The sequence below is a fragment of the Phalangium opilio genome, unplaced genomic scaffold (assembly GCF_054372755.1).
Source record: "Phalangium opilio isolate 3A_F unplaced genomic scaffold, DU_Popi_V2 ptg000078l_1, whole genome shotgun sequence".
In the NCBI taxonomy this organism is placed as follows: Eukaryota; Metazoa; Arthropoda; class Arachnida; order Opiliones; family Phalangiidae; genus Phalangium; species Phalangium opilio.
Genome location: NW_028324186.1, coordinates 4,540,933 through 4,609,072, shown reverse-complemented (window position 1 = coordinate 4,609,072; position 68,140 = coordinate 4,540,933). Strand labels below are relative to the sequence as shown.

The 68,140-nt window shown below is 37.2% G+C and overlaps 3 protein-coding genes, 2 long non-coding RNA genes and 34 other non-coding genes across 57 annotated transcripts; 4 read left to right on the top strand and 35 right to left on the bottom strand.

The window, feature by feature from the left end:
- Positions 1-27,807: 27,807 nt before the first annotated feature.
- TRNAR-UCG (transfer RNA arginine (anticodon UCG)) lies at positions 27,808-27,880 on the bottom strand. The gene has a single exon. It is a non-coding gene; the product is annotated as a tRNA-Arg (tRNA).
- Positions 27,881-28,293: 413 nt separating this feature from the next.
- Positions 28,294-28,366, bottom strand: TRNAR-UCG (transfer RNA arginine (anticodon UCG)). Its single transcript has one exon. It is a non-coding gene; the product is annotated as a tRNA-Arg (tRNA).
- Positions 28,367-28,451: 85 nt separating this feature from the next.
- Positions 28,452-28,524, bottom strand: TRNAR-UCG (transfer RNA arginine (anticodon UCG)). Its single transcript has one exon. It is a non-coding gene; the product is annotated as a tRNA-Arg (tRNA).
- Positions 28,525-28,774: 250 nt separating this feature from the next.
- TRNAR-UCG (transfer RNA arginine (anticodon UCG)) lies at positions 28,775-28,847 on the bottom strand. The gene has a single exon. It is a non-coding gene; the product is annotated as a tRNA-Arg (tRNA).
- Positions 28,848-29,745: 898 nt separating this feature from the next.
- On the bottom strand, positions 29,746-29,818 carry TRNAR-UCG (transfer RNA arginine (anticodon UCG)). The gene has a single exon. It is a non-coding gene; the product is annotated as a tRNA-Arg (tRNA).
- An 86-nt stretch (positions 29,819-29,904) lies between these two features.
- TRNAR-ACG (transfer RNA arginine (anticodon ACG)) lies at positions 29,905-29,977 on the bottom strand. The gene has a single exon. It is a non-coding gene; the product is annotated as a tRNA-Arg (tRNA).
- A 91-nt stretch (positions 29,978-30,068) lies between these two features.
- On the bottom strand, positions 30,069-30,141 carry TRNAR-UCG (transfer RNA arginine (anticodon UCG)). The gene has a single exon. It is a non-coding gene; the product is annotated as a tRNA-Arg (tRNA).
- Positions 30,142-30,227: 86 nt separating this feature from the next.
- Positions 30,228-30,300, bottom strand: TRNAR-ACG (transfer RNA arginine (anticodon ACG)). The gene has a single exon. It is a non-coding gene; the product is annotated as a tRNA-Arg (tRNA).
- A 91-nt stretch (positions 30,301-30,391) lies between these two features.
- On the bottom strand, positions 30,392-30,464 carry TRNAR-UCG (transfer RNA arginine (anticodon UCG)). The gene has a single exon. It is a non-coding gene; the product is annotated as a tRNA-Arg (tRNA).
- Positions 30,465-30,550: 86 nt separating this feature from the next.
- TRNAR-UCG (transfer RNA arginine (anticodon UCG)) lies at positions 30,551-30,623 on the bottom strand. The gene has a single exon. It is a non-coding gene; the product is annotated as a tRNA-Arg (tRNA).
- An 86-nt stretch (positions 30,624-30,709) lies between these two features.
- Positions 30,710-30,782, bottom strand: TRNAR-UCG (transfer RNA arginine (anticodon UCG)). The gene has a single exon. It is a non-coding gene; the product is annotated as a tRNA-Arg (tRNA).
- Positions 30,783-30,868: 86 nt separating this feature from the next.
- Positions 30,869-30,941, bottom strand: TRNAR-UCG (transfer RNA arginine (anticodon UCG)). The gene has a single exon. It is a non-coding gene; the product is annotated as a tRNA-Arg (tRNA).
- An 86-nt stretch (positions 30,942-31,027) lies between these two features.
- On the bottom strand, positions 31,028-31,100 carry TRNAR-UCG (transfer RNA arginine (anticodon UCG)). The gene has a single exon. It is a non-coding gene; the product is annotated as a tRNA-Arg (tRNA).
- Positions 31,101-31,186: 86 nt separating this feature from the next.
- On the bottom strand, positions 31,187-31,259 carry TRNAR-ACG (transfer RNA arginine (anticodon ACG)). Its single transcript has one exon. It is a non-coding gene; the product is annotated as a tRNA-Arg (tRNA).
- Positions 31,260-31,669: 410 nt separating this feature from the next.
- TRNAR-UCG (transfer RNA arginine (anticodon UCG)) lies at positions 31,670-31,742 on the bottom strand. Its single transcript has one exon. It is a non-coding gene; the product is annotated as a tRNA-Arg (tRNA).
- Positions 31,743-32,152: 410 nt separating this feature from the next.
- TRNAR-UCG (transfer RNA arginine (anticodon UCG)) lies at positions 32,153-32,225 on the bottom strand. The gene has a single exon. It is a non-coding gene; the product is annotated as a tRNA-Arg (tRNA).
- An 86-nt stretch (positions 32,226-32,311) lies between these two features.
- TRNAR-UCG (transfer RNA arginine (anticodon UCG)) lies at positions 32,312-32,384 on the bottom strand. Its single transcript has one exon. It is a non-coding gene; the product is annotated as a tRNA-Arg (tRNA).
- Positions 32,385-32,470: 86 nt separating this feature from the next.
- TRNAR-UCG (transfer RNA arginine (anticodon UCG)) lies at positions 32,471-32,543 on the bottom strand. Its single transcript has one exon. It is a non-coding gene; the product is annotated as a tRNA-Arg (tRNA).
- Positions 32,544-32,629: 86 nt separating this feature from the next.
- On the bottom strand, positions 32,630-32,702 carry TRNAR-ACG (transfer RNA arginine (anticodon ACG)). Its single transcript has one exon. It is a non-coding gene; the product is annotated as a tRNA-Arg (tRNA).
- Positions 32,703-32,953: 251 nt separating this feature from the next.
- Positions 32,954-33,026, bottom strand: TRNAR-UCG (transfer RNA arginine (anticodon UCG)). Its single transcript has one exon. It is a non-coding gene; the product is annotated as a tRNA-Arg (tRNA).
- Positions 33,027-33,112: 86 nt separating this feature from the next.
- TRNAR-UCG (transfer RNA arginine (anticodon UCG)) lies at positions 33,113-33,185 on the bottom strand. Its single transcript has one exon. It is a non-coding gene; the product is annotated as a tRNA-Arg (tRNA).
- Positions 33,186-33,271: 86 nt separating this feature from the next.
- On the bottom strand, positions 33,272-33,344 carry TRNAR-UCG (transfer RNA arginine (anticodon UCG)). Its single transcript has one exon. It is a non-coding gene; the product is annotated as a tRNA-Arg (tRNA).
- An 86-nt stretch (positions 33,345-33,430) lies between these two features.
- On the bottom strand, positions 33,431-33,503 carry TRNAR-ACG (transfer RNA arginine (anticodon ACG)). Its single transcript has one exon. It is a non-coding gene; the product is annotated as a tRNA-Arg (tRNA).
- Positions 33,504-33,754: 251 nt separating this feature from the next.
- On the bottom strand, positions 33,755-33,827 carry TRNAR-UCG (transfer RNA arginine (anticodon UCG)). The gene has a single exon. It is a non-coding gene; the product is annotated as a tRNA-Arg (tRNA).
- An 86-nt stretch (positions 33,828-33,913) lies between these two features.
- TRNAR-ACG (transfer RNA arginine (anticodon ACG)) lies at positions 33,914-33,986 on the bottom strand. Its single transcript has one exon. It is a non-coding gene; the product is annotated as a tRNA-Arg (tRNA).
- Positions 33,987-34,077: 91 nt separating this feature from the next.
- Positions 34,078-34,150, bottom strand: TRNAR-UCG (transfer RNA arginine (anticodon UCG)). The gene has a single exon. It is a non-coding gene; the product is annotated as a tRNA-Arg (tRNA).
- An 86-nt stretch (positions 34,151-34,236) lies between these two features.
- On the bottom strand, positions 34,237-34,309 carry TRNAR-UCG (transfer RNA arginine (anticodon UCG)). The gene has a single exon. It is a non-coding gene; the product is annotated as a tRNA-Arg (tRNA).
- Positions 34,310-34,395: 86 nt separating this feature from the next.
- Positions 34,396-34,468, bottom strand: TRNAR-ACG (transfer RNA arginine (anticodon ACG)). Its single transcript has one exon. It is a non-coding gene; the product is annotated as a tRNA-Arg (tRNA).
- A 251-nt stretch (positions 34,469-34,719) lies between these two features.
- Positions 34,720-34,792, bottom strand: TRNAR-UCG (transfer RNA arginine (anticodon UCG)). Its single transcript has one exon. It is a non-coding gene; the product is annotated as a tRNA-Arg (tRNA).
- An 86-nt stretch (positions 34,793-34,878) lies between these two features.
- Positions 34,879-34,951, bottom strand: TRNAR-UCG (transfer RNA arginine (anticodon UCG)). Its single transcript has one exon. It is a non-coding gene; the product is annotated as a tRNA-Arg (tRNA).
- Positions 34,952-35,037: 86 nt separating this feature from the next.
- TRNAR-ACG (transfer RNA arginine (anticodon ACG)) lies at positions 35,038-35,110 on the bottom strand. Its single transcript has one exon. It is a non-coding gene; the product is annotated as a tRNA-Arg (tRNA).
- A 91-nt stretch (positions 35,111-35,201) lies between these two features.
- Positions 35,202-35,274, bottom strand: TRNAR-UCG (transfer RNA arginine (anticodon UCG)). The gene has a single exon. It is a non-coding gene; the product is annotated as a tRNA-Arg (tRNA).
- Positions 35,275-35,360: 86 nt separating this feature from the next.
- TRNAR-UCG (transfer RNA arginine (anticodon UCG)) lies at positions 35,361-35,433 on the bottom strand. The gene has a single exon. It is a non-coding gene; the product is annotated as a tRNA-Arg (tRNA).
- A 250-nt stretch (positions 35,434-35,683) lies between these two features.
- On the bottom strand, positions 35,684-35,756 carry TRNAR-UCG (transfer RNA arginine (anticodon UCG)). The gene has a single exon. It is a non-coding gene; the product is annotated as a tRNA-Arg (tRNA).
- Positions 35,757-41,806: 6,050 nt separating this feature from the next.
- On the top strand, positions 41,807-47,446 carry LOC149655887 (uncharacterized). Its single transcript, XM_089845063.1, has 7 exons — positions 41,807-42,062; positions 42,144-42,238; positions 42,320-42,441; positions 43,958-44,687; positions 44,763-44,826; positions 44,887-45,061; positions 47,353-47,446. The coding sequence occupies exons 1-7, from the start codon at positions 41,807-41,809 to the stop codon at positions 47,444-47,446; spliced, it is 1,536 nt and encodes a 511-aa protein (XP_089701189.1).
- A 202-nt stretch (positions 47,447-47,648) lies between these two features.
- On the top strand, positions 47,649-49,631 carry LOC149655886 (uncharacterized). 4 transcript variants are annotated; one of them, XR_016370279.1, is made up of 6 exons: positions 47,649-47,837; positions 47,927-47,965; positions 48,043-48,182; positions 48,243-48,314; positions 48,442-48,556; positions 48,620-49,631. It is a non-coding gene; the product is annotated as an uncharacterized LOC149655886 (long non-coding RNA). The 4 variants fall into 4 exon arrangements; XR_016370278.1 differs by having other exon boundaries at positions 47,927-48,182; positions 48,620-48,715; positions 48,799-49,631; XR_016370277.1 differs by having other exon boundaries at positions 47,927-48,182; positions 48,620-48,715; positions 48,796-49,631.
- LOC149655885 (uncharacterized) lies at positions 48,748-51,597 on the bottom strand. Of its 16 annotated transcripts, XR_016370271.1 has the most exons (7): positions 51,429-51,597; positions 51,301-51,339; positions 51,084-51,223; positions 50,952-51,023; positions 50,710-50,824; positions 50,399-50,646; positions 48,748-50,329 (listed from the first exon to the last, which is right to left on the bottom strand). It is a non-coding gene; the product is annotated as an uncharacterized LOC149655885 (long non-coding RNA). The 16 variants fall into 16 exon arrangements; XR_016370266.1 differs by having other exon boundaries at positions 48,748-49,123; positions 49,178-50,329; positions 51,084-51,597; XR_016370268.1 differs by having other exon boundaries at positions 48,748-49,463; positions 49,808-50,329; positions 51,084-51,597.
- A 2,398-nt stretch (positions 51,598-53,995) lies between these two features.
- On the top strand, positions 53,996-54,627 carry LOC149655884 (uncharacterized). The gene is made up of 2 exons (XM_089845015.1): positions 53,996-54,302; positions 54,383-54,627. The coding sequence occupies exons 1-2, from the start codon at positions 54,009-54,011 to the stop codon at positions 54,566-54,568; spliced, it is 480 nt and encodes a 159-aa protein (XP_089701141.1). The 5' UTR covers positions 53,996-54,008; the 3' UTR covers positions 54,569-54,627.
- Positions 54,628-59,002: 4,375 nt separating this feature from the next.
- Positions 59,003-59,371, top strand: LOC149655883 (uncharacterized). The gene has a single exon (XM_089845062.1). It carries the CDS (start codon positions 59,003-59,005, stop codon positions 59,369-59,371), a length of 369 nt encoding a protein of 122 aa, XP_089701188.1.
- Positions 59,372-68,140: the final 8,769 nt, after the last annotated feature.

The following is a 68,140-nucleotide window of genomic DNA, read 5'->3' as shown; positions in this document are numbered from 1 at the left end:
TTAGAGAGAGCTCATTTATACGTTGCCTGTAGTAGAGCGAGAAACGCCTCTGGTATGTATATTGAGGGTAAATTTCAAGTTCCAAATGCGCCTAAAAACAACCAAGTAGAATTGGAACTTCGAAGATTACGAGATACAAAGAGTATTGTATTACCGTTTTTGAACGAAAAGGTGTACATTTATGTTCATAATGTGCAGTCCTTAAACGCACATTTGGAAGATATCTTCGCAGACACTGTAATAAAAAATGCCCAGTTATTATGCTTTGTTGAAACGTGGAAGAAAGATACCGATGAGTTTAGTGTGCCATCCTTTAAGGAAGTGGGCGGTATTTATCTGCCAAGAACGGCACGTAGAATTGCGTTTGATTCTTCCATTTATTTAAAAGATACACCCGAAAATGTAGTTAACGATTTGAATAATAGGGTTTTACGAACCGATAGACCTTTCAGAAATTCGCATGTGGAACGTTGCTGGTTGGATGTTTCCATTGAAAATGAACCGATGACTGTTGTTTTGTTGTACAAATCGCCTGGAGCGAGTTTGAGATCAGTTTTTGAGGATTTTAATCCTTTATTCGATATTAGATACGATGCAATTGTTGTCGGAGATTTTAATATAAACGTTTTAAAAAGTAAAACGGCACTGAAAATGTTCTTTTATTCTTTTAACATGTCTCTTTTGCCGGATCTTGAAGAGAAAATTCCAACTGACTATCATTGCCAGTTAGATGTCGTGTTCGGAAACCAATTTTTTCGAGACAGATTCGAGGCCTCTTACAGAGAATCGTACTATTCGTATCACAAAGGGTATATGTTTTGTTAAAAAGAAATAGCTGTAAAAGTTTAGTAAGAGCAACCGTTATGGTTGGTGAACTTCCTAGCTCTCGAAGCTTTGTAAAATCAACCGAAAGGGTTTGTTAAAGTTCTAGCTCTCGAAGCTTTGTAAAATCAACCGAATGGGTTTGTTAAAGTTCTAGCTCTCGAAGCTTTGTAAAATCAACCGAATGGGTTTGTTAAAGTTCTAGCTCTCGAAGCTTTGTAAAATCAACCGAAAGGGTTTGTTAAAGTTCTAGCTCTCGAAGCTTTGTAAAATCAACCGAAAGGGTTTGTTAAAGTTCTAGCTCTCGAAGCTTTGTAAAATCAACCGAAAGGGTTTGTTAAAGTTCTAGCTCTCGAAGCTTTGTAAAATCAACCGAAAGGGTTTGTTAAAGTTCTAGCTCTCGAAGCTTTGTAAAATCAACCGAAAGGGTTTGTAAAAGTTCTAGCTCTCGAAGCTTTGTAAAATCAACCGAAAGGGTTTGTTAAAGTTCTAGCCCTCGGAGCTTTGTATTATAACCCGAAATGGTCTGAGAAAGTCCTAGCTCTCGAAGCTTTGTATTATAACCCTGTGAAAGTCCCAGCTCTCGAAGCTTTGTATTATAACCCTTTGAAAGTCCTAGCTATCGAAACTTTGTATTATAACCCTGTGAAAGTCCTAGCTATCGAAACTTTGTATTATAACCCTGTGAAAGTCCTAGCTTTCGAAGCTTTGTATTATAACCCTGTGAAAGTCCTAGCTCTCGAAGCTTTGTATTATAACCCTGTGAAAGTCCTTGCTCTCGAAGCTTTGTATTATAGCCCGAAAGGGTCTGTGAAAGTCCTAGCTCTCGAAGCTTTGTATTATAGCCCGAAAGGGTCTGTGAAAGTCCTAGCTCTCGAAGCTTTGTATTATAGCCCGAAAGGGTCTGTGAAAGTCCTAGCTCTCGAAGCTTTGTATTATAGCCCGAAAGGGTCTGTGAAAGTCCTAGCTCTCGAAGCTTTGTATTATAACCCGAAAGGGTCTGTGAAAGTCTTAGCGATTCAATGAATACCGTCCCCAACAGACAAAAAGTCACTACTAAGATTCCTTGGCATGGTGAGTTATGTGGCAAAATTCCTGCCCCAACACTCAACAATTACAGCTCCACTATCTAAAGCCAAGCTGTATCTCTACTGGCCACAAATGGAAAGAGACATCACAAAGTATGTTCAGAACTGTACAACTTGCCGAAAAAAGGGACCGTTCAAACACGCTATGCGCTTACGCCTCACAATGTACCTCAGCTACCGTCGCACACTGTTGGTGCGGATCTCTTCCACATCAATAATACAAATCTGATCATTCTAGTTGACTATTACTCCAAATGCGTAGAAGCTCAAGAGTTACGAAGCACTAATGATAAAGCGATAATAAAGTTCCTAAATCCACAATTCTGTCGATATGGTGCTCCGCAGAAATTGGTGTCCTCCCTTTAACTCGAGCATTTTCAAGGGTTTACTCCAACAATGGGCAGTAGAACACGTAACATCCAGCGCATATCATTCTTAAAAAGCAACGGTATGACAGAACGAACCATACAAACAATAAAAAACCTGGCAATCAAAGCGCAACAGGAAGGTCGTGACCTACAGTATATTCTTATGGAATATCGTTCGACACCCATTGGAAAGCTACCGTCACCCAGCGAGATGTTAAAAGGACGCCGTACCAGAACACCGTAAACTATATACAAAACAAACACTTCGAACGCACTTCTCAACTTGTCATATTCGCAAACCTTACTGGATTAAAAAACCCAATGATTAAACGTCAAAATCACGCGCACCGCACAATACCTGAAACCCTAAAGGCCGGGAGACCAGTATATTACCATGTCGGACCACGGTAATGGAAACCTGCAGAAGTACTACACGAAAGCAAAGAGCCCTTGTCGTCTACCTTGAAGATAAATGACGGAAAAACATTGCGGAGAACTCACCACCAAATACGTGCGACACACCAACACAGTACAGTACCTCAAAGTGACTACGCTGAACCCAACACGGCACAAGAAGTACAACAGGTGGAGGACAATTGTGTTAAGCATTTGCGGCAAACTTTAACCAATCTACCCGATCCTGCGGCCAATACTTACCGAACCACTTCAAGAGTCAGACTAGGAAGATTACCACCACCCATACAAAAACAAACTTCAATTTCAACAACTCAAATTTATTCTTCGACCTCGGCAACGCAGAACACATCTCCAACACCACGACCCTTGCAAAATCAAACTTCAGTCTTAACAACTCAAACTCATCACCGATTTCAGCAACACAGATCCGATCTCCTACTATATTTCAAACGTTGAGACCAGACCAAAAGCAAATAGTGGTTGTAATTACACCGCGTAAACTCGAACCGCCACGTACAACATCAATATCAAACATTAGGACTTTAAGTCCTTCTGGCACGACAGCTGCTCAGACGCTGGACAACACCCGAACAGCGCTACTCGATTTCTCCGGGAACTTCCCCATTTCCTAAGACAATTTCTGTATCCGCCATACCCAGCACACGAGCACCATTTACACATTTACAGCAAGTACACAACAACCAAGGTCAACCAGAACAAGAACTAATATTTTCAATCCAAAACGTTTTCGTAATACTTAATTTTTTTAAAGAATGAAAGATGTTATATACTCCTGTTATATACTTTCGTAATACACTTGATATATACTCTTGCTATATACTCTTAATAACATTATCATATAATGTTAGTCTCGCCACTAGTATACCCTGATCTATTCCACTAGTGCGCGCCACCTATAGCGAATAACGAGGTTTCCTCATAAAGGAGCTAGCTACTTTGTAGTCAGTTTATATTGGACACTTGATGAGCACAGTCAATGAATATTTTATTATAATTACAGAGCCGTCTTAAGTGCTATATGGGCCCCTGGGCAGTGCAGTATATTGGGCACCCTAATCCCCTATACAAAACATTAATCGAGAAAATAAACTATTTATTATTTCCTTCAAACTAAAGTCTACAAAATTAACAGTCAACGCAAAGTCAGAAACATTTGCGCACTTTCTTTCCTGAAAATTCCTTTACAATTGGATCGAAGTCGATCATTTCTTGGATCGCCATTACGTAATTCACGTTTGAACACATTTTTTGACCAATATCTTGTCTTGGAATTCTAATGCTTTCTCCATCTGCTTTATACACTCGGCGTGTCTTGGAAAGGTCGCTTCCATGTTTCTGACAAGATGTCGGCCCATTTCGAATCCAGCAATCAACTGAGATAGGATTACCCATAGCCCTGCATCTGTTTCCTGGAAGGAAGATGTTTTCGTTTCACATTTAAGCACTTCCACTGGTGGAATATCCTCATCTGGATCAGTTGTAGGAACAAGTGATGACTCCACTGCAATGTCGGTTGGAACTGTGGTAGTCGTTGAGGACTTCGGTGATATTGTTGACAGAGTCATTTTACCAGGCTCAGCACTTCTCATAGCATTTGATGGAAACATGATGTTAGCTTTCTCTTTCTCCTGAGCAGCTCGTTTTATCTTCTGAGCACCGCTCAAAGTATTACGTTTCATTTTTGATTTGATCACTAATAATCTCTATTTATGGTTTGTCTAACATCTCAGCCATGGTTTTATTCATAACAGGCATTATATTTTAAACCGTGTTGTCTACAGGGAGAGAAATAGACTTGTACCCCACGTGCCACCTAACAGCGAGAATGATGTCTACAGGGAGAGAAATAGACTTGTACCCCACGTGCCAACTAACAGCGAGAATGATCGAGAATATTCCAGGTTTTCTCTCTGCGCATGGGCAAAATGACAGTATAGACTGAGACTGTTTTAGAGTGAAGGTTTCAAACTAAATAAATAAGCCGATGTGCGGTTGTGAAGTCAGGCCATGGGGAGCGGGATAATGTAAAAGCCAAGGCAATGGTTGACTACCTCATAGGTTTCAGATTTTTAGTTTTACATTTTTCAAGTTCGAAGGCGAAATTTTTTATTGAAAAGACTGAATGACCGATGGAAAGTAGTTTATATTTTCTTGTGGTTTTCTTAAGACAAGAAAGGTAAAATGAGTATTATTTGACAATTATGGGGCCCCTGTTCTTAAGGGGCCCCTGGGTCAGTGCCCAACGAGCCCAATGGATAAGACGGCACTGTATAATTAATTTTAATTAATTATATTTGGTTCGAATTAGCCATTAGTAGTTTTGCGTAAATTGGTAGTAATGAAATCTAGAGATACGTTTAGGACATTTCATGTTTTTTTAATTAGGGAGACTAGAGATTAAATAAAGATTTATGATTTGAAAGTGAACTTTACAATTACCGAGATAAACACTAAGGTAAAAGACACCCTTTCAACTCTATAACCTTGAAAAACTGATAAGGAAAGTTCAGTTTTTCGTTAGAAAGGAAACAAGATCTTCTCGAAAACTTATGTACTAAAGGAAATCGTGTCTTACAGATTTTATTCTGAATTAAACGTTATATAAGGCAAAGCTAGTGGTATGCATCAGAGAATTAAATTTAACATAGAACTTATATATTCTTTGTAAGTAATGATTTGAAACCTAGGATTAGCGGATGATTATATATTTTGACAATGTAGAGAAAACTATTCAATGACTTAAGCCTCGTCACAATATTTAGTGGGTAACTTAAAGATCCCTTTTTCAATTCCATCTGAAAAGGATCCAATAGATAAGGAGATTGTGAATAGTATTAGGGACGCAGTTTCCGCAGCCCCTATTTCTGATGAACAACGTCATCAATTAGAATCCCTTTTATTGAAATTTCCTGAGTTGTTTTCAGATAAAGTAGGAAGAACAGGACTAGTCTTCCATAGGAAATAGTCCGCCCATAAAATCTCAGCCTTATCGTGTTAATGAGCAGAAAAGGAAAATCATTGAGCAACATGTCACGGAAATGCTAGATGACGGAATAATTAGACCCTCAGTATCTCCTTGGGCTTCGCCCGTAGTTTTAGTTGATCAAACAAAACGGGGTAAACCCTATAAGTTTTGTATTGATTACAGAAAACTAAATCAAGTTACCATTAGGGACCCTTATCCCTTGCCTAATATAGAGGATATGTTAGCTAGAGTAGGAAGGCCAAAATACATTACTACACTTGACCTTAAATCAGGGTATTGGAAAGTGGAAATGCACCCTAAGAGTAGAGAAAAAACTGCTTTCGTGACTCATATGGGAAAGTTAATGTACTCCCTTTTGGGCTTTGTAACGCCCCTAGCTCTTTCCAGCGTTTAATTGACGAAATTTTCAGAGACGAAGATTACTTCCAATTAATCGACTATTTAGATGATTTAATCTCTCTTAGCGAGGATTGGGATCAACACTTAACGTGTTTAGAATACGTCTTAAATAGATTAAAGGAAGCGGGTCTCACCCTACAATTGAAAAAATGTCGTTTCGCTCAAAAAGAAGCTACCATATTTGGTCACATAGTCAATGAAACAGGAGTGCATATTGATCCTTCAAAAATAGAAGCTATTCAGAAATTCCCTCCTCCTAAAAATGTTAAGGAAGTCCAGAGATTTTTAGGGATGGCAGGATGGCATTATAGGTTTATTGGTCACTACTCCCAAATAGTAGCTCCTATTAATAAACTTAAAAGGAAGGATCAAAAATTTATTTGGGGTTTCGAACAGCAACAGGCGTTCGAAAAGATAAAGGAAGAAATCTGTAAGGCTCATCCCTTAGCTTCCTTTAGAAGGGATTCCCCGTGCATTCTCACTACAGATGCTAGTGATGCAGGGTTAGGTGCCCTTCTTTCCCAAATACAAGATAATATTGAAGTTCCTATAGCCTATGCTAGTACAGGACTAAAAGATGCAGAAACTAGGTACTCCACTAGCGAGAAAGAGTGTTAAGCCATTTGTTGGGCAGTTAAGAAGTTTAGGCCCTTTCTAGAAGGTCGTAAATTCACTGTCCTTACTTACCATCAGGCTTTGCAATGGTTATTTAATATCAGGGAACCAAATTCTCGACTAGTCAAATGGGCGATGTACCTTCAGCCATTTGATTTTACTATTAAACACAAGAAAGGAGTAGAAAATGTAGTAGCTGACGCTTTGTCAAGGGCCCCGATAAACGTCTAAAGCATAAAGTTTAGCTCCTCTACTTCTAATTCTACTAGTAATTTGGATCCAACTAGTAGTAGTACACGTCAAAATTCTACCGGTTGTAGTAGTAGTAGTTCAACAACCTCCTCTAGCGATTCTGTAGCAGGTCAGATACGTCCTCCAGGTCCTTGAGCCTTATAATCTGTATTTACATTAGAAGATGTAAGAAAATCTCAAAGGGAAGACCCATTTGCTTCCCCTATTAATTCTTGCAAGGACCTAACCCAGTTAGGCATAAAATGTTCGAATTAAAAAATAATCTTCTCTATAGAAGACCTTACAGGAATTATCCTGAAAAGATTTATTTACCACTCCGTTTAGGGCTAGAAGCCATGCGGTTATTACATGACCACCCATTATCAGCTCACCGGGGCAAAGATAAAACCCTAAGCAAAGTCACATTTAGATATTGGTGGCCAACCATAGTTAGTGATGTCCAGGACTATGTTAGGGGATGCACACTATGCCAACAATTTAAGGCTAGAAATAGGAAAAAGCCAGGGCTAATGCAACCCTCTGAAATAACTAGTCCTTGGGACCAGATTAGTGTCGATATTATGGGCCTTTCCCTCAAAGTAGACACCATTACAAATACCTAATAGTCTTTGTTGATTATATGACAAAATTCGTGGAAATGATACCACTTAAAACCATTACAGCAAAGACTTGTGTCCAAGCGTTCAAGTCTATTATTTCTAGGTGGGGAGCTCCTAAAGCTATCCTTAGTGATAGAGGGGTACAATTTACCTCGAAACTTTGGCTGCAAACTTGCAGAGCTTTTAGAATTAACCCAAAGTTTACCACCCCCTATACGCCTAAAGGAAATCCCACCGAACGAGTCAATATAATGATAGGCGAGCTTATATCATTTTATGTAGGGAATCATCATGATAGATGGGATGAATCCCTTGACCTTCTTCAATTTGCAATTAATTCTGCACCCCATGAAACTACGGGAAGATCCCCCTTCTTTTTGAATTTAGGGCGGGAGCCACGTCTCCTTGGGATTTAGAAATTGAAGAACCCCTTCAGGACCCTGATGACCCCAGTCGTACAAAAGCTTTAAAAGTCCTTAAGGAACAATTAGAATTCACTAATGAATTATGTACGTTAGCCAAAGCTCACCAAAAGAAATAATATGACCTCCGTCATGACCCTCTAGAATTTGAGGTAGGAACCCTAGTATGGATGGAAACGCATCCTTTGTCAAGAACGACAGGTCAGCTTATGAAAAAGCTCAGTCCTAAATGGGCAGGTCCCTTTAAAATAGTTGCAAAACATTCTCCCGTAATCTATGAGTTAGAGGACGCTAACTCAGGACAGAATATAGGGAAAGTTAACCTAGAGCATCTTAAACTCTACTGGACAAATGTAGCTGTCTTCGACAATGCCGGAAATGCCCCCTCTTCTCAGTCCAAAGTTGCAGATGATCCTGAGCCTAGCCCTTCATTGGACGGTGGTAGCGCGCACCACCAACCTGCGGAGACTTCCTCAACTACCTCATCTGTAATATCGCCATCTACTACTCTGGACGATCCTGCTGAAGATCAACAAATCATTCCTGCTGCTCCAGAAGTACCTCTTCAACCAACGGATTCTGATAGTGAACCGGGCATGGCTCTCTTTGAAGACCCTCTCCTACTTCGTACCTATCACGATATGCGAGCCTTCCAGCTCACTTATCCGTCTAATGATGGTCCGCCTTCTGCGGCAGGGGAGGCTTCCCCGTCTGATCATGACAAATCAGTCGGGGAAATTAAGCGACATACAACACCTTCGAGTTTTACGGAGGAGATTTTAACGCCTGAGCACCTTTCTGACAACCCAGTCGCGGAACCAGAACAACATCAATCACTTTCTTCTGGCTTTTCGGAGGAGATGGTGACACCAGAACAGATTTCTCAATCGCAATCATAATCGCAGCGTGCGTCTGAAAGCTCATCGACCACGTTAACGGAGTCCATGAGAACTCCTCAATTAAATAGGGCTACTTTACCCGATATGTATTTAGAACCTTTTCGATTGGGATGGCGTAGAGAGGTATGTAAGAGAGCAACGATTATGCCGTTAGGAAACGAGGTCGATATCTATTACCGACCTCCGGACAATAAAAGATTAAGGTCACCTTATGAGGTCCAGGTTTACCTCCAGAACAATAACATAAAAAACCTAACCAGGGAACATTTTTCCTTTTCCCGAGAGCCAATCTCTGTTTTCCCATGGTGGTTTATCTCCCAAGCTAATAAGAGACATTATTAATTATATATCAATATAGATGACGAGGAAATCTGAGGCTGCTCCGTGGTATATCGAATTGCCAAAGTAAATTCGAAAAAAGAGTGTAGGACATCAAAACCGACAAGCTTGACTGGAAAATCTATTGAAATACTGGAGAAGTATTGTCCAGCTGACAAACAAGGTCAAGAACGGTGTCGAAATTGTGAAGATTTCGGACATAAAGCATGCGATTTCTATATGCCAAATCGTTTTATAAATTCCAAAAAATCGTGCCCTCTATGTTATACCCAGTGGCATTCAGCAGACAATTGTCCTTTTGCGGATGAAGAATCACTAGTTATAGAAGTTCCTCAGGAAGAAATGAAAGAATTGCTCGATCCTAGTGGAACTGTCCCTTTGAGTGTGCCTTCTTCTCCTTCCTGTCAAGAAGAAACTTTCAGGTTCAACCCAATACCAGAAGTGATCTCTCAAACTGGCACAGCCGTTGACCCTTTTTCGTTAACACCATACCTGCCTCCAGCTACTCCCCAACCTAGAGTTCCTGAACCCATAACGGCCTACAGAAAACTTAGGGCGCTGGTTCTTGCTAATCCTGATCCAATTCAAATAAATGAATATCCTACTCCTCTCCCACTTCCTTCTTCTCGTCAATGGCAACCTTTACTGGAAACCCTTGACATGGATGAAGAAAATTGGGAACGTTTTGGTTCAATGGGTTGGGTTCCTAAAAGGATCTTGCCGAAAATGTTAGTCCCATCTACAATCCCTGACGCAAAGCACCCATTAATTTGGAACACGGTAATTTGTTGGAGATGCCGAAAAAGTGGAGAACATGTAGTGTCGTACTGTCCCGGAAAAAGGAGTAAGGCAGCTGAGCAACGTAGGGAAGCCCAAAGGCTAGCCCGTTCGGAGGACAAACGCAGGAAAGAAGAGAGCAAGCAATAAAAAAAAAGAAAAAACACTTAAACCCCTGCTAAATTTATCAGGGTTCCTCGGGGTAACCCTTTTTCAATTTGTTATTCCTAAAGAGGGAGGATGTAACATGGCTGCCAGATTCCTTGGAGTTTCTACTCCTTGGATCTGGCAGGGTATATATGCCTCTATGCTACATGCTTCTCCTCCTATCAAAATCTGCTGTGATTTTTCTAATGATTTAGTCAGTCAGTAGTGAGCTCAGCTCTCCGAGAGAGCAAGTTGTTTTTTCGTTAAACTGTCAAAGTGAACGACAAGTTCGGGTTTATCCCTTTTCAAGTATTAATAAAAGTCAGGAGATTATATCTTCTATTTTTAGATATTAAACTGTAAGTTATCTTTAATTCATTTTTATGGCCCTCGGGAGAATCTCCCTATTTAGTTACTTTCTATTGAGGGTTACACTTTTTTCCACAGGAAAATGGTAAACTATTTAACGATAGCCTTTATAGTCGCGCAGCTAGAGGAGGTGTATAAGAGGCCACTGTCGCAATCCAAGTACGTATGTTGCAAAAGTTTCACAAATGCAGCTATAGAGGTTATTGGGAAAAAATTGCAACGTGGCGTTATGTTGAATGGCCTTTTCGAGGAATCGAGAAAAAAAGGTGTAACTTGGCACGACGTTGTGCACGTCGTAATAAAAGGACGCTGTAAAGAGTATGTTAAAGTTTTCTGCCTAACTCAAGAAATTGGTGTCATCTTTATAATTTTAGTTTAATCTTGTCCAAAACCGTGTGTGATTTGGGAAAAAAATATCAACAATTCTTAATACGGACCAAAGCCATTCCTTCACTAAAATATTTAAGTGTTTCGTTTTTAAACTTATAAGTAAGCTTTAAAAATTCTTAACAATTAAGATAAAGTATTAATACTATAAATGAAAGAAACTTAAAGGGAGCGAAAGGAGAGAATGTCCGCTTGGAGGAATATTTACCATCCAGCGTGGTATGCGTAGTCAATGCAGGATGCCAAAAAATGAAATTTTTCAGAAGCCTCTGTGCTAGCCGAAAAGCTTTTTTAAAAACTTTCCAAATTGCGGAAACGCCGATTAATTACAAGTATCTTGGAGCATACCTAGTACTTGTAAGAGTTGTAGACTTTCTTAACCTTAGTGATACATAATGTTTAGTATTTTAGAGCTACGGCTATCCCTGGTACATTGGCTGATCACGCTATGAAGCCTGGGACGTATTCTACCATACCATATTGAGTTGTACGAAAAGAAAAACAAAAGATTACAACCGGACAAAGAAAACTATTTGTCGGAAATTAAAAAAAATATACAAACAACATGCTGATAACTCACAGCAAATCCAATTTTTAAAAAAAAATTGAACTTGAAGAAAAACGGAACGAAGAAATTGGGCGAGAGCTCTAAAGGAAAAGAATCAAACACACAGAATTCAAAAAATTATAGATTTACTTTTTAAATTAAACAAATGGGGTGGGGGGACAAAAAACTATTTCCGAAACCATTGAAGAGTTAAGTCAAAAGTCGGGTATCGACCCCTACTCCGATCCTGCTGAGTTGGAAAGCGTTTTGGGAGATTCGGAAGTGCCCAGAACCCCTGGAAGCGACTTGGAAGAAACAAATGGTATTACAAAAGTTTTCATAGAGATATTGGTGGATGCATCAATTTATTTACCCATGTATTTTACTATTTAATGTTACAGTTTCTTGGGAGGAAAATAGTAAAAGGGAGAAGGTGGGCGACGTGACCACGTCGAAAATATTGTCGTCTGAGAGTGGACCCGAAGAAGAGGAGGAGAGAAGTGAATCAGATGAGTAGGGTACCACTACATCGAATGATGAAAGGGAGAGTGAGGAGGAAATGAAGTCAAAGCGTCGGAAGAGAATGCAATAATCATTTGCAGGATTAATACCGTGTATTTAATATTTTTCAATTTATTTTTAGGGATAACAAGCGAAGACGAAGAGGTTCTTATAACTTTTAAGCGTTGAATTGAATTAAATTTTATAAATTTTAACTTTTACAACTACTTTACTACTACTAAAATGAATTTAAAAATATACGGGTAAAATATTTTGGGTACGCAAGGGTTTTTAAAAAATTGTTTATCTTAAATTTTGAAACAATGTTATCAAATTAAAACTTTTATTATAACACATTTTTATCGTATATTTTGATTAGCTCTTATAACGTAATCAAGAAGTAACAATATTTCTTGGCAGACCGCACAGTCACAGTGTGCTTGTCTGTGTGTCTGTGTTAGTTTATCTGTGGGTTTCTGTGTATGTCGTAAGCGTGTTCGCAGTTTGGGAATCGAAGCAAACGAGTGCGCAAATCCAGGGAATTTGCCAATGAAAAGAGCGTTTTCGCCGATCTTTAACGTCAACGGGTTCTACCAGTACACAACTGCCAATTTAAATGAGAGTAATCCTACATCCTGCGAAAATCCCTGACTTTTTTAAGATTGTGACAATTCTAAGTAGCTATTTTTAAAGTAGTTTTCTTTCTTGTCGATAGCCTTCATCACAGTAAAATTAAGTTGTCAAAAATCAATAAATACATTCATACAATTGTGTTTCAGGATGGCTAATTGCGATGTAAAAACGTATTAATTAAAGCGCTGCCTGGTTTGGCAGAAGGCCTTGTGCTTGAAATAACGGAATATCGGAAACGAGGGGGAAACCACTAAGAAAATTTTGTACACCTGATTTCAGATTTCAAATGACTTCAAAGACTTCACTAACTGTATTTGATTTCAGATGACTTCAATAAAATTTATAAAGACTTCAAGGGACTTCAATATAATTTATAAAGACTTCAAGTGACTTCAATACAATTTATAAAGACTTCAAGTGACTTCAATACAATTTATGAAGACTTCAAGTGACTTCAATATAATTTAGAGACTTCAAGTGACTTCATTACATTTTATAGACTTCAAGTGACTTCATTACATTTTATAGATTTCAAGTGACTTCAATAGAATTTGTAAAGACTTCTAGTGACTTCAACATAATTTAAAGACTTCTAGTGACTTCAATAGAATTTATAGACTAAAGCCGATTTCTATTTTTTTCTTCATTAAATTGTAATAATTAAAAAATATCTATGTACTTCGCTATTAAGTACTAAGGTGCAGAGCAACCGATAGCAATTATCTATGCAGAATTATATCAAGAATTAATTTACTATAAGAATGCCTAAGTCACTAGATTTTACGCTTCTACTCTTACGCCGGTGTTAGTGGACAAGTAAGCCCCACCCCTTTCATGTCCCTCATTGCTCTGCGCTTTCCTATTGGATCCCGCGGGGATAGGTCATACAGACGCGATTGACGTATTCTGAATAGAGAAAGAAAACGTCTAGCAAAGTAAGCAGAAAATGGAGGCTGCCAGCGGTGCTGAAACGGTTAGGGAATGGTTTTTAATTGCCATTAACAAGTTAGTTAAAGGTTTTGAACCTAACTTAATGGATTTTGAATACTTGTCCCTACGTGAAAATCGTTCGTTCTATAATTGTTTCTAAATCGAATCAAGTGTACTATACTTATGATTTCGTGAGTTCTAAAAACCAAACCAAGGCTTAACGAGAAGGTAAAAGAGATAGATGGTGGAAAACATAGAGTAAGATAAAATATTAAGTCCCGCCTTCTTTTCCAGCCTCCCCCCACCCATGAGGGGGGATTGTCGACTATCACGCGCGCACCGGACGCCTTTTAGGCCTTCTTATAGTAAATTCCTTCTTGATTATATGGCGCAGATACAAGCCCGGATAGTATACTGATCCATTTGATCGTCGCTTATGTCTCAAGAATTCTGCGACGTTTCACGCGGGAAAATATGATCACGTGATCGGCCGCTATTTACGGAAAGAAGTTTTTGTCGTGGCATAGCTAACTCAATCACGCCAGTGAGCGCTTGGGCAGTAGTTTTTGCAAGGGGTCGGTCATTCATGAAATCCCGTACGCTACCCGCGAAATCCAACTTAAAAAATCTCATAAAAAATCCGAAATCAATAAAGAAATAACAAAACAGTAGAGAAATCACAAAATCAGTAGAGAAATCACAAAATCAGTAGAGAAATCACAAAATCAGTAAAGATACCACAAAATCAACAAAGAAATCACAAAATCAGTAACGAAATCGCGAAATCCATTACAAAATTCACGAAATCCAAACTCAAAAGAAATCACAAAATCAAACGAAATCAATTGAAATATCCCAAAATCTGCCGAAATCATGGAAAAAATCCGAGGAAATCACGGGAAAATTGCAAAATCCGTTGGATTTTATCGAATTTTGAAATCAATCCGACGAAATCAATTGAATTCCGACGAAATCAAACGAAATCCGAAGAAATCAAATTGGATTTCGAAATCCCGTACACTTTTTCCAAAACGTCCGACCCCTCAGGTTTTTGAAACTGATTATCGTCTGATTCATACTCGAATTCATAGTTCAGAGAACTAGAAGACACAATTTTTAAATTGGCTGCTTGTATGCTGTATTTCGAAGGTTCCCAATTTAGTTAAATAGTAGTTTAAATTAAGGCAATTAAACTTCGCCACAAACAAAAATATATCGTTTTTACGAATATTCCTTGAAAACGGAATGATTAGCAGCCAACAATAAGTCCAAAAAGGAAACAATTCTGGGGAAGAGTGTCTGGCACAAGAGTCTGGTAGCATTGCACCTCCGAAAACGGCCAAAAATTGAGGGATCAAGACCAGCCCCCCCCCTGTTTGACTGGAAAATTTATAGGACATTGTCCACTGTAGTGTGCAGAAATAGTATCACATCTCCATAGTCAAGCTATCAAAACTTCCACAATTTTATTGGTCAAACTGTCCAGTGACCCCCTTAGTTTTTAACAAAATTATGGCACATTTTAAAATTCCAGTGTCCTGTGCTTATTTCCGGCCCTGATCAAGACTATTGAAAATAAAATTTGAAGAAAAGGAAATTTCCACTTATGAAAGACGGAATTTCAATAGACTTCAAGGGATTTTTCTACCACTTCATTTGACTTCAAGAGATTTCCAACGGACTTCGTATGACTTCTAAGAGACTTCAAGAGATTTCCGAGAAACTTCAAGAGATTTCCGAGAGACTTCAAGAGATTTCTGAGAGACTTCAAGAGATTTCCGAGGGACTTCAAGAGATTTCCGAAAGACTTCAAGAGATTTCCAAGAGACTTCAAGAGATTTCCAAGAGACTTCAAGAGATTTCAAAGGGACTTCGTATGACTTCTCTTGACTTCAGAGAGACTTCAAGAGATTTCAAAGGGATTTCGTATGACTTCAAGAGACTTCCAAGAGACTTCGACTGACTTCAAGCGATTTCCAAGGACTTCGCATGACTTCAAGGGATTCTCTAGGGACTTCCTAAGATTTCCGAGATTTCAACTAAACTTTGCGATTTATAGAGACTTCAAAAACAATTTATGGACTTCAATTGTGATTTCAAAAATTTTGTACACCTGATTTCACAAGTGGTTTCCCCCTCGATCGGAAAAGCGATGAAATAGGGGTGGAGAAAGTTGAAGACATGAAATATATCACACTAATGGATCTCAACAAAACACCTCTAAAACCAATCCATTCGAGGAGGCTTTTGGATTATATTAATTGTTCTTCAGAAAAAGGTTGGTATATTGGAAGGTCTTCACGAAAGACTGTTAAGCGTGAATTTATCAAACTAGCTCGGACTCAGTGTTAAAAAGTTTTGGCCTTTATTATTTCACCTCTGACGTTATGCCACGCCAATAAGAAAATAATTCCAAATAAACCTAGCTCTCTATAGTCTCCCTTAGTCAATTATTACTACGATTACAGTTGGGGACCGCGTTTCAAATTCAAAGCTATTTTTTCATCGACGGCTTCAGTATTATAGACGTTATCAGAAGTTCAATAAATTAGCCTAGAAAGTACCCAAATTGGGGTCTGGGACTACCTTCTCTTGTGTAAAGGAACTGAAGAAGCGCGATACATTCGCAACCTCGTGGTAGCTTTTCTCAGACCTTAAATATCCATCGGAAAGAAAAAAAACGTTTCTCCCGACCCAAGGAGTATGAACGGGAGTTTTTCATAGACTTCTGATTTTACTTATTATGAAATATTTATTTTGGGGGTAATCTTATCCATGTTTCAATTTTAGATTCAGATATATCAACTGATGAAATGGCTTCCAATTCCAGTACCGCAACCGTAAATTCTCAGACCTTAGCTTTTTGTTTACCATCAATCACATGATTGGGAATTAATCCAATTTTTATAACTGTAGGTATCTGAAAAAACAAACGTCGGCACTTGGTGTGAAAACTATATTCTGCGTTTGGAAATATTCAATAAACAAACCCAAGCAAAGCTAACTGGTGCTGTGAAACTGTCTCCAAAATTCAGAAACATAGTAGTCAGAACTCTTGTGGACGAAGCTATAAAACATTGTAGTAGACCATGCCGAGGAGATATGCGAAAGGTCGCTACTAAATTTGTTAGTAGCTTCCCTTTCGCGATTAAAGATGAAATTGACGGAGAGGTAATTGGTTCCGGCTTCTATAGTTTTGAGGTGCAATTAATTTCAAGATTGGAAAATCTCCCTCGCGAACACGAGCAAATGATGCCACGAATGAAATAAATCAAAAAGAAAAAGGCGCATCTGGTTGGCCTGATGGCAAAAAGTGATTTTAAGTTCAATCCAGACATTAGTAATTTAGATTATAGAAAATGTGAAGAAATAAGTGAGCATTTAATAAAAATGTCTAAAGAAATGGAACCAAATTCAAATGTAGTGGAGGCTAAAATGTTACAAAGCTATGTTCTTCAGAGGATGGATTTGAACAATGGCAGAAAAATCGAGGAAATAATCAAACTATGGCCTTTTCTGTTTGAAACCTCGGGAATGAAAATACACATTACAGAACTGTTAGGGAAGAATGTTTTTCTTCTATTTGAAACTTTTTATTAAAAGAAGCAACAAGCTTATTTTTTGCAAAAAGCACAAAAGAAATATGCAAAAAGAGCATGGAAAAACTCAAAGAAAAGCGAGAGGATAAGATGGTGGTTGGAACTATCATAAATTTAATTATGAACCACTTCAAAGAAAACACTGAAATAATCCCGGTTTTTGAGGTAAACACGTTTTTACGATAAACACTAGCTTAATTGTCTGCACCAGGATTCCACAGGCTGTGGCAATCTTAGCCTAGATACTCCTTCAATTTGTATTAATTACACAGATATTATTTAATCCTTATACAGCCTGGCACTCCTGAAGAAACAGTGGCAACGAAACTATCATTACAGCCTTGCTTGGTCGTATATGGTAAGATAAAACTGCTTAGAATTAAATATAGTTCGATCGACTAAAAATCTTAAATTTTTCCAGGGGAAAGCTTGCCAGAAGCTGTTGGGCTGATGCTTGCATCTGATGGCAAAATAGTCAACACTCACGGTGACGTCAAAAAACTTGGAACTGCTCTGGCAATGCTAATTTCAACCTATTTTATTCAAAATGTTTGCTATCCAGATGGAGTGATTTCAACAATGGAATTTTTTCAAAGGTATAGCTAATTACATAATTTAATAATAAATGCATAAGTTGCTCATAACATGGTGAATCATAACTAGGGATAATGTATCTATTAATAGTTAGCAGTCCCTTTTATAACGGTTTTGAGCCTTTTTTATCATTCCAAATGAAACAAACCGAACTTGTTTCAACATTGCATGCTCCCTTTAATGACGAAGTTTTAGAACTATGAACTTCAGGGAATTAATTATAACACGGGCTTAATTTTAATTATTCTCGTTCCGATTTTTCTACAAAATTTAAAAATAATAATAAATAAGGGTCAGAATATTGTGAACACTGTTAGTATCACATTATTCGTCCTGGTACACTTATGATTATGTCCTTCTACTGGAATGATTCGTCATGTTTTATTATTAAAATTATTGTTGTTCCACATAGATTTATTGCAAAAATAAATAAATACAAAAAAGATAATGTTCACGCGAAAGTCATTGGATTTATCAACGAAGTCTTTGAATTGGATTGGACTGAAAGTAACGTATTTTGTTGTGTAAAATTGTTAATCGTATAAACCACATATATATTTCTTTTCTAGGTCAGGATTAAGTCCATCTCATTTATTAAAAGTGATATGCTGTGAACAATTTAAACGTACAATAAAAACTATTTGTCTCTAAATAAATTTTATCCAATTTCACGATTTTTTAATAGATCCCTATTAAAACTACAATATAACTGATGTGAAATAAACTGGAGCATTTCACGTATTTTTTTACTACACTCATCATAAAACTACTTCACTATTCAGTAAAACCGAATTATATAGTTCGCGTAAATTTTACCACACGCTCTGTGTAAGCGGCATTGGTCCTTTTGTAAAATAGACAGGAATTTCGTATGTATTTTCTACGAGATTAGCTGTTAAAACAACTCGTTTTTAGCAAAATCAACATTTACAGTTAATGTATTTAAAAAAGAATTCCCTGTTAAATTAACTGAGCTGCCTCCATGAACTTTACAGGAATTGATAATGCAAATACCACATATGTTTCGGTGTAAAAACACTATACCGGATAGGAGTTTTATTTAATCTACTTCCATGAATTTTCTGTAATTTCAATGGTAGTTTTTTCTCTCAGCGTAGGTTTCGGTTTGGCTTGACTAAGTTTCGGTTTGGCTTGACTAGGCTCCGCTTTGTTAGAGGTTTTACTATCTCTCTGTTCATGCCTAAGAGCTGTCATCTGCGGTAAATACTCTTTCTGTGTCTTGTGATTTTTCATTGTAATTTTGGAAGCTTTTGCCTTTTTTTCGTTATCTTTTCCCTAGACTTTTGTGGCTTTCAGTTGAAATTTAATCTTTCATCTTTATTTTTCTCACCCTTTGAGTTTTGTGACACCACAAACAATTTGTCTCTAAGCACAACCTTTTAGTGTGTTTTTATCCTTTTCAGATATTTTAGCGTCCCATGCAGTAATAACTTCATTTGTGGTCGCATGTAGCATTTTTCTTTGCCACTTATTGAAAAATATTTCGTTTTCGTTGATGATTTGATTGGGATAAATCGTATCACACGCTGTAAGAAACTCCGTCTTCAAATCTTTATCTTGGAAAACTTCTTTTTCTGCCACCTGAAATATTCATTCTATAAAGAGTACGTCGCAAACTTCAATATTTTCCTCTTGTACTTACTTGGGCTAGGTTTCTACCATGGATCTTAATTCCATCCTGACAAAGCACTGTCTTCATCCTTTTATTCAAAGTGGTTAAAAATACTTTAAACTGGGGCTTTGGTAGAAATAGACCTCCACGATCCCTTTTTCTGATTCTAGAGAACTTAACCATTGTTTTCTCTTTTGGGTCCATCCGATAGTTCATTGCGCACCAATATAATATTTTAGATTTTCGCAACTGGGTTTTTGACAAACTCTGTTTCTGGTAAATTATTCGGTTTTTAGCTGTCTTCCATATTTCCCCCAAGCATCCCACTCAATAGTTAGAAACGATCTTTCAAATTTTTGAATATCAAAAGGCGGTTTTAGTTGTGGCTTTAAATTTTCAATACCGTGGGGTAGATTATTTTTAATGATAGAGTACACAACTTCGCCATTTGCCTGAAAAAGCTGCCGCTTTTCATTTTCATCATTAGCGACGCTCGTATGTCCAAAAGAATCAAAATAATCTGAGAAAGTCGATAAATTTTCTCGTACTGAGCTGTACCATTCAATTAAGTTCCTGGTGTTTTTTAACATTAGTTTTCGTTTTCTTGGAATCTTCTTTGTTATTGGCTATTTTGTTGTATATATTTAAAAAATTATCACATAGGTTTATAATAATGTTTCTCAGGGCTGAGTTTTCCCTTCCAACAACGTCAACAGAGTTTTTCAAACATGCTTTATGTAGGTTTAATTGAGTTACCGAGATTTGCTTTAAACCTATCTAGTTTTATTTGCTCTCCTTTTGTTTCGATAACCTTACTTAAATCCATATTACACCTTCAAATACCTTATAAAACATTGCCAGTTACTCTGTCCTGACTACAAACACAAATCGAGTAAGTTCTAGCATACACAATAGCAGACGAAGGTAACCGCGTAACCGCAAATTAACACAAGTTGGGAAACCAAAATGAACCTCTCCGAGCCGAGACGAATTTACTTTCTAAACACAGGTCCACCAGCCAATGAGAAAACCCGGAAATACATAGTTCAAATTGGCGAAATATAGCCAAGGTCTTTAGCAAAGGCTTAAGCGTTTAACAATTTCCTTTGTATCCTCAATAGTTCTAATGAGGACCTAAAATGTATCACTGAAGGGTGTATTTAACTTTCGGCTCACTCTGAACCGTTAACACCTCCTATAAGAGGAGGCGAAACAAGGTCATAACTAGTTTACGTCTAGGGTATCTTTTTCACAGACCCAATCGTTTCAACACTTGTGGATAGATGAAGAATTACCATCCATATTATCTAATGAATATGAAAAATGCGTTTACACTATATATAAATGTAGTAAAGCTGAATTTAAAAGTAAACACCAAATTTGAAATGTTAATATCAAAAGATGTTCTTAGAATATTAAGATGAAACAGAGCTTTATAGCTACACAACTACTTAAAGAATCGTAATGCCGAAAAATATTTAAAATATTTCCATTTAATATTCTGCAAAAAGGAAATGTTATCGCTTTGAAAGAGATCTTATCATCCTACTCGCTTTATATTAACTTTGATATGCGTGTAGTGTCTCGATTCGGATGCAATCTTCATTACTCGTTCTATATAAACTCTCACTTGTGTCATTACATAGAAATAAGTTTATCTTAAATAATTAATTAAATATAAATGATATTAATTATTTTAATCGCCAGTAAATAACTTTAAAAATAGTTAAATCGTTTAAAATAAAGTTGATCCTATTATCTTTCGAAAATTTGCTAATATTGACGTTTAAAGTGCCCGCTTTCTTCAAATTTTGGGGTATATATACGATTCGTTTCCATTATAATAATAGATAAAAACGCAATCGCGTGAACCGATGGTAGAAGCCCTGCCATTGGGAGGCTAGACGTTTCTCGTAACTCTAGCTGACCGCCGCGTATATCTTGAAACCAAACGATGACGAAGGAAAAGAAACCAGAATGGACTGACTGGCGTCCATGTGGAATGGACAAAGACCTGAAGATGGTGGTGCATAGAAGCTGGTGTCAATGTGGAATTGACGAAGAACAGAAGATGGTGGTGCATAGAAGCTGGTGTCAAGGTGAAATTGACGAAGAACAGAAGATGGTTGTGCTTGGAAGCTTGCAAGTACAGACTAGTGTCCATGTGGAGTGGACGAAAACCAAAGCTGGTGGTGTTGGAACTCAAGTAGAATAGCCAGGGGAGACAAACCCAAATTTCCGTGAACTGTCAATGCAGTCCGGAAATTGGGAACACGTTTGCTCCGATACGCAAACTGCGAACGCGATCACGTGGGGTCTGACAGACAGACACACAGACACACAGACAGACACACACATACGGCCGGTGTAATACCTCTCCGTGACATTCGTCACTCGGAGAGGCAAAAAATATTCTTGGGATATGAAAATGAAACAGAGCTTTATAGCTACAAAACCACTAAAGGCATCGAAATTACGAAAAATATTTTCATATATTAATTTTGCATTATGAGAAAACCAAATATTAAGGTTTTGTAGGATTTCTTTCCACAAAACACAAAGCGATCTGCTAACGCGGTGCACTAGTGTAACAACGGACGGACACACACAGACTAAAGCATAGACTGCTTTTTAACTCTTTCTGTTTGAATTTTGATTTGAGAAACAAGATTATCTTGAATATTAAAAAAAATATAATTAATATTAAATAATTTCTTCGTTAGTTGTTCGCCTTATTGATCGTTACATCGCGTTGATAAAGAACAATTAAACATTCTTGAGAGCCTTGACTAATATTGGCGTTTGAAATGAAGCATACGCCGGTTGCTTCCCCTTACTCAAATAGGTAGTATATAAGGGTTTCGAATCGAAGCTATGGATATGAACAGAACAATTGCGTGAACCTTGGGTGGATGCCCCACCTTAGGGAGGCCGGACGTTTTTCGTAACCCTGGCCGATCGCCGCGTATGTCTCAACCTTAAGGATGATGTTGGATTAGAAGCCAGGCGTGCAGACTGGTGTCCATGTGGGATGGACAAAAACAAAGACCAGAAGATGGTGGTGTTAGAAGCCAGGTGTACAGACTGGTGTCCATGTGGGATGGACAATGACCATAAGATGGTGGTGTTAGAAGCCAGTGTGTACAGACTGGTGTCCATGTTGGATGGACAATGACCAGAAGATGGTGATGTTAGAAGCCAGTGTGCACAGACTGGTGTCCATGTGGGATGGACAATGACCAGAAGATGGTGGTGTTAGAAGCCAGTAAGTACAGACTGGTGTCTATGTGGAATGGACAAAAACAACGCGCAGAAGATGGTGGTGCTAGACGCCAATGAATACAGAAGTGGAATGGACAATTGACTAGTCAGATGAAGTAATAGTGGCCAATTGAATTGTGGATAGCCTCAAGTTTTGAATTTTCCGGCAACTGTGAATGCGGTCCGGGAATAGCGAACACATTTGCTTCGATTCGGAAACTGCGAACGCGGTCCCCTGGGGTGTAAGTCAATAACAACAGCCTGACACACACACAAACACACCTACGGGCACACGATTGACACTTGGGGACCGGTAAGGAGTGATTAACATCTGAGGACCCAATTAACCATAGTTCATTAAAAAGAGGATTTCATAATTAGTTGAGCGCCGTAAAGCATATAATTAAACACTCGCTGTGGAAAAAGAACCCAAGATATTTATATGTAGGGACCTGAAAACACACGATATTTTCACCGCATAAATGGGGACCTTCATTCCAGATTACTTTCAAATTTCAGATATAGATGTCGCTAGGTGAAAGTCCCCACTTGTCAATGAAGTCACTGTGTGGATCTTGAAAGAGTATAATCAAAAAATGTCCCCAGATATAAGGTAGGAAGACGGTTTAGGTCCCCACTTGTAAACCTGAAATCAGCTCAAAACTTACGTGTTAAGCCTTTAAAAGGTCCGATTACATAAATTTCATTATAATAATCAATATTTAAACTATAAAATTAAAATATACATGAAATTAGAAAATGTGTGTTTAAAAGACCCCACTTGTCTGTTGAAATGACGGTGAAGGTCCCCAATTGTAAATTTATCGAGTGTGAAAAATGAAATTGAAATACTTGATTGAACCATATAGGCTTTGACACTAATTCAAAACCTAATAGTTTATACACAAATGTCCCCAGATATAAGGTTCAGGGCTCGTACCGATTTCTCAAAAAAAAATTATAGGAATTATAGGATCAAAAGCTTAAAATTATAGGATTTTATAGGATCAAAATCTCAAAATTATAGGATCAAAATCTCAAAATTATAGGATTTTTTAGGATCGTATTTTAAGATAAGTTACCCTTAATATTAGGCAAAAACATAAAAATTAGACTAAAGTTTGGTCAAACTTTGATGTTTTGGCAAACTCATCTGAAAAATTAGTTTTAATAACTTTTATACGTGTATCAAACGGAATCTTTGCATATTGAGATATTTAAACAATTTTCTTCTGGTAGTACTTGGTACTCTTTCGATCAAGAAAAATTTTGTCAAATTTTTTGAATAAGTAGTTAATATAAGAACACAAGATGCGAAAGCTAGTCTAATAAAAAAAAGTAATAAGAGAGGAAAAATGTGACTGAGCTGAATCCACAATGAGTTTTAGGAGCCGAGACCGACGTGAGCTCAAACTTTTTAAAGCGATGAGCCCGAGCCTGAGGTGAGCCCCGTTATTTAAATTTTAAAATTTGAGTCCGCTCCGAGCCGAGCTCAAACTTTATATATAGCGATCAGCCCGAGCCTGAACTGAAACCCGTTATTTAAGATATCAAATTTGAGCCCGAGCTGAGATCTCTTTAGAAATTGAAAATGTCGTGAGCCCGAGCTGAGTTAGGGGTCCCTCTTTATAAAGAAACGTGAGCTGAGCTGAGCTTTATCCTTGGCGCTCAGCTATGTCGACGCTACGCTAAAAATAGACCAGTGTGGGAAATAAGGCACTTTCACAGGCCAATAGCCAGTTTAAAAATTAAACGCTTAGGGGTCTACTGGCCCTGGTGGCCACTTAATTAATTCAAAGTTTTCCCCCTCAAGATTTTGGATCATTAAATAAATACTATGTTAATCCCTAAAATTGTCTCGTCTTTGCTTCTATGCTGTTTGCTTGCTTGGCCTGAAATGTGTATGTGGGAGTGGGATTATGGGTGGTTTTCGTATGTCTGTCTACGCTCTACACAGTGTAGAATCTGTAGATGAAGTGATTTTTGCAGTTAGCTAAACTCTGCTAAAGCATGGCTAAAGGAAAGATAATCTCTCCGTAGTCTTGTTTGGGTCTGGTCTCTAGGGAAAGGCAGCCTTTGACTGTATTAGGGTCTATGGGAAGATAACAATGGAGTGTCAACTCCCTCCCTATGGGCCGAATTTTTTAATTTAGCATTACTCAATAAAGACTTATAGTTTTAATTTAAGACTCCAATATTTTTAAATACCCATAACTATAAAAGTAACCTACTAAGCTACGCCCTAGCAAATATTGTCCAGAATAGATAATTTGGTCCTAAATTACGAAAGCCTGATTTTTGAGGCTAAAAGTGGTAGGTGGCACCGTGGCCAGTTTTTTAATTAAAATACCTAGGCTCTACTGGCCACAGGTCCAGTTTTAAAAAAAATCCTTATTTCCCACACTGAAATAGAGAGTAGACTGACTAGCAGCAGAGTGAGCAGACGACGAAAACGAAAGGAGTAGAAAAGCAGGGAGAAGAAATGAGATGGAATCTAGTAATAGAGTATAAACAACTGGAGACTAAGTCAAAACCGTTCAAATTCAATGCATTAATTACGAATCAAAGAGACACGTTTACTTTTGGTTTAATATTAATATATTTTTCAGATGAATTTCGCCCCCTCGCTGGTTTTTTCAGGCTTAGAGCTACCGTGCAGCGTAAAAAAACTAGAATCGGCGAAAATATAGGAATTATAGGACAAATTTTGAAAAAATAGGATTTCATAGGATCATCCCGGAATTATAGGAAAATATAGGAATTATAGGATCAATACGAGCCCTGAAGGTTGGAAGACGGTTTATGTCCCCACTTGTAAACCTGAAATTTCCTCAAAACTTGAGTGTTAAGCTATAAGTAGGAATGATTACTTAAATTTCATTCTGATAATCAATATTTTAGCTATAAAATTATGATATACATGAAATTTTAAAATTTTGTGTTAAAGACCCCACGTATCTGTTGAAATAACAGTGAAGGCCCCACTTGTAAGTTTTTCGAGTGTTAAAAAATACTAAAGAAAATTTTCCGTTTATTCTATTAGTTGACTCTCACAACTTTCCTGAAGCACCGAAATATCAAGGTAATTACGTGAGAAATGTATGTCAGTTTTTACCCTAAATCAGAAAATGATGAATCGTTGGTTACGTTAATTTCAAAAATATATTGATGATTTCCAAACCGAGAATTCTTGAGATTTCGCTCAAACTCTGAGTATAGTTGCTAAACAAAGATTTTACTCGGGGAAAGAGATACCGCTCAAACTCTGAGTATAATTGCTAAACAAAGATTTTACTCGCGGGAAAGAGATACCGCTCAAACTCTGAGTATAGTTGCTAAACATAGATTTTACTTTGGGGAAAGAGATACAAGAAATCCGAGCTGTGCTAATTAATTAGTTAGCTATTTAAAAATCTAATTAATTGGCATTTTCACTAATTGAAAATGGTAATTGAATTTTAATTAATTTAGAGCTAATTGAGAAATAATTATAATAAATAAGTGTGCATCGGAAAGGCATTTATCTATTTTAAAATTAATTAGATTTAGTTTTGGCTTATTAGCCAATTGGATTTTCAATTAATCTCTTTCGCCGATTTGTAGTAAAAAATCGAGTTTCATCTAAACGGGAGAGAATGCGTCCCACTACCAGTAGTGAGGGGGGAACAAAATTGTTAACCCACCCACTGTTTCCTCTCTCTCCGTTTCACAGTGAAAACTGACTCTTTCGTAAATCGTAACTCCCGTATTTCGATCATGATTTTTCCCTCTTGAATTAATAGCAGTGCGCATGGATTTAAAACTCCGGAGTCCGTTTTAGGAACAGTGGCAAGAAAAATGATGAAATTAAACTAAATTTAGCATGATGGAAGTTTCGAGGCTTTTCTCATTTCTCGAGAATAATACATGTTAGGCTTTCATACCCCTTTATTGAAAACAATAAATGCATAACCAAAGGCGGAGTAGGAAGTCCATGGGCACTTTCATGGTGTTATTTTTTACTTACGGTTAATTTTTTGACCTTAATTATACCGGTAATTAATTAGAAATTTGTAATTGAAATTAATTAGTTTAAAAATAAATGACTAATTTCTTATTGAATTGAATTAGTTTATATGTCAAATTACTAATTGGCTAACTAATTAGTTTAAAACATTTTTCTAACTGCTAATTGTAATTATTTAGTTGCCAGCTTGGGGTCGTTAAAATACTTTTTTTCAAAATTCATTTTAATTCACTTTTTTAAATTAAAATATTGATAATTATGATGAAATTTACATTATAAGTAACTTTAGCCCCATTTTAATATGTGGAGAACTTGGCCGTCTTTTTAATATACATCTGGGGACATATAGTTTTTTAATCGAGTTAATTAATGTTATAAATGAAGTTATTTTAATGACGCCTAAGGAATTAGGAAAAGTAGTTTTCGTACGTCAAGTGTAATTAAATTATGAAAAAATCACTGTTCGGTCTGTGAGATACAAGATTTTATATTGTTATCGCTGAATAATGTATATTTTGTATTTCTGAAGTAGCGACATCTATCTGTACTTATTGTAATGAAAACCCATTTTTGAGCCCCCACATGTACGCCGAAGAGACCATATGGTCCTCATTTCGTACAACTGGGTACCCGGGTGTGTGAAAACCTCTGGCGACATCTCTCGGATATGTGTTAATTTCCATGGTCCCCACTTGTAATGTGAAAAACCCAAGTACCTTACAAGTGGGGACTTTTTCAAAAAAATTAATTTGGGCTCTAATTAGTCTAATTATATCATTTATCTAATTACTTACAAGTGAGGACTTTAAAATGTCCCCACATGTAAGTCGGGTCCCCACTATGTGGGTGAAAAGATTGTCAGAATCCCCACTTGTCAATCGTATGCAGACGCAGTCAGACAGACAGACAGACAGACACGGTCGTTACAGAACCTCTCCTGGACTACGTCACACGGAGAGGTAATAAAATTTCCAAACATTGTATTTATGCATTCTTTATGACGCATAAAAGATCTTTTACGAAAATAAACATAGAGCTTGCAAGGACTCGAACCTGGAATCTTCTGCTCCGTAGGCAGACGTGTTATCCATTGCGCCACAAGCCCGCTATAGGTTGATCAAAATGCTATAGAAGCATTGCAATATTATAAATTTCCCTTCCGTTATACTCTAATAATCATCTTTAAATGGTAATACCGAGCTTGCCAGGAATCTAACCCGGAATCTTCTGCTTCGAAGGCAGACACGTTATCCATTACGCCACAAGCCCTAGCTGCGTATTATAAATACAATTTCCAAACATTGTATTTATGCATTCTTTATGACGCATAAAAGATCTTTTACGAAAATAAACAACGAGCTTGCCAGGACTCGAACCTGGAATCTTCTGCTCCGTAGGCACAGGCGTAATTCATTGCGCCACAAGCCCGTTATAGGTTGATCAAAATGCTATTGAAGCATTGCAATATTATAAATTTCCCTTCGTTATACTCTAATAATCATCTTTAAATGGTAATACCGAGCTTGCCAGGACTCGAACCTGGAATTTTCTGCTTCGAAGGCAGACGCGTTATGCATTGCGCCACAAGCACGTTAGAGCTTGATCAAAATGCTATTGAAGCATTGCAATATTATAAATTTCCCTTCCGTTATACTCTAATAATCATCTTTAAATGGTAATACCGAGCTTGCCAGGAATCTAACCCGGAATCTTCTGCTTCGAAGGCAGACACGTTATCCATTACGCCACAAGCCCTAGCTGCGTATTATAAATAAAATTTCCAAACATTGTATTTATGCATTCTTTATGACGCATAAAGATCTTTTACGAAAATAAACAACGAGCTTGCCAGGACTCGAACCTGGAATCTTCTGCTTCGAAGGCAGACACGTTATCCATTACGCCACAAGCCCTAGCTTCGTATTATAAATAAAATGTCCAAACATTGTATTTATGCATTCTTTATGACGCATAAAAGATCTTTTACGAAAATAAACATAGAGCTTGCCAGGACTCGAACCTGGAATCTTCTGCTCCGTAGGCACAGGCGTAATTCATTGCGCCACAAGCCCGCTATAGGTTGATCAAAATGCTATAGAAGCATTGCAATATTATAAATTTCCCTTCCGTTATACTCTAATAATCATCTTTAAATGGTAATACCGAGCTTGCCAGGACTCGAACCTGGAATTTTCTGCTTCGAAGGCAGACGCGTTAAGCATTGCGCCACAAGCCCTAGCTTCGTATTATAAATAAAATTTCCAAACATTGTATTTATGCATTCTTTATGACGCATAAAAGATCTTTTACGAAAATAAACATAGAGCTTGCCAGGACTCGAACCTGGAATCTTCTGCTCCGTAGGCACAGGCGTAATTCATTGCGCCACAAGCCCGTTAGAGCTTGATCAAAATGCTATTGAAGCATTGCAATATTATAAATTTCCCTTCGTTATACTCTAATAATCATCTTTAAATGGTAATACCGAGCTTGCCAGGACTCGAACCTGGAATTTTCTGCTTCGAAGGCAGACGCGTTATGCATTGCGCCACAAGCCCGTTAGAGCTTGATCAAAATGCTATTGAAGCATTGCAATATTATAAATTTCCCTTCCGTTATACTCTAATAATCATCTTTAAATGGTAATACCGAGCTTGCCAGGACTCGAACCCGGAATCTTCTGCTTCGAAGGAGGACACGTTATCCATTACGCCACAAGCCCTAGCTTCGTATTATAAATAAAATTTCCAAACATTGTATTTATGCATTCTTTATGACGCATAAAAGATCTTTTACGAAAATAAACATAGAGCTTGCCAGGACTCGAACCTGGAATCTTCTGCTCCGTAGGCACACGCGTAATTCATTGCGCCACAAGCCCGTTATAGGTTGATCAAAATGCTATTGAATCATTGCAATATTATAAATTTCCCTTCGTTATACTCTAATAATCATCTTTAAATGGTAATACCGAGCTTGCCAGGACTCGAACCTGGAATTTTCTGCTTCGAAGGCAAACGCGTTATGCATTGCGCCACAAGCCCGTTAGAGCTTGATCAAAATGCTATTGAAGCATTGCAATATTATAAATTTCGCTTCGTTATACTCTAATAATCATCATTAAATGGTAATACCGAGCTTGCCAGGACTCGAACCTGGAATTTTCTGCTTCGAAGGCAGACGCGTTACCCATTACGCCACAAGCCCTTGCTTCGAACTATAATAAAAATTTCCAAACATTGTAATTATGCATCCTTTATGATGCATAAAAGATCTTTTACGAAAATAAACATAGAGCTTGCCAGGACTCGAACCTGGAATCTGCTGCTCCGTAGGCAGACGCGTTAACCCTTGCGCCACAAGCCCGTTAGAGCTTGATCAAAATGCTATTGAAGCATTGCAATATTATAAATTTCCCTTCCGTTATTCTCTAATAATCATCTTCAAATGGTAATGCCGAGCTTGCCAGGACTCGAAACTGGAATTTTCTGCTTCGAAGGCAGACGCGTTACCCATTACGCCACAAGCCCTTGCTTCGTGTTATAAAAAATTTTTCCAAACATTGTATTTATGCATTCTTTATGACGCATAAAAGATCTTTTACAAAAATAAACGACGAGCTTGCCAGGACTCGAACCAGGAATCTTCTGCTCCGTAGGCAGACGCGTTATCCATTGCGCCACAAGCCCGTTAGAGGTTGATCAAAATGCTATTGAAGCATTGCAATATTATAAATTTCCCTTCCGTTATACTCTAATAATCATCTTTAAATGGTAATACTGAGCTTGCCAGGACTCGAACCCGGAATCTTCTGCTTCGAAGGCAGACACGTTACCCATTACGCCACAAGCCCTAGCTTCGTATTATAAATAAAATTTCCAAACATTGTATTTATGCATTCTTTATGACGCATAAAAGATCTTTTACGAAAATAAACAACGAGCTTGCCAGGACTGGAACCTGGAATCTTCTGCTTCGAAGGCAGACACGTTATCCATTACGCCACAAGCCCTAGCTTCGTACTATAAATAAAATTTCCAAACAGTGTTTTTATGCATTCTTTATGACGCATAAAAGATCTTTTACGAAAATAAACAACGAGCTTGCCAGGACTCGAACCTGGAATATTCTGCTTCGAAGGCAGACACGTTATCCATTACGCCACAAGCCCTAGCTTCGTATTATAAATAAAATTTCCAAACATTGAATTTATGCATTCTTTATGACGCATAAAAGATCTTTTACGAAAATAAACAACGAGCTTGCCAGGACTGGAACCTGGAATCTTCTGCTTCGAAGGCAGACACGTTATCCATTACGCCACAAGCCCTAGCTTCGTATTATAAATAAAATTTCCAAACAGTGTTTTTATGCATTCTTTATGACGCATAAAAGATCTTTTACGAAAATAAACAACGAGCTTGCCAGGACTCGAACCTGGAATCTTCTGCTTCGAAGGCAGACACGTTATCCATTACGCCACAAGCCCTAGCTTCGTATTATAAATAAAATTTCCAAACAGTGTTTTTATGCATTCTTTATGACGCATAAAAGATCTTTTACGAAAATAAACAACGAGCTTGCCAGGACTCGAACCTGGAATCTTCTGCTCCGTAGGCAGACGCGTTATCCATTGCGCCACAAGCCCGTTAGAGGTTGATCAAAATGCTATTGAAGCATTGCAATATTATAAATTTTCCCTTCCGTTATACTCTAATAATCATCTTTAAATGGTATTACCGAGCTTGCTAGGACTCTAACCCGGAATCTTCACCTTCGAAGGCAGACACGTTATCCATTACGCCACAAGCCCTAGCTTCGTATTATAAATAAAATTTCCAAACATTGTATTTATGCATTCTTTATGACGCATAAAAGATCTTTTACGAAAATAAACAACGAGCTTGCCAGGACTGGAATCTGGAATCTTCTGCTTCGAAGGCAGACACGTTATCCATTACGCCACAAGCCCTAGCTTCGTATTATAAATAAAATTTCCAAACAGTGTTTTTATGCATTCTTTATGACGCATAAAAGATCTTTTACGAAAATAAACAACGAGCTTGCCAGGACTCGAACCTGGAATCTTCTGCTTCGAAGGCAGACACGTTATCCATTACGCCACAAGCCCTAGCTTCGTATTATAAATAAAATTTCCAAACAGTGTTTTTATGCATTCTTTATGACGCATAAAAGATCTTTTACGAAAATAAACAACGAGCTTGCCAGGACTCGAACCTGGAATCTTCTAATCCGTAGGCAGACGCGTTATCCATTGCGCCACAAGCCCGTTAGAGGTTGATCAAAATGCTATTGAAGCATTGCAATATTATAAATTTTCCCTTCCGTTATACTCTAATAATCATCTTTAAATGGTATTACCGAGCTTGCTAGGACTCTAACCCGGAATCTTCACCTTCGAAGGCAGACACGTTATCCATTACGCCACAAGCCCTAGCTTCGTATTATAAATAAAATTTCCAAACATTGAATTTATGCATTCTTTATGACGCATAAAAGATCTTTTACGAAAATAAACAACGAGCTTGCCAGGACTGGAACCTGGAATCTTCTGCTTCGAAGGCAGACACGTTATCCATTACGCCACAAGCCCTAGCTTCGTATTATAAATAAAATTTCCAAACAGTGTTTTTATGCATTCTTTATGACGCATAAAAGATCTTTTACGAAAATAAACAACGAGCTTGCCAGGACTCGAACCTGGAATCTTCTGCTTCGAAGGCAGACACGTTATCCATTACGCCACAAGCCCTAGCTTCGTATTATAAATAAAATTTCCAAACAGTGTTTTTATGCATTCTTTATGACGCATAAAAGATCTTTTACGAAAATAAACAACGAGCTTGCCAGGACTGGAACCTGGAATCTTCTGCTTCGAAGGCAGACACGTTATCCATTACGCCACAAGCCCTAGCTTCGTATTATAAATAAAATTTCCAAACAGTGTTTTTATGCATTCTTTATGACGCATAAAAGATCTTTTACGAAAATAAACAACGAGCTTGCCAGGACTCGAACCTGGAATCTTCTGCTCCGTAGGCAGACGCGTTATCCATTGCGCCACAAGCCCGTTAGAGGTTGATCAAAATGCTATTGAAGCATTGCAATATTATAAATTTTCCCTTCCGTTATACTCTAATAATCATCTTTAAATGGTATTACCGAGCTTGCTAGGACTCTAACCCGGAATCTTCACCTTCGAAGGCAGACACGTTATCCATTACGCCACAAGCCCTAGCTTCGTATTATAAATAAAATTTCCAAACATTGTATTTATGCATTCTTTATGACGCATAAAAGATCTTTTACGAAAATAAACAACGAGCTTGCCAGGACTCGAACCTGGAATATTCTGCTTCGAAGGCAGACACGTTATCCATTACGCCACAAGCCCTAGCTTCGTATTATAAATAAAATTTCCAAACATTGTATTTATGCATTCTTTATGACGCATAAAAGATCTTTTACGAAAATAAACAACGAGCTTGCCAGGACTGGAACCTGGAATCTTCTGCTTCGAAGGCAGACACGTTATCCATTACGCCACAAGCCCTAGCTTCGTATTATAAATAAAATTTCCAAACAGTGTTTTTATGCATTCTTTATGACGCATAAAAGATCTTTTACGAAAATAAACAACGAGCTTGCCAGGACTCGAACCTGGAATCTTCTGCTTCGAAGGCAGACACGTTATCCATTACGCCACAAGCCCTAGCTGCGTATTATAAATAAAATTTCCAAACAGTGTTTTTATGCATTCTTTATGACGCATAAAAGATCTTTTACGAAAATAAACAACGAGCTTGCCAGGACTCGAACCTGGAATCTTCTGCTCCGTAGGCAGACGCGTTATCCATTGCGCCACAAGCCCGTTAGAGGTTGATCAAAATGCTATTGAAGCATTGCAATATTATAAATTTTCCCTTCCGTTATACTCTAATAATCATCTTTAAATGGTATTACCGAGCTTGCTAGGACTCTAACCCGGAATCTTCACCTTCGAAGGCAGACACGTTATCCATTACGCCACAAGCCCTAGCTTCGTATTATCAATAAAATTTCCAAACATTGTATTTATGCATTCTTTATGACGCATAAAAGATCTTTTACGAAAATAAACAACGAGCTTGCCAGGACTCGAACCTGGAATCTTCTGCTTCGAAGGCAGACACGTTATCCATTACGCCACAAGCCCTAGCTTCGTATTATAAATAAAATTTCCAAACATTGTATTTATGCATTCTTTATGACGCATAAAAGATCTTTTACGAAAATAAACAACGAGCTTGCCAGGACTCGAACCTGGAATCTTCTGCTCCGTAGGCAGACGTGTTATCCATTGCGCCACAAGCCCGCTATAGGTTGATCAAAATGCTATAGAAGCATTGCAATATTATAAATTTCCCTTCCGTTATACTTTAATAATCATCTTTAAATGGTAATACCGAGCTTGCCAGGAATCAAACCCGGAATCTTCTGCTTCGAAGGCAGACACGTTATCCATTACGCCACAAGCCCTAGCCGCGTATTATAAATAAAATTTCCAAATATTGTATTTATGCATTCTTTATGACGCATAAAAGATCTTTTACGAAAATAAACAACGAGCTTGCCAGGACTCGAACCTGGAATCTTCTGCTTCGAAGGCAGACACGTTATCCATTACGCCACAAGCCCTAGCTTCGTATTATAAATAAAATTTCCAAACATTGTATTTATGCATTCTTTATGACGCATAAAAGATCTTTTACGAAAATAAACAACGAGCTTGCCAGGACTCGAACCTGGAATCTTCTGCTCCGTAGGCAGACGCGTTATCCATTGCGCCACAAGCCCGTTAGAGGTTGATCAAAATGCTATTGAAGTATTGCAATATTATAAATTTTCCCTTCCGTTATACTCTAATAATCATCTTTAAATGGTATTACCGAGCTTGCTAGGACTCTAACCCGGAATCTTCTGCTTCGAAGGCAGACACGTTATCCATTACGCCACAAGCCCTAGCTTCGTATTATAAATAAAATTTCCAAACATTGTATTTATGCATTCTTTATGAAGCATAAAAGATCTTTTACGAAAATAAACATAGAGCTTGCCAGGACTCGAACCTGGAATCTGCTGCTTCGAAGGCAGACACGTTATCCATTACGCCACAAGCCCTAGCTTCGTATTATAAATAAAATTTCCAAACATTGTATTTATGCATTCTTTATGACGCATAAAAGATCTTTTACGAAAATAAACAACGAGCTTGCCAGGACTCGAACCTGGAATCTTCTGCTTCGAAGGCAGACACGTTATCCATTACGCCACAAGCCCTAGCTTCGTATTATAAATAAAATTTCCAAACATTGTATTTATGCATTCTTTATGACGCATAAAAGATCTTTTACGAAAATAAACAACGAGCTTGCCAGGACTCGAACCTGGAATCTTCTGCTCCGTAGGCAGACGTGTTATCCATTGCGCCACAAGCCCGCTATAGGTTGATCAAAATGCTATAGAAGCATTGCAATATTATAAATTTCCCTTCCGTTATACTTTAATAATCATCTTTAAATGGTAATACCGAGCTTGCCAGGAATCAAACCCGGAATCTTCTGCTTCGAAGGCAGACACGTTATCCATTACGCCACAAGCCCTAGCCGCGTATTATAAATAAAATTTCCAAACATTGTATTTATGCATTCTTTATGACGCATAAAAGATCTTTTACGAAAATAAACAACGAGCTTGCCAGGACTCGAACCTGGAATCTTCTGCTTCGAAGGCAGACACGTTATCCATTACGCCACAAGCCCTAGCTTCGTATTATAAATAAAATGTCCAAACATTGTATTTATGCATTCTTTATGACGCATAAAAGATCTTTTACGAAAATAAACATAGAGCTTGCCAGGACTCGAACCTGGAATCTTCTGCTCCGTAGGCACAGGCGTAATTCATTGCGCCACAAGCCCGCTATAGGTTGATCAAAATGCTATAGAAGCATTGCAATATTATAAATTTCCCTTCCGTTATACTCTAATAATCATCTTTAAATGGTAATACCGAGCTTGCCAGGACTCGAACCTGGAATTTTCTGCTTCGAAGGCAGACGCGTTAAGCATTGCGCCACAAGCCCTAGCTTCGTATTATAAATAAAATTTCCAAACATTGTATTTATGCATTCTTTATGACGCATAAAAGATCTTTTACGAAAATAAACATAGAGCTTGCCAGGACTCGAACCTGGAATCTTCTGCTCCGTAGGCACAGGCGTAATTCATTGCGCCACAAGCCCGTTAGAGCTTGATCAAAATGCTATTGAAGCATTGCAATATTATAAATTTCCCTTCGTTATACTCTAATAATCATCTTTAAATGGTAATACCGAGCTTGCCAGGACTCGAACCTGGAATTTTCTGCTTCGAAGGCAGACGCGTTATGCATTGCGCCACAAGCCCGTTAGAGGTTGATCAAAATGCTATTGAAGCATTGCAATATTATAAATTTTCCCTTCCGTTATACTCTAATAATCATCTTTAAATGGTATTACCGAGCTTGCTAGGACTCTAACCCGGAATTTTCTGCTTCGAAGGCAGACGCGTTATGCATTGCGCCACAAGCACGTTAGAGCTTGATCAAAATGCTAGCATTCTGGCTTATCTTCTGGACACGAATTTTACCTGAATGAATGAATATTTATTAACTTTTCACATAGGTGAATCCCTTTTAAATCAGGGAGGAGCAAGTAATTGCTCACAAGTAGTATAATGTACAGCTTTTTAACAAAATTATATAAGTTCAAATAAAATAGATAGAAATGTATAAATAAATGTATAAATAACAGGGCTTTCTTCACGCGTTAGCTTGAGAAGTCAGGCGCATAGTGTTCCACTCTTTGAGTAATAGTTTGGTCGACGCCACAGCGTCCTTTCGGGTTGCCGTCTCAAACCCCAGTTTCATCCTCAGGGTGGGGCTCATAGTTGGGGGAACATTTACACGGAAGTGGTCGAACGCGGGACACTCCATTACAATATGCGCCACATCTTCCCATGCGGCACCACATCGCGGACAAGTTGGGTCTTCCGTGAAAATTTCTGACAATCTAGCCGCAGTGGGGAGTGCCCCAGATCGTGCTAGGAAAAGCAAATCGCTCGCCATCCCGTTGGCATAGAAGGGTTCCACCGATGGAGTCAGTTTCGCCGCATAGATTGATAGACTGTGGTGGCGAGCTACTTCACTTCTCCACTTCTTCTCTGATAGGGCTTTAACAGAAGTATCAACAATGATGCACCATTCTCTATGAGATGAAGCTCCCGATCTGCTGGCTCCGCTGCCATATGCTCTGTCAAGGAACGACAGGCGGTTTACCCATCGAGTACGATGACCCATTGCCCGCAGGTATTTATAAATCTGTTTGGTGACCCTGGATTCCTCCATGAAGATTAGGCGTCCAAGGTAACGTAGTTTACTCTTAGCCTCTCTGGAGACAAAGGAAGACCAAGCCATCTCGCCAGTAATGGCTGCGGTTGCCGTCATAAAATTGCCACCCACAGCTGTTTTACCTGCAGCGGTTTGAGCACGCTCACACGCTGTTCTCGCGAACTCCTTGAGACAGAGCACCTCGTTCCCATAGGTTAGACTTGGCACTGCAACGCTCTTCCAAAGGTTCCGAATGACGCGGTACTTATTGTAGGAATGGCAGCCCTTGTGTTTTATCGCTCCAAGGTGGCGATTTGCCTTACTAGCAAGAGAGGTTTCAAAGTCGGCTAGGTAGTCATCATGCGGGTTAAATCGGACGCCCAGGTATGTGACCGCTTTCGCTATAGAAATCTCACTTCCCTGGAGTGTAAACGAGAAAGGTGAATTTGCTTCTTTCCCATAATGGAGGATTTGGCATTTATTGGGGCAGAAGAGTAGACCAAATGACTTGGCATATGACTCGCAAGTTTTGAGTAACTCGCTTAATTCCGAAGCGCTTTCCGCCATAATACAAATGTCGTCCGCGAAGAAAATTCCTGGGATGATGAAATCAATTGTTGCATTAGACGGGTGTTTGAAATGAAAACCCCTGCTTGATAACAATAACTTCCGCTCCAACGGTTGAAGGTATAGTGCGAATAAAATAGGGGAAAGCGGGCAGCCCTGTTTAAGCCCAACCTCGCTACGGAGAAAGTCAGTCGCCGTATCGCCCAACCAATAACGATATTGAGTGTCGTCATAGAGCTGGGAAATATGTTGGATGAATGGTCCTGGAATACCAAGGTGCAGCAACGTGTTCCATAGCTGATCACGATTGACGCTATCATACGCTTTCTTTAAGTCTAGGAACCCCAGGTATATGTCTCTATTTTCAATCTTGGCCATTTCAATACTCTGCGTCACAATGAATAGATTATCAGCGCCACGTCTGTCTCTTCTAAATCCATTTTGTAATTCCCCAATAACTCCATTGGATTCGACGAAATGTTCTAGGCGATCCTTTAAGATAGACATATATAGCTTCGAGGTGCATTGGGATAACGCTATGGGTCTATACGATGAGAGGTCCTCTTCGTCCTTATTTCCTCCTTTAAATATTAATCTTATTTCTGTGCGGTTCCATAGGGAAGGTATTTCATTAGTAAAGAGTGCCGTATTAAAAATGTCGCAAAGCTTATCCCGAGCGATAGGGCCCAACTGTTTTAGTAGCTCATTGGTTATGGTGTCTTTTCCAGCCGCCTTTCCAGTCAACAATCTAGACAATGCCAGATTCAATTCATACAGGGAGATTTCTTCCATAATATTTGGACAGTGCACCAACAATGGGGGAGGCCCGTCTTCCGCAGCCAAGAAAGGTATGATGCAGGAATGTTGGCTTTTGAAACTCAATTCCATATCTTGGTGGTATTCTTCTAATCTTAACTTTATGGAGTGCGGGCTAGTGAGAAGGGTATCATCCGAAGCTTTGATACGAGGTAGCGTGTCCGGTTTTCGCGGGTCTTTAAATAGCTTCCAGAATTTTTTCGAAGCTAGTTTTTTATCGGCTAATATGTCAGCCTCAGTAAGGGCGTCAATTTCTTTAATTTTCCTGGCGACTAGTCGAGCAACCTCTCTCTTTCTCTCCAAATAGGTTTGCCATAGTGCGGAGGTCTGAGCGGTTTGTGATTTAATCCTAGCCATCTTTCGGTATTCTTTATTTGCTTGTTTTCGCGCTTTAATGGCTGCCTTAACATCGCTGTCAAACCACCGTTTTTGAACTCGCTTATGGGCATCTTTTTTCGTCTGTCCCAGGGTAGTTTTTGCAGAAGACAATAAAATATGATTGAAAGCTTCATAAGAGTTAGAAACTGACTGTCCTAGGCGTTCTTCAACACATCGGGAGTAATCTTGTACACGTGCCAAGTTATCTGTTCGCCACCGGGTTTGACACTGAGCAGCTGGTTTTGCTAGTTCACGAGAGTTTCTCAGCGAGACAGTGAGTGTTATAGCATTGTGATCGCTTCCTAAGCTGATCAGGCCCTCTTCGTCTATACGCATTTTCTCTATAAGTGGAAGCATCGCATTGTTAACGACCGCGTAGTCTATGGTAGTGACAGAACCTCTTGCCGACCAAGTATATCTACCCTCACACAAGGTAGTATCTAGGTTTACTAGCTGTAAATCATGGTCCGATACCCAATCTTGCAACAGCCGTCCAGTAGCATTGTCCCGACCATCTAGTATCCTGATGTGAGCATTAAAGTCGCCCAATATACAAACTGGATAGGCGTAATCCGGATTCAAAGTAATCAAGTCGCTTGATAGGCATCGGAATATGCTTGCGTTCCACTCGATATTTTCTTGTTCGGTAGCCATGTATACAACAGCTAGAAGTAATGGGCGCGGTCGCAAATGTAATTTAAGCCATATATGTTCCTTGCATTTTTTGATACAATCGCATTTTATCTTGTCCATAACCATCACACCAATGCCTCCACCCTTCTTCTCCGAGTTTGTGCGGTTTATGCCGAACCAAGAGTATCCAGGACAAGAATCAGGATATTCCTGATCTCTAAGGAACGTTTCTGCTAGCCCAAATATAGGGGTGTCCGTCGCACACATTTGAGCATAAAGTTCTGACCATTTTTCTCTTTTTCGCCCACCTTGCATATTTAGAAAGCCAATATTTACACATTTATTTACAGATTTTCCCCTCCCACGCCGACAACGCTTTCGTCGACCTGGGGAAGCCAATGAGCCCCGTTAATGCGAGGCTTGGTTTCTTGGAGTTTCAGTAGAAATAGCGCCAGATGGTTTTTTGTTTTTCCTTCCCTGAATGAATCGACGACGGTCATACTGCTCAGCGCGAGTCAGATCTGGTCGGAGAAAAATTTTGGAGCATCCTTCGATCGTAGCTAGTACTTTAGACTTCTCCAGGACACACTTCTTCATTTCTGCATCTTTGAAAGTAATACGTATAGGTCTAGGAACTCGCCCTTCTCCTTGAAAGCGTTGGCAGTGTAAGACCTCAATAGAATCTTTTCGCAGGCCAAGTGTTTCTTCAAACCAAATACCAGCCGCATTTGGCTGTTCAAAATACGCGTCCGTAGCCCCAAAAACTATTATGTTGTTAGCCTTTTCTTGCTTGTAGCTGATTTCATGTACAGCCCTCTTAACTACATTTGCCAACAGACCTTTCTCTCCATTTTCTTCCGGCAAATTCGTAAAGGTTTCAAGTTTCTGTCGTAACAGTTTTACTTCCTCCTCAGTTTTACGCCAGTCTTCAACGGCAGAGTCAAAGTTCACCTTTAAATCCTTGAGATCAGTCAAATCCTTTTTTATTTTATCTTCCACAACGTCTCGGCAATAATCTACTAGGTCCGACTTAATAACCTCTAGCTTCAGCGAAATGTCTTCGGAAATTTCCTTTTTTATTTTGTCCAGTGGCGCTAGTTTTTTAGTTAAGTCGCTATTTATCTCCGTTCTGAATTTATCAAGTTTGGAGTCGATCATGTTAGACATAGCGGTCAGTAAATCCAAGTTTTTTTCCATAGTCTGCGGACCGCCAACTGCCGCCGTAGTCTTCTCGGGCATAGGTTTATTCGGTCTGTTCGACAGGTGGGGTGACAGTAGGTTGGAGGCGTTCAATTTGTCCCTTAGCCTTGTGCGTATTTCATTCACGGTACCGGCATCAACGTTAGCCATGGTTGCGTAATAAAGTTGCAAAAAACCGCAATACGACGGTGTGGTAAAAGAAAAAAACTCTAAGCCTTGGCGATGTTAAAAGTAATTCGAAAAAGTTTGAAAAATTAAAGCACGAGCAAAGTCAAAACACGTCTTGTCAACACGCATAACACCTACCTTGCCAAAGCTTAGCCAGGAAAGTGATCTTTAAGGGGCACCAACGGAGCCGCGCTTTCCTTTAAACCTTATGACTGAAGAATATCTGATTAAAAGGACAATGAAATGATGACGCAAGTTGTTTGTACTTGATTTCAAATCCATTTAAAAAACTTACCAGAACATCCCCTGTTAATTTAAATCTAAATGCATACTTCTGGGGATTTAGCTCAGACGCGAATCTGTTTGCAAAAATTTAAAACAAGACGTAACGTAATCCACAATGCATGCATATGTCAAAGCACCACATTCTAAACCGTTTTCCGATATATTAACGCCTTCTTAAACAATTTGTAATTTCTGTGAAAGGTACTACTTATGAACGGGGACAACTTGTGGTTTGGGAATCAACAGAGGATGAAATTTTATTTGGACGTATCGAGACCCTGATAGTTCCTAACAAAACATCTGATGTAGTATATATTTGTGCATCTCTGTTTGGCTCCAAATATAATTGGGAATTACACCTTTACGAGTTATTCGAGATTAATCAAAGGCGTCTAGCAAATCTGGTTGATCTTGCTGATTTCTATCCTCTTCCGGTCTATTATATATTTGGGAAAATGTTTTTATCTTTAAAGCATAATGTTTGTCACCCCTAGAAGTTTCACAGTTGGTTAGAATTCCGGATTTGATGTTATTGGTGGGTATTTAATTGATTTTTTGAGAGGGAATTATGTTAAATATACTGCCAGTCAAGTAACATTACGTTTCAAGACATATTTATACCGTTATTTTAAGCTTCAAAATAATGGGGACTATATATATCGAAGTTTTAAATTGCGTTTGTTTTCAAAATTATTTTCATATAATGAAATTGTTTTATAGATGGCTGCAGCCTATTCAAGAGATGCTTCAGAAAACGTTACTGATTTTCTATCGAAAGCCTTGTCAAACTTGGATAAGGCAGCAATTAAAGATCTCACTGAACACCTTGCCAGTGACAAAATAGGCGTAGAGAAAGTTGACGATCTAAAATATGTATCATTGTCGGACCTTAACGACACGGCTCTAAAACCTATACAATCACGAAGGCTTCTGAGTTTCATAAAATCGAACCTTCTTGATGTAGCACCGGAAATAGGTTGGTGAAAAACCAAGCCCAATTTAGCATAAACTATACACAGCTACTTACAATACTTCAAATTTTGATTATTTTAAATAGTTTCGGAGAAAGCTCTTGGTCCAACAGCTTCTGGAGCTGAAGTCAATGACAAATTATCGTCCAGTAATGCAGCTTCAAATTTAAGCCAGCCTTCGGTAATATTTAAACCACATAATATTATTTCCCCATATTTAATTTGGTAATTTTTATTAACTTCATGTTAATATCACCCACAGAAATCAGGAACTTCATGTATAAATACTGACCAAACAATTTCGGCCTATGTATTAAATATGGATATTTTCAACAAGCAAGTTCAAAAAGCTTTAGCAACAGATGTGCAACTCTCACAAAACAAGTCGGGAAAACCAAAATATTACCTCTCCGTGTCGAGAAGATTATATAACCTTAAGTATCCAATGAAAACGTCGACCTTTTTGCCCTCATCCTTTCCCGCGCTTTGCGCTTCCGCATTTCATCCTTACTCTCAACATTATCTTCCTCCATTTTACATATAAAAATCAAATACTCACAAAAAGAAGTGGCAAAAACCTGCTGGCTCTTTACAACCAACTAATTTGACTTAATATCCAATTTCCAACAACAATAATATGCCGGTAGTTTAATTGACAACCTACTAGCATCGAAATTCTCATTAAGAATGGCTCCCGCGGATAAAAAACGGCAATTTTCAACTAGATGGGCGTTATCTCATTAGATTTGAAAAATATCATTTGTCTTTTTTACCAATGCCTAACCGTTTGGATTTTTTAAAGCTATCTTAGCACCAAAAAATATTTTTGAATGAGGATAAAAAAGGTCTGTCCTCGTAATTTTTAAAGCTTTTCTCATGATTACTCTATACAACAGTAACAAGGAGTATAAACCCATTAGTGGAAGCAGTATTTTTTTCCCAAAACAATCTCGCTTATGTTTATGCAATGAATGAAATATATCACAATGCACGGGCCTTGATAGATATAGGAGGCAATGAAGGAAATATATCGCATGCACGGGCCTTGGTAGATATAGGAGGCAATGATAATCTCTCTCTTTGCACGAGAGGTTTATCTTTAATATTTAAATAAATATAATTATTTTTAATTATTTTAATCTTCAATAATTAACATTAATAATAGTTAAATCGTTTAAAATAAAGTTATACCTATTATCTTCTCAAACTTTGCTAATATTGACGTTTAAAGTGAATGGTACCCCTCTTCCCGCTTTCTTCAAATTTTGGGGTATATATACGATTCGTTTCCATTATATTAATAAGGAAAAAGCGCAATTGCGAAAACCTTCGGTGGTCGATCCCACCTTAGGGAGGATAGACGTTTCTCGTAACCCTAGCTGATCGCCGCGTATATCCTAAAACCAAACGATGATAATGGAGTAGAAGCCAATGATACAGATTGGTGTCTATGTGGAATAGACGGAAGACCAGTGGATGGTGTTGTTAGAAGCCAGTGTAAGTGCAGACTGGTGTCAATGTGGGATTGACAAAGAACAGATGATGGTGGTGATTAGAAGCCAGTATGTACAGACTGGTGTCCACGTGGAATGGACGAAGACCAGAAGATGGTGGTGATTAGAAGCCAGTAAGAACAGACTAGTGTCCGTGTGGGATGGACAAAGACCAGAAGATGGTGGTGTGAGAACTCAAGTGGAGGAGCCATTTCCGTGACTGTGAAAGCAGTTCGGAAATGGCGAACACGTTTGCTCCGATACGCAAACTGCGAACGCGGTCACGTGGGTGTAACAACGGACAGACAGACACACCCACAGACAGACACACAGACACACACGGCCGTTACAGAACCTCTCCTGGACTACGTCACACGGAAAGGTAAAAATCGGAATGCTGTTGTAAGGAATCTGGTAGATGATGCCATCAAACGATCCCCAAGGCCTAGTCGGAGCGACATGAGGATAATAGCCAGCCATTTCAACCAACGTTTCCCAAACGCTGTAAAGGACGTAATTGATGGAGAAGTGTTAGGATGTGGTTATCATAGTTTTACGGTCCAACTGTACGTACGGCTTGAAAATCTTTCCCGACAAACCGAAAAAGTGATGCCCTTGGTAAAAAACATTAAGAAAGGAAAACAGGCTCGTTTGATTGATGTAAACAATACAAACCTTAAATTCAACCCGACAATAAATGAGGAGGAGTTGCAAACGTCAGAGGATGCATGTGAAATTTTAAAGAAAATGTTTTTTGAAATGAATCCTGATACTAATATAGTGGAAGCACGAATGAAACAGACCTACGGTCTTCAAAGACTTGATATACATAATAATACTAGTGTTGAAAATCTCCTTGAAAAGTGGCCATTTTTATTTGAACTTGTTGGCCTTAAAGTTCATTTGCAAGAGATGATGGGAAAAGACATTTTTTCCTTATTTGAAAGGTTTTTCGACTTGAAAAGCAATATTTTCTGTACATTTTTTGCTAAGAGTACCAAGGATATGTGCAAAACGACTCTGAAAACTCTTAAAGAAAAAAATATTAGAAATCAAACAGCTGTGATTGGTTCTGTGGTATTAATGATAATGAATCATTTTAATGAAGCACCTGAGAACATTTTCCCTATCTTTGAAGTAAGCCGAATGAAATCGTATACTTCTTAATCTTTATAAAGTTCAGAATAACTGATTCGATTTTATACTTAACAGCTTGGTACTCCTAAAGAAGAGGTTTTGAAAAAAGTGCCACTTCATCCTTGCTTGATTGTTTTTGGTAAATAATTTTCTATTAATTACGTTCAAAGCAAACTCCATGGACTTTGTCACTTCTTAGGTCAAAGCTTGCCTGAGGCTACTGAACTGATGCTTACGGTCGACAGAAGAATAATTAACGATCATTTACCAAGTGATAAACTTGCTTTGGCACTGGCCATGTTCTTTGGAATGTTTTATGTTTTGAATTTGAAATATCCAGAGGGATGTCCATGTACTTTGGAGTTGTTTCAGAGGTAATTATAGACTTTCATAGAGCCTGGTGCTTGATTGTTTGAAGAGTGGTTTAATATAGATCCTATATTCCTTGAGACTTATCCTATATTTCTTGAGACTTATACTATAGAGCTATTTCAGAGGGGGTAATGGCTACGTCACCAATGCTATTTGCCCATAGAGAAAACCCTCACAAAATGTCCGCCCTACACACTCAAAGGCAGGCCCAATTTTCGTAGCAGACGAAATTTTCCCCCACTGAAATAGCTCTATAGATCCTATATTTATTTCTTGAGATTTATAATATAACCTATAGTTCTTGAGTTTTTAATATTTTTAGAAATACCAAAATATATTTCTCGCGGCTTGCACACCATATTTCTAAAGCGTTTAGCCCAAAGGTTACAGCATAGGGTTGTACTCCTTTTTGGCTCGAAGTTCGTCTAACTAATTATCTAATTCCATTTTTTTACTTAACAAAAGTATATTGCAAAATTAAATTGTAAAAAAACTAAGGATATAGTTGACCCGAAAGTAATAGGCCTAATAAATAAAGTTTCACAAATGGAATGGACTGATGGTAAGTTTCATTCCCTTTCAATTCAAGTTCAATTGAAATAACTGGGAAATATTTAACCATTTTTTATTTTGCCATCTAGGTTAATTCTGACGATTTTTGTTAAAAAGTACAAATCCTAATAAAAGCTAAAATTTAAAATGATTTTTGTTTTATTGTACCTATTTTTTGATATATTCAAGGCAGATACCATTTTTACCATAAGCATATAATACGACCCGGGTGGTATGATCTACTTCATATTTTATCTGTTGAAACCTCTTACGTATTTGAAACCAGTTTTTCATTTTAACAACATTATCACTAAAGTAAATTTTATGGAAATGATAAGTATTTTTACGGGTTTCGCTGTAGAAATTATATTAATATTTCTGTAAAAGCTTCATGAATTTTTAGCGTAAACTATACACGATTTTGTGTTGATACTACTTCATCTCTTCCGTAAAATCTACAGAAATTGTGACATATTTTCTACCGATATCTCTGTTGAAATTACTCTTTCACTACAGTTAGAGCTACAGGAATATCTTATGTTTTTTTAGCCCACTTATCAGTTGAAAATACTCTAAAACGCAAGTAGATGTTACTGAAATATAACATGTATTTTCTACATGTTTCGGTGGTAAAACTGCACTATAACATATGTAAATTTTACTGAATTATAACATGTATTTTCTACATGTTTCGGTGGTAAAACTGCACTATAACATATGTCAATTTTACTGAATTATAACATGTATTTTCTACAAATTCCCTTGTTTAAACTACTCTATCACCCAAGTCAGTTTTACTGAATTATAACAAGTATTTTCTACAATTTTCTTTGTTAAAACTACTCTACCACCCAAGTCAGTTTTACTGAGTTATAACATGTATTTTCGACAATTTTCCTTGTTAAAACTACTATATCACCCAAGTCAATGTCACTGAATTATAACAGGTACATTTTACAAATTCCTCCGTTAAAAATACACGTCCATTTGACTGAGAAGTACAGTTGAAATTTGTGTATTTATAACATTTTTTCCTACTAGTTTAACGGATCTAGCCATGTAATATTTACAGGAACTTAGTCACGTAAGTTCAACTGTAAATTCTCTGTAATATAATTTTACGGGATAACCTGTTTCAATTGCATGTACAGTCCCTGTCAAAAGTTTCTGGACATTTTCATTTGGCTGCCATTTTGTTCCTATTTGAGCTAGAATAACAAAATAGGACTTTCTAAATAGGTTTACTTCTCAAAATTATTTTAAAATTACAAATGACACTGTGGCGCTAATAGGGCGTTAGCCATAGCGGAAATAGTAAAGCCCCCCGATAATGACGTTACGAAATAATGCTTCAAATGGATCAACAATGCTATCGTTGCACGCGTCTTGTCACGTAGAATCCGAAACTGTTTTCAAATTGTAAATCGGTTTTGAAAATCAAAAGTTATGACAAAAAACGTGACGTTCAAAACAATAGCAAATAAGCCTAACGATTATATATTTTATCTATATCACCTTAGCTCAGTAGTAAAACATTACGATCAGAAAAACAGGATGTTCAAGCCATAGCATGGTTTTACTCTGAAATTATAGAAATGAGGTTTTAAGAATTACGGTCAGTAATTTATTTATTTATTAGTTAATTGCCAGTAGGGTCTTGATTTTAAAAGGACAATAGAAACTTAGAGATAACGGTTTTGGATGGCTCTTTGGAAAGTAGAAATTTTGGATTTGTGTGCAGGGTAGTGTTAAGTAGTGCTTCCAACCGTCGTCTATGTTCGGTTACGCCAACTGATAAACTGGTTGAAGTTCAAACCGTTTTAATAAAAGATTAATGGATTTTTTCAACCAACTGCAGTTGACAGCTACCTGCTGTGATCCTATTTATACTCGTTCATGTTACATGTGTTTTATCCGTTTTTTTATCTAGTCTTACAATCCGCGATAACTGTTTATAGACATTTTTATCATTGAGTTTACGTCATTTGATTCACAAAACCCTTTGGTTAGTTATCCGTTTGAGACAATGTGATCATGGGCCGTATTCTGCAGAAAAAGTATGCTCCTCCCCCGGACTTAAGCTCGCTGATTGGTCGGTCCGGATCGAACTTAGGGCTTTTCATTGGCGGTGGCGGTTTTGGGGCAAATCTCACTTAAGACTTGTGATAGGTTGAAATTTTCGAGCAGACGACATTGACACGTGTCAAAATATACACCAAATTCAAAGTAGTAATTTTAGAACTCGGCAAACCGTTCAGCACCATGATTCGGTTAATTGACCGGTTTTTTTGCTTTCTCTTTTCACCGGAACTTAGCAGACTACACTTCGTCGTTGCTAATGGCGGTAATGGCAGGTAATGGATTATATTGTTCTTGGTGTTGTTGACTTTAGAAAGAAAGACAACTAAATTATTGTTTTAAATACTGTTAGTTTACAAAATATAAGGGTTTGCGTTGTTATAATTTAAAAAATATGCCTTTGTTTTGTGGGAAAATAAAGTCGAACTCTGCCCGAAGTCGAAAAGGATTAACACCGAGGCTTATGACGAAGAAACTCCTCTGTAGACTGTAGTAAGTAGTAAAGAAAGATTTTATTGTTTCTGTTATTGACTTATTGTTTGGTTCTGTAAGATAAGTTTCAAGCAACAGAGGCACGCTAGTAAATGATTGGAACATGAAATGAGGCACCATCCCATAGCGAAGGTATTTCGTCATTCATTGGCCATGACCAAGATAATTGTGTTTTGATACAAATATGATTGCCTAATCCTTATGGGTCATGAAAGCCTGATTCGTTATATTTATAATATATATTCCATGACTGTCACAGCCATCTTCCCTGGCACTTGGCACCGTGAACTGTACCTATTTTATAATCAAAGCACCAACAGCGAAAGAAATACTTCTACCTTTTATTAAGCAACTATTACATTAATGTTCAACTGGTAAATAAAGTTGCACACATGTCTAACAAATAGAAATATTCATATGCTTTTCTTTTATTATAGATTTGTGGTTATGACGTGTTTGACATGAACTCGAATGGGAACTATTTTTGACCTCTATAGTAGGAATTTCTCTTCATTTTCTTCTGTTACAAACAGGTTTATTTTAGCAAATTAAAGATAGCAATACGGGGACAATGTACTTTAATAACTTCATTCACTGTCAAAACACCACACAGCAGAGGAAGGATAACTGGATAAAACATCAGGGAACACAGATAGGTTAATGATGTCAATGAGGAAGATTGTTGGTTGGAAGAGATCAAGAAGATAGTGACCATCTTGAAAGGCGATATATGAAAGAAGACTGCTTTGACAATGGAGAGCGGTAAAACTGGAGGCCGAACCAGTTACGTCCATGAACTCGTAAAATGTACCTTTATTCCCAGTTTTGAACTTGACATTTGTCAGTATGGCGTAAATTGTTAGTTATCTTATACTCGAATTCGGATATTCTCCAGCAATGTATGTAAATATGTAGTTGGTAAATGTCCAACTTTTATGGAACTGTTGGAGAAATAATAATGAAACACAAGAATATGTTGACTCCCTATTTCCTACCCATTCAAATGTTGCAGTTTTATTGTCTTAATTCATCTTAATTCATTTTTGCGTGGCGACTGCCAATACTTTCAATTGGACGATATACTGACGGAGAATCCCAGACACTCCGTACTAACGTATTCCTTACACTACGCCAGATGCCTCGCGTTAAAGGAGTCATTTTTCTTTCGGTCTGTACGGTTATGGAATAATCTTCCCGTATGTCTTAGGGAAATAGCAAACGACCTTTCTCTACCCGTATTTAAGACTAATATCTCGAAATTTTTCTTGGACACTTGGCTCTCTAAAAATTGTTAAACTTCCTTTATTTTTTTATATTTTTGTATACTTGATATTTATTGTTTTCTATATTTGTATTGTACGTCCGGGTAACCTTAAATAGGCTCTTCTGCCTCTGTGGTTGCCAGTAACTTTGGGTGCCAAATAAATAATAATCATAATTTAATAAATACATAGGGGTGCTCAAACATTAAAGACGGATCACTTAGATAAAAAAATAGCCAATGTGAGATAGAATCACCAATAGGCTTACTAGTTCCTATAGTGGCACATTTTTTAATTGTGATTTAACAATAAAGGGGTAGTAGCGAATAAATCAATAACTAAAGTTTAAATTGAAACACGTACGTTTTTAGAATAGAATGTGCAAAATGAAGGTCATTTTAAATATTTTGTTTCAGTAATGCTTCGTGACTTGTTGAAAACTACAAATATGGGGAATCTTCTTTTAAAACTGCAACAAAGATGATCAATAAAAGCCTTTTTTCCATATATAGGATTTTAGGTTCGATACATGATTTCCATTGGTTCTATATTAATACAATCTTATAATGATAATACATAAACAACAATGCTCAAGAACATATGCACATGAATGCCAGTTCCTTCATCCAAATACCATTCCAACAGACTCATACATTTGCCTACATCAGATAATAATACCATAGATGTGCATTTAGTGGCCGTCTAATAAAATGGTCTTATAGACATTGACAATAAGAAACTAATTTACATCGAGAATCCTATGTGATAAAGTCAAAATAAACTCAAGTTTTATTTAAATAATGTTGCTAAACTGTTTTGAGTAACAGCTCATCATTCAGTCTCGACATTGTTTCCTCTCCATTACTTATTTTCCTATAATTGATTCTTTATTACCATAATAATAATTAGTTAAGTTTGATTTGTTTATCTAATCCAAACCTTTAAAGAGCTCACCTCTTATTTGTATAGGCGCAAATCACATACTCGTTGGTAGTTTATACTTGCAACAACTATGCCAGCCTTCTCTTTAAAGGGATACCTTAGAGTAAAGCATGCTCAACTAATAAAAGTGTTAATACCTTAATATGCAAGTTGATTACAACACTTCAATGTTGGCAGATATCCTTAGAGGAAGTGCCCACCCTAGATAATTCTCCATTGCCATTGCCAGTGTCAATGATAGAAATGTCATTACCACAAATCTATAATAAAAGAAAAGCATATGAATATTTCTATTTGTTAGACATGTGTGCAACTTTATTTACCAGTTGAACATTAATGCAATAGTTGCTTAATAAAAGGTAGAAGTATTTCTTTCGCTGTTGGTGCTTTGATTATAAAATAGGTACAGTTCACGGTGCCAAGTGCCAGGGAAGATGGCTGTGACAGTCATGGAATATATATTATAAATATAACGAATCAGGCTTTCATGACCCATAAGGATTAGGCAATCATATTTGTATCAAAACACAATTATCTTGGTCATGGCCAATGAATGACGAAATACCTTCGCTATGGGATGGTGCCTCATTTCATGTTCCAATCATTTACTAGCGTGCCTCTGTTGCTTGAAACTTATCTTACAGAACCAAACAATAAGTCAATAACAGAAACAATAAAATCTTTCTTTACTACTTACTACAGTCTACAGAGGAGTTTCTTCGTCATAAGCCTCGGTGTTAATCCTTTTCGACTTCGGGCAGAGTTCGACTTTATTTTCCCACAAAACAAAGGCATATTTTTTAAATTATAACAACGCAAACCCTTATATTTTGTAAACTAACAGTATTTAAAACAATAATTTAGTTGTCTTTCTTTCTAAAGTCAACAACACCAAGAACAATATAATCCATTACCTGCCATTACCGCCATTAGCAACGACGAAGTGTAGTCTGCTAAGTTCCGGTGAAAAGAGAAAGCAAAAAAACCGGTCAATTAACCGATTCATGGTGCTGAACGGTTTGCCGAGTTCTAAAATTACTACTTTGAATTTGGTGTATATTTTGACACGTGTCAATGTCGTCTGCTCGAAAATTTCAACCTATCACAAGTCTTAAGTGAGATTTGCCCCAAAACCGCCACCGCCAATGAAAAGCCCTAAGTTCGATCCGGACCGACCAATCAGCGAGCTTAAGTCCGGGGGAGGAGCATACTTTTTCTGCAGAATACGGCCCCATATCGTAAATTATCATCGCTACGTTCAGTTTTGATTTGAAAAACAATCAATCGGGCTTTAAATGGCTACTTGTTCGGAAACGCGGAGTAGCAACGCGGAGCGGGGAAAAAGAAGTGAGGTTTGGAACCACTTTACCAAGGACAATGTTATCCAATCTGATGGTACATTTAAAGTATATGCTAAATGCGTTCATTGCTCTGGGTAAGTGAAATTGAACTTAAATTTAAACTAAATTTGTTAGCGGTCGTGGAATTATATTTTTCACTGAAATATTACATAACATTGGTAGTGGTAGATATTGCCAAGACTCAAAGACAAACCGTAGTACGGGAAATTTGCGCCATCACCTAGTTTCTAAACACCCGGACAAGGTGCAACCTATGTTTGCAAAGGCTGGGAAACATCCTGACGTACCACTAGGCAAGAATCAAGTAAAAACGCTTATTAAATAGCAATACATACATTCCCCTGTTAGGTTTAGTGTTGTAAGTTGGTATCAAGGTATATTATTCAACTGGTTGCTTGACGACGAGAGAATCCATTACTAACCAAACAAAATCATCTATTCAAAATAACCTAGCAGGTTTGCCAACATTGATCGTGATGTTCCAACTAGCTACCATTAAACCAATGGGAAATGTACTTTTATTTTTAACCAAGTGCTTAAGTTTTTTAACTTTGATCATTCCAAGTCTGAATTAGTAAACGCAAGGTTGCAACTGGTTAGATTTGTCGTTTTGTCCGACCACGCATTTCAAATTGTTGAAGATAAAAGTTTCCGAGATATGTTATGCTCCCTGAATCCTGTCATGTTTCTTACCCATTTACAAATATCAGATACTACAATTAAAACTGATATTATAAAGGAATACCATACCGAAATAGAAGTAATAACCAATTTAGTTAAGGTTAGTAAAGTCATATCAGTTGTAAACTTAGTCAAATGATTGGACTTGGAATGTTTACTTTTTAATTGAATAGAACTCTGAGAGGCAATTGTCCTTCACACATGATTGTTGGACAACAGCAAATATGTTACCCTTCATTGCTGTAACGTGTCACTGGGTCGACGAATCATGGAATGGACACGACATCTTGTTGGGGTTTATGTTTTTTCCTGGGCGTCATACAGGAAAAAATATTTGCGATAAATTCTTAAAGCTTCTGAGCGACCGCCAAATCACTAAAGTAATTGTTTTAAAACCTTTTAAGAATATTTAAGAAGTGTTGACTAAACCCCTGCTTAGGTGCTAGCCGTGACAATGGATAACGCGGGAAATAACGATACATTTACCGAAGAATTACAAACGCGTTCCGCCGAGTTGGGTTTTTGATTTTCATCTGAAAATCGAATTCGATGTTTCGCTCATGTTTTGAACATTGTCGTGCAGGATTTATTAAAATCTTTGAGGTCGGTTGCCACTCATGAGAATGAATACGATTCAAATTTAACGCAACCAAACGAATCTGCTGAAACGACGACAATAACTATTGGTTCAGCTGTGACTAAAGTAAATGAGTTTGTACCCAAATATACTTAAAGTATTTAATGGTTGCGCGTTTAACAGGTAAGACGTCATGTAAGCACAATTAGAATATCACGCACAAAATCAGAGAGATTTTCAGAGCTGAATGTGATTTATGATCTTCCTGATAACAAATTGCTCTTGGATGTCAAGACAAGATGGGGATCTACTTATACAATGCTAAAGAGAGCAATTACGCAAAGAGCTGTACATACGCACGGTTCCATATTATTCTTCAAGGTTTCTCATATTTCTTCACGTTTGCAGGCTTTGGACGCAATTACAAGTTCGGACAGAGATTTACTTAACCTACAGTTGAATACAGAAGAATGGCATCTAATAGAGTCTTTGATTGATATTTTAAGAGTAATGTCTGCTCTAGTAACCTTTTCCACATTCGCTTATAAAATTTCGAGAGAATTCGCCTCATTAGGATTTTGCAGACGGTTCTCGAGACAAGCAAAATATTATTGTTTTCTTGTTTATTATTATTACTTGGCTTGGTTAAGATTTTTCTTGTAATTGAATTTTATATCATCATCAAGGACTTTGATTTTGCCACAAATCGCATCTCCGAATCGAAGTATCCTACAGCAGCTATAATCATGCCAATGTACAAGTTAATCCTGGACAAATTGGACGAAACCGAAAAGACGTCAGCTGGAACCATGAAAGACGCTAGTAAGAATGCCCTTGATAAACTAAAGACGTATTTCAAACATTCCGATACTTCTGCTTTGTGGATTGCTATGGGTATGTTATGATCTGTATCATTATGAAAACATTGCAATATTATATTACATGTGCGATTCATCAAGTTTTCAAAGGATTGAGCTAAATTAACGATATCTTATTGTTAGCAATGAATCCAACACTGAAGCTTGAATGGCTTAAAGACCATTATGACGTAACCTTTTGCAAAAAGGTTAAAAGTGTCATTGTATCAGTTTTCGCTTCGCACTACGATGACGTATCAACCTTGCACCAAATAAATGATGTACATAATGAGTCATGTACGCAAGACAATTATACCGGGGTCAACGTGTCAGCATTATATCCCAAAAGAGCCAAACGAACAACAAAAGCCTCTGAATTACTTATTTATTTGAAAGCTGAAGTAGCGCCACCGCATAGCGATATTTTGCAATGGTGGAAGGTAATACATTAACCTACAATACACGTGGACGGTTAATCCTTTAGTTGTAGTCCAAAATAACTTGACATTATTTAATGCAGATGCACGAGACCGATTATAAGAAAGTCTCGATCATGGCCCGCGATTACCTTGGAATTCCTGGATCTTCAGTACCCTCTGAACGACTTTTTTCACTTGGAACTGACGTTGTGACTCCCAAACGGGGGTCTTTATGTCCTGAAACCATTACGGCTCTACTTTGTCTTAAAAATTGGTGGAATCGCTGAATACGTCAATTTATGTACTATTGTTCCTATTTGTTAATGAAACATTCAATTGAAATGAAATCTGATAAATAAATATGACTTGTATCTACTACCAAAGTCATTCATATATTTTACAGTACGCATGGACTCTGTGTGTAACTGCTTTATCACCTGTTTAGCTATACTAAACCAGTTTTGATAATTATATCAAATTAACCACAGATAACGAGCACGGATAATAGGATTTCGGTTTATAGGCGGTTGTAGATATACAAATTAATCAGTTTAAGTAACCGACTTTCGTCTCTTTTGAGGTTTGTATAGCGGTTACGTGCAAAACAGATAGAAGTTAGAAGCACTAGTGTTAAGTCCGTGAATTTGGAATAATAAGCAAGTTGTAATTGCTAAAGTGGAAGGATTTTTGACATTAAAAATATTGTAAATATTCTATCATGTGCGAAGTTTGCGTTTTGGGTTTAATTCTTCTGTGGCTTTTCTGTAGTAAATGTTTTAAGCTCTTAAAGAATAAAATATTTTGTGTAGCTTCTGGGTGGGTGGGTTTTCGATGATTAATGTTTTTGTGTCTTTTCGGTAAATAATGTTTGGGTGTCTTTTCGTTATAAAAATGTTTGGTTGGATTTTGTAAGGAAATGTTTTGAGTGCTTGGAGAATAAATATTTTGGCAGAACTCCTGTTTGCAGAATAGGTGACGTGTCTACCATGGAAATGTAGCGAAGAATCGGGGATGAAGATTCACGATGACATGAATTAGAGAAGAATCTAACAACGACAAATTCTTGAAGAAGGATACGAATAATAATTTTTATTGTGAAATGGATGGTAATCTCCGAAGATAATGGTTCGAATTATTATATTATTTAAATTAAAAAGACTCATTCGCCCTAATGACATGAAAATATTGATATTCGAATACTCCTCCTTTTGTCTGGAAGTTTAATTTTTCCACCACTTTTGAAATTAGACTACTATCTCTTTAACTTTTAGAATGCCATATATTTTTTGTTAAATCTAAGGTTAATTATAGAACGTTGTATTTAAAAAAGTAGTCTTCAAAAAATGAATGAAATGGATTTTTAATGTGTATATAAAAAACTATATAAGTAGTTCACTGGAATTTACATAGTCATCAACATTATAATAATAATAATAATAATAATAATAATAGAGGCTGGGCTTCATGAAACGAGAAAAAAATACCTTTTGTATTTTATTTCCGAGTAGGTAGGCAGCCTTGTTTTTTAAGCTTGCAGCATGGCAAGCACTTAATTCATCAACCACGCCAAAGTGTATAATCACGGTAAACAAGTGCCTGCCTACGTTGGATATGATGTTACGATTTACGTTTATTCACTAATGAAAATATTCAGGAATTTTATCATGAATATTTGGAAAAATTTAATCATGAATATTTTTGAAAATTTGATCATGAACATTTTTAAGAATCTCATCATGAATATTTTCAAGAATTTAATCATGAATATTTTCAAGAATTTAATCATGAAAATTTAGAAAAATCAATCATGATAACTAAGAAAAAATCCATCTTGAATATTTGAAAAACAGTTCTTCATGAATATATAGAGAAAAAATGCATCATGAATACTTGGAAAAAAATACATCTTGAATATTTTCAAATTATAACGAATGGTATTATAGATGTTAAGCCTAAAAGTGTCTGACTTTTACTAGACGTCCTTAAGATTTAAATTGAAAGTCCCAATGTAAAAAAAACTCGATGTCTTAGATTAGTGGTGTCTTAGAAATTTGAGTAACAAATAGGGCATTGTAGAACATGGGTTTGATTTACTGGTCTTCCAGTACTAATTTCTGTATTAGTATACTTACGACGGTTTATTAACTTATGCAAAAAACTCGATACAGGATTGATTGACGTATAAACAGCTGGTAGTGTGTTCAAAACCTGTTCCATATCTCGATTTACATATTAGAACTGAAAAATTGCTTTTAGGTTATATCGATTCACACGGGTATACGGACTAAACACTTCCAAGACAAAGAACCCCAGGCATAATCTCCCATTACTGAAATTGTAAAAAATCCCCCATCCCCAGACAAAATCCTCGGTTGTTAACCCTATCCGAGAAAAGTGAAAAACCCCCCGATAATTATTCCCATCATAGAAAAAATACATTATCAATATAATCCGAAACACTTCAGCAATCCGGTAGTGCAATAGATCAGGCGTTGGACAATTTCTAATTAATTCGTTGACTTTTATTCATTTCAAGGGAGAAATAAGTTCAACCACTGAAAGAACACTTGTGGGAGTTTTAGAATTACTCATACCATTCACGGGGTCTCAGGAAACTCTTTGCCAAATTTCAACCTTCTGTTTTGGATAAAGAATGCGCGCGAGGAAATTTGTTTTCACGCTATAGGATAGGCAACTCCCCTATCTCCGACAGCAGCTTATTCTGTATATACTCTATTTTCAGCTTCGGGTTGTTAGCACGCGCAAAGCTAGGTCTCTATGTTATGTAGCTTTCGGCGTGCTGACAAGAGACGAAGAAAAAAAGGATTATAAATGTCCGCGAGATTTTTATCTCAAATGCACGGACCTGTAGGCTTTAGTTTCAAATACATGCATAGTCGTACGTAATCAATTGGTGGGTCCTTCAAACATTATCAAGGAACGTTGCGCTATTAAAAATAGCGAAAATTATTTCTTGAGATTCCCAAAAGGTTTAGAAACGTAATAAATATTTATAATACTAACTCTAACATCCTTCTTAATAGTCTAAATTAGTATTACTTGAAATTTTAAAAGTCACTGGCTCGACTATGAAGTCGACACTCGACAGTCGAGGCACTTCAACTTTTTTCGAAGCCTACTAGAATTTCCGCCCATACATTTGAGCTAAAACTCGCGGATATTTTAAATCCAGAGAAACATTATTTTCTTCGTCTCTTGTCATCACGCACAAAGCTACGTTACATAGAGACCCAGCTTTGCGCGTGCTGACAACCCAAGCTGAATCAGATTATACAGAATAAGCTGTCGTCAGAAATAGGGGAGTTGCCTATCCTATAGCGTGAAAACAAATTTCCTCACGCGAATTCTTTATCCATGCTCCTATGACACCCGGAAGTAGGATAAAAACCCTTGGAAAGAAAAAGAGACTGAGATCCGCCTTTTTACATAAATAGAAATTGATTTTTAAAATTTTTAGCCGTAGAACTTTTGGTAAACATTATATTTTACAATATTATTACAATATTTACATAGAAATATACGAAAAGGTTTCCTCTAAAATAGCAATAATAACGCGTAATAAAATTTATAATATTTGAAAAATGCTACAACCATTCATAATTTGATATCGCAGCTTTTTGAAGATCATTTCATCACCTAATAGAGAAACTATGAAAGGCAACATATAAGTTCTATTATTTGAATTGTAAAAAATGGCATTCTTTAAGTTCCGTTTTAAGACTTTTACCCTACTAAACCACATGAAGCCTTTCGAGTGCTCGAGTGGATGGGCATAAATTGGTGCACATCCATCCTCTAAAAAATTACCTGGCCATCGAGTCCGACGATGAAACGTTAATCATTCGTAAAGACTACACATTCTAACTGCTCGAGTGTCTAATTTGTGTGCTCTGTTCCAGGGTTGTTTGATTTAAATCAAGCGATTTTTTTAAAAAAATCATTTAATTAAAATTAAGAATATATTTTTATTTTTAAAAAATGTTTTCTAAGATTCCAAGAAGTAGGTTTAGAAACTCGAGAAGAAACTTAACTAGAAAAGACCTATAATTAAAAACAATCATAGTGTTGTTATATTTCAGTTTAAGTTTTTCCCAGAACTTCAGTTTGTCTTGCTGGACAGGCTAAGAAATGAAATAACGGTCAAGCTAGTCTTTTTATACAAGCATTTGAATAGCTACAATATCCAATAGCTGCTTAAATGTCATGATTATTTTGCATGGGGTTAATTTTGACTCAAGACTTTTCATGTTGGTAATTTACTATCTAGTAGTTCAATAAAAAGACAATAAATCAATTAAAATTAAAAAAATCCGATTTAAATAAAAACATCAATTATTTTGTTTTTTTGAAAAAATCAAAAAAATCAACAACCCTGCTCTGTTCCAAATTGAAGCCTCTTTAGACTTTTAGAGAAAAGAAACTTCACGTTTCTTAAGTGCCACGCGAAGCGTTCAAAAAGACCCTGTCTCAACAAAGTTCATCTTACGGTTTTAAACTTATTTGAAGTTGCTCACAAGTATCACGCTTAAAAAACTTCTCGGACGTCAAATCTTTGGTCGTCCTATTCTTTGTCTATCACCTCCATCGTTAAATTAAGTTTTTAAGAATGTCTATTTTCATCCAAAAACAAATTTTTACCTTCTACTCGACGAAAAAATATTTTCACCTATTCCAAGTTTACTATATAAACAACAAGAAAAATGGCTGATAGAGTATTAATTCGTCGTCAAATTGTTGAACTTCATGAGCAAGGTTTTTGTAATCGCGAAATCGCTCGGCAGTTAAATGTTTCACCTACGACAGTGGCTACTTGGATTGACCGTGACAGAAATAACGAGTTTAACGGTGGAGCTGATAGGCAAAGAGGAGGACGACCAAGGGATTTAACATATAGAGAAGTTCGACTAATTGGTAGGACAAGTAGGGCACAGCCATTTCTAACATCGCGGCTTGTTAGAACGGAACTTGAGCTGCAGACAAGTGTGAGGACTGTACGTAGAGCCTTGGCAAATCAAGGCCTTCATGGAAGGATCGCGTGTCCTAAAGAAAAGTTGAGCGCCATGAACTGACGAGGGAGGCTGGAATTTTCTCGTTTACATTTAAATTGGACACTAGAGCAGTGGGAAAGAGTAGTTTTCACGGACGAGAAAAGTTTCGTCGTCGGACATAATGGGCAGGTAATTTCATTTATTGAGAGGAAGCAATGAGATGAATGACAGGATAAGATCAACATAGTCTATTAATATAATTATCAGTGGACTTGAGTATTCAAATATTTATATTTCTGTAATGTTATAAAGATAAGGGTGAGGAGACCTGCCTGCACGCGCTACAATGAGCCTTACATCGCCGAGGTCCAAAGCAGCGACCGTTTCTCAATCAACGTTTGGGGCTGGCAATCGGCAACGAATTCCGGGTGTTTGGTTCATGTCGAAGAACGGAACAATGCCCAACGATATGTCCAACTCCTGGAGAACTATTGGTTTCCTAGCATATTGGAAAGGTTCCCCGACGGGATCTTCATCTTTATGCACGACCGAGCTCCGATCTTCATACGCTGAAACACGACACAATTGCAAACGCTGAGCTTTTTATCGTTTTTAGGACCTCTCTCTCTTTTTTGCTCTATGTTCCAAAAACAGCCATAATTTTCAAAAAACCAAATTCTTAAGTAAAGTTTAAAGGGATAATTATCACGTTTAAGATGTGCTGGGAATAAGAAAACTTGCAGAGTAAAGCCGAGAAAGCGGGAAATACGTTAAAATTATCCACGTCTTAAAATATTTTCATGTCATAAGAACTTGCGAATAATTTAACCTGTATATATATATATTATTATAATTCAAACCATTCTCATCCACTTTGAATTGAACAATGTCTTCTCAACCATCCTCATGAATTTGCCGTCGAAATATGATTCCCACAATATTATTTTCAGAGCATTTCTCAACATCCAATTCTCAAGCGTCCAAACATTAATTACCGGACGTCAAATAAGTTCTGTTACACCTGTATTTTAGTCATGCCACCTATTTTGCTCCATAAACTATCTCTGTTACACCTGTATTTTAGTCATGCCACCTATTTTGCTCCTTAAACTTTCTCAAAGTATATTCTTGAAACACTATCCATCATCCAATACCGCGGCTCGTCCAACTTTTAATACCGATTCAACACATAACGCCGTCTACCGTAAAATATCCGTCAAAAGAATTTTCCCCAAATATCCACCCACTGTATTAGCAACTAGGAAATTATAAAAAATCATTAAACATATCCAAATCTCTAAATATTTAGACGTTTACAAACCGCCACCAACAACCCTCCATTTCTGAAGACTGAGTCTAATTCATAATTTCTCATTTCTCATATGTCAGTTTGGAACTAAAAATTCTCGGGTTGGAAAATCTTGTTTTTCTGATCGTAATATTTAATACGGAGCTAAGTTGATATAGATAAAATTAATAATTGTTAGGCTTATTTGCTATTGTTTTGAACGTCACGTTTTTTGTCATAACTTTTGATTTTCTGAACCGAATTACAATTTGAAAACAGTTTCGTATTCTACGTGACAAGACGCGTGCAGCGATAGCATTATTCATCCATTTGAAGCATTATTTCGTAACGTCATTATCGGGGGCTTTACTATTTCCGCTATGGCTAACGCCCTATTAGCGCCACAGTGTCATTTGTAATTTTAAAATAATTTTGAGAAGGCTACCGATCTAGAAAGTCCTATTTTGTTATTTAAGCCCAAATAGGAACAAAATGGCAGCCAAATGAAAATGTCCAGAAACTTTTGTCCGGGACTGTACATGTAAATTTGCGTCGGTTTTTATTTCTACCTTGATAATTTCTAGTTCGTTAAGTCTTAGCGGATAGTAATCAATATTAGTGAACGTTTGAATGAACGTTTTCTTGTCAGCATTATCTGGTCTAGCAACGATTCGTAAAAGAGGAGCAGCGACGTCACCCACAAATTGATATTGAATAATATTCGTATACACGAACAGGGCTTCGATACCTCTGTTTAAAATCCGCAGGGTATTCTCCGGTAGTATGATCTTTGAGCTGAACCCCGAGTTGACTCTTCGCGAAGCCTAACATTAAACCAAGACCCGGAAAACCAGTGGGAAAAGCCAGGCTATACCCTTTGTCGCACTTAATAGTAACGGTTTGGTCTTCATTAACGAAAAATCGAAATTTTTCTCTATAAGCATCGGGAATCGTTTTTTTCATAGCTCTTAAAATATCTTCGATATCGTGATAAACACCCGCGGGTATGATATGCGTCAATTGATTAATCTTTGGCTTTATGGCTTCATCACTTGGCAAATCGTCGTCACTGGAATCAATCCCTCTTTAGCTGGTTGATCATTAGAGGGATGATCATCAGGTAGATCTTCCTCACCTTTTGCATCGTTAAGAGCTTCATTTTTTTCCCTAAGACCTCTGTTTCTAATTGGTATTACGTTAATATCAATCGCTTTGAGCTCGTCATCGACAGTTTTGGGTGCATTAATCGGATGGTCATCTTCATCGTCTACGCTTCCCGTCCTTTGTAGATTTACGGCTTTGAAATCCTTTTTTCTGGACCTTATTTCGATATAATTATCCTTGTAGGAATTGGATAAGGTTTTGGCGTGACGCAATAAGGGGAAACGGGAAACGTACCGACCCGAGACGAAATTTTTCTCTCGAAACTCTAGCACGAGAGAGAGAGGTCCTTTCGGGATTCTTACTTGCACATCCGGGTGTATATTCATCAAAAGAAACCTTTCTTCCGATTTTCGACCAACGACATTCGGATGGCGATCCACCTTCATTCGCAATAAATCTCTATATTTTTGTTTTATTTGATCGCGCAGGATATCAATTAAAGTTTTATGTAAAGAATATTTAACCGTATGACCTTTTTTCGTTCTTTTACACTCATAATCACCTGGTGGTATTTCTAACTTGTAAGTAAACCAATTAGCATCATCGTCGATAGAGGGTGCCATGGTTAAAAATCTATCATAACCCTGAGTAACATTATCCCAAACTGGTGGTAAAACCACTACAGCCAAACCAACCTTCCAGTTTGATAAGAGTTTAATAGGTTGCGGCAACTTTACCTTAAAAGATGATTGGTTGTTCTCGGGGAAATCGTCCATAGACGCATTCCTGGGCAAAGTGACGTAAAAAGAGTCTTCCATAATTAAGAGATTTGAAGAATACTGAGTCAGACTGATGAAAAGTGAAGGTTTTATAGTCGGGAAAAATATCTACCCCGGGGAGGTGGGCTCGCTAACACGACACTTGTTTACTTTGGGGGCGTAGTTGTTTACTTTTCTCTTAAAGTACAGGGTTTAACTACTATTCGAAACCCGTTTATACTACCAAATTTCTGTGAGGGGAAACAAGTGGAATACGCTGCACTTCAAACCTCAATTTTACAGAAGTGTTTCCAATATTTGTAATTGTTTTTCTTTAAAACGATGTAACGCACAATGATGTGAATAACTAACGAGGAAAATGTATAATATTTACTTAATATTAATCTTGAATTTCGTCTCAACATTTGTAGGCGCTTCTTGTTCATAGATCACGCGTAATAATTTCAGCACTGTCAAGGGTAACGATTTAAGATAACGCGAAATCACTTTCAAATGTACCGCCGTGTACACCGATCACACTTAGTGACCGGCGCTAGAGGGTGTCAAGTCATAATAAACCTCCTTCATGTAAAAGAATATGTTTTCGAGTCATAGATTATTAAGGTTGGCAGGCAAGTCCAGAGAATCACGTACCGTTTACAATGTGGAAAGATTTGGATCTGACCGCGTGTTTTGAGACAGCTCTGATGACCCATACACTGCAAGCACTGATGATTTCATAATTTTATATACTAAGAAAATTTTGGAAGGGGCGAGCTTTAGTGTGCCCTCCTTCGCATAATTCGTTTAGAATGGAGTGGTTTATGTATTAATTCCGAAGGAAAAAATATAAATATAAATATCATTGGTACTGAGAAGTTTTCCTTCCTATAGAATCTTTACCCTAACCTTTGTTATGCCTATATAATATTTTTCCAGTCCATGAAAAAAGCGCTACCAACTATAAGAAACCACATGGGACTAAAGTTGATCCTATGTCTTAAGTGCACGGCATTGTTTTATTAATTTGCCCGTGCAAAATAAATTCTCTTCTGCTACTTATATTTATGGATTAAACAATCCACTATTGGTAACAAATAGTTTTAAAAAATTACGTAACATCCTTCAAATTGGAAGCGCCAACGATAAATACTGTGTACATACGGTAAAATCTAGGTTTAGGATATGTTTCTAGCAGGAAAGGAAGCAGACTACAAACAACAGAATTCTTTAAAGAGGAAAGACACTATAAAGACTATATTACAGTCTTTGCAGAGACTTACTTAGCTTTGGCCGTAAAGAACGTCGAAAAACTTATTTCAAACGCTTTAAAAACCTCTATTAACTGTAATTATTTACCTGAATTACTTTTTTAGACGAAAATTCGACCTGATAACAAAGTATTTGTTTCTATGGGTGTTATAGTTAGTAAGAAAATCCAGATAAAGTTGTTCAAGCTCGGCAAAATACTAAACAAGCGTCGACTGCTCAAAAACAAGTTCAACCATGGAGCCTGTATCTTCTTAAGATTCAGGCTCCATGGTTCAACTTCCACAGAATGAAGCAAACTGAAAATGTCAACTTAACTTGTTATTAGGCACAAAAATAAGCCCTCCCTTGTTCTCAATCTGCTTGGAAATTGAAGAAATTTGGTTATCAGCACGCTAATAGGTTAACCTGATGTTCAACTCAAGAGCCGTACTTCACAAATTAACTAAAATTAACATACTTAGACAAAAAAAATTCTGATTACACTAGCCGAAAGCACACCCTGAATACTTAATTGTTAAATTAAGAGTATTCCGAAAAGTAACTTCGCTCTAGTTTTTCAGTTAGAGGTGGTTAAATATTACGAAAAACCCCATGTTAATCTCCATAGGAAAATAGGTAAAAGCATGTGAATTTTGCTTTAACGTTACAAAAGAGTATCAAGTCATATTCTAGAGGGCCGGTAGGCCCTTCTAGATAAGATCCCACACCCTCCTGTAATGTTAAATGAAAATTCACAGATTTTCGCCGATTTTCCCATAGGAATAACATGGGGTTTTTGGTGCTCCAGCACATCAAATCATTTAAAAACTAAAGCGAAGTTACTTTTCGGAATACTTTCAAATTAACAAGTAACTATTCAAGGTGTGCCTTTTTCAAGTTTTATCAAAATCCATTAAGTCTAAGTATGTTTATTTAATTAAAAATGTAAGTACCTCAAAAGATTATTCTACAGCAGACGACGCTAATTGTTCATTACTCTACAGTAGACGACGCTAATTTGCCATTTCACCGCCTTGAAACTTTAACTTGATATTTTTCAATAAATATAACAATATATTTATTAAAAACTTCTCTGGCGGGTCTAATTTTCGTTTAATTATGTGTCTCGGTTGAAATTCTATACTTAAGATACCTTTTTAATTTATATTTTAGATGTTAGTTTCGACCAAGGCTTAAGTTGCCTTACTTAGGCCATGGATTTTAAATAAAAGCTTACGCTTCATGGATATTTCACTGTAGCCTTCAGTAAGGCATTTTGATTTTAAACACATTTATGTCATAAAAATTCGCGCGGGTGGGGACTGGGGGCGCTGATGACGTAGACATTGAGGCAAACCTTTTTCTTTCGGCGCGCGTGCGCGCGCGCGCGCGCGCGCTTTTCTAAAAATATTTTCGCGCGCGCTATTCAAAATTAGAGCTCGATCACGTGAAAAACTTCAACCCCCCTCTGAATTTGCCTCAAATTCTACGTCACAAACGCGCGTGCCAGGCTGGTACTATTATTTCAGACGAGGAATAAATGTTGTGCGCGTTTTAAGGTGAGTGAAATATCCATGAAGCGTAAGCTTCTATTATAAATCCATGCTTAATCAGACTATTGAGTAAGTCTATACAATGGGTGATTGTAAAAGCATGGAAGAAGAAGGGTGTAAAAGCTTGAAGGATAGATGGATCAGTGTTGGAAATAAGGATTTTTTTAAAACTGGACCTGTGGCCTAGGTATTTTAATTAAAATAACTGGCCACGGTGCCACTCACTGTAAACGTACAAGAGCAGTGAACGCAATGTCATGGATAATTACAATCGTAAAGTGGACTGTAAAAGATACGGCTTTGATAGTTTAAAAATCGTGGCAGGATGTTGGTTTTGAAGTTGACTATAAAGCTCGGGTTCTAAAACGAATTGTGAGCCGTATCTTATAAGAATTAGTAGAAGTGTAGAACCATTTTTAACCTCGTCCTAGAAGTGAAAAATTTCGCATTTCAGGCAAAAAATTGTTTTATAATAGATTAATACAAATGCAGACTGAAGGAACAGATATTATATAAAAAGGACTTGGTTTGCCCAAGCCTAAAAAACAAAACGATAAGAGTTTTTTCCAGTTGACTGAAGCGCGGATATTTTATTTTTCTATATAATTTTAAAGACAATCCGTATTTTACTACTCTTTAGAATTTAATTCAATCTCCTGATTTTACTGGTAATGGATTTATTTCCTATAAATTTATTGAAATAAAAAATTACTTATCTCAGATTTTTCAACAACAATTCCATTTTCGTAAAATTTTATCATGAAAAATCTGAGATAAGTAATTTTTTATTTCAATTAATTTATAGGAAATAAATCCATTACCAGTAAAATCAGGAGATTGAATTAAATTCTAAAGAGTAGTAAAATACGGATTGTCTTTAAAATTATATAGAAAAATAAAATATCCGCGCTTCAGTCAACTGGAAAAAACTCTTATCGTTTTGTTTTTTAGGCTTGGGCAAACCAAGTCCTTTTTATATAATTTCGAAAGATTCAACCGAGTCTAAACTATCGGATTCTACTACAGAGTCAGGCCCGTCTGATATTTCGGATTCCGAGCTACGACTCGACGTCGACGATGACATTTTCTATTTGGCTCCTGTAGCAGACGACGGAAAAAAAAACCTACTATCCTCAACTTGAGTTCCCCTACATTCTCCTATTTCCAAACAACCAATGAATCAAGAGACATTTACAACGTCATAGTGTGAAAAACAAGTTGGGCAGTATTTCGCGGCTAGTTTGAATTTCAAAATATCTAACGTACTTTTCTTAATTTTAAACGTTTTAATTCGATTTTTTTTGGCACACATAATTTTAGGCACATTTTTTTACCTAAAACTGCCCTCATCTTGTACTAGTCGGAAAACGTTGATCCTATCCCTTTAAGAGAAACTGACCTGTAAGCTTTCTATAACTAGAACCTCTCTCCAAAAAATAGCATACTGCGCGAAAAGCGTACTCTATTACGCGGCGCTTTAGCCCACTCAATCATGCTGGCGGCGCAACCGAAAATACCGCGAAAACCAGTGCGAAAGAGAATTTTTTTTCATTTAAGGTCTATCTTTTTTACTAATACAAGAAAATTTTGGAATATTGCCCTATTACACCCGTTTTTTGTAATAATATACCATAATACGTGAGACTTGAGAAATTTCCGATACTACATTGTATTATAAAAAAACAACACCGTATTACAGAAAATACATAGTATTACAAAATAATACACCGTAATACAAAAAAATGCACCGTAATACATGAATCTTTTCAAAAATTACTTCGTATTACAAAATATTTCCTTGTATTACACGAATCCCAGCATATTACCTAGTAATACATAATATGACAGGGAATACATTATACTACTTCGTATTACTTAAATATTACAAATATTATTTTGTACTACAATCTAAAGCTTACACCTAATACACAAAGTGGTTTCCCCCTCGGAGACCATGGGGTAATGGTATAGATTAAATTAACTATCTTGGCCTCGATATGAGAACATGGGTTAATTGGATATTAAAATTAACTATCTTGGCCTCGAAATAAGACCATGGGTTAATTGGATATTAAAATTAACTATCTTTTCCTCGATATGAAACCATGGGGTAATTGTATCGTTGTTGAAACTTCTAAACAGTCACCAAGATAAAGAATGAACTAAATTGACTCGAATTAGAATTTAACTTGACGACTATGAATTAAAAAACTAATAAGTATAAAAAACTAGATAATCAAGGATTAAACTGTTTATAAAGACGATAACATAGTGTATGAGGCGGAGTTTTCAGAGTTCTAGTTCAGCAAGCTAATTGGACCAAGTCATCTTGCCACTTATTTAACGCCTTTCCAATGCATAGAGGGGTGGTGAGTAGCCCCTATGCCACAGCTAACCGACAGCGCCCTATACTAACTATTACCGTTAACCTTGGTGTACAGTGTTTTAAAACGAGTCTCCGTAGTGCGCCTTTCAATGAGGGACCGTCCATAAACTACGTCACGCAAAAAATGGCATTTTCTGACCCCCCGTCCCCCCAGATAACGCTTTGTCACGTTTTCTAAGACCCCTCCCCTGAAAACCACGTCACATTTCTTTAACCCCCCCCCAACGGACTAAGATTCCAATTGATTTGTCTTAATTTACCAATTTAATTTGATTAAAAAGAGATTCTTCTTTTCCACTCAGAAATATTTTGCCCGACTTGAAAGTCAAAGTTCCTTTCCGTTTTAAGCTTTTACAAATATCGTTTGCCTCTGATTTAGCTTTAGAACTTTATTGTCTGGATGTGCTTTTTATAACTTTCCAAAATATTTCCATAAAGCTTAGTTAAAAGGGCACACTTAATGGTTTTCGACATTGTCACTTGAAAACCTTAGGCTAATCGAGCTTGGGT

Bases quoted from the DNA above. Each gene is read 5' to 3' on its own strand.
- LOC149655887 (XM_089845063.1), top strand. From the start codon at position 41,807: ATGGCTGCAGCCTATTCAAGAGATGCTTCAGAAAACGTTACTGATTTT. The intron at 42,442-43,957 runs GTCGGGAAAACC...TGCTGTTGTAAG, and splicing joins GTGCAACTCTCACAAAACAA to GAATCTGGTAGATGATGCCA. The intron at 44,827-44,886 runs GTAAATAATTTT...GTCACTTCTTAG, and splicing joins TCCTTGCTTGATTGTTTTTG to GTCAAAGCTTGCCTGAGGCT.
- LOC149655884 (XM_089845015.1), top strand. From the start codon at position 54,009: ATGAATCCAACACTGAAGCTTGAATGGCTTAAAGACCATTATGACGTA. The intron at 54,303-54,382 runs GTAATACATTAA...TATTTAATGCAG, and splicing joins ATATTTTGCAATGGTGGAAG to ATGCACGAGACCGATTATAA.
- LOC149655883 (XM_089845062.1), top strand. From the start codon at position 59,003: ATGGCTGATAGAGTATTAATTCGTCGTCAAATTGTTGAACTTCATGAG.